At 38.2% G+C, this 69,376-nt stretch overlaps 10 protein-coding genes across 12 annotated transcripts; 7 read left to right on the forward strand and 3 right to left on the reverse strand.

The window, feature by feature from the left end:
- The first annotated feature begins 1,366 nt into the window (after window positions 1–1,366).
- HOS15 (WD-40 repeat family protein) lies at window positions 1,367–8,137 on the forward strand. 2 transcript variants are annotated; one of them, XM_021961613.2, is made up of 14 exons: window positions 1,367–1,701; window positions 2,109–2,254; window positions 2,376–2,745; window positions 3,479–3,555; window positions 3,682–3,728; window positions 4,235–4,382; window positions 4,634–4,697; window positions 4,800–4,958; window positions 5,064–5,185; window positions 5,685–5,759; window positions 6,693–6,746; window positions 6,847–6,920; window positions 7,440–7,514; window positions 7,638–8,137. In XM_021961613.2, the coding sequence occupies exons 1-14, from the start codon at window positions 1,641–1,643 to the stop codon at window positions 7,855–7,857; spliced, it is 1,692 nt and encodes a 563-aa protein (XP_021817305.2). In that variant the 5' UTR covers window positions 1,367–1,640; the 3' UTR covers window positions 7,858–8,137. The 2 variants fall into 2 exon arrangements, with proteins under 2 accessions (XP_021817305.2, XP_021817312.2); XM_021961620.2 differs by lacking the exon at window positions 1,367–1,701 and having other exon boundaries at window positions 2,113–2,254; window positions 2,368–2,745.
- A 311-nt stretch (window positions 8,138–8,448) lies between these two features.
- LOC110759527 (Tetratricopeptide repeat (TPR)-like superfamily protein) lies at window positions 8,449–10,462 on the reverse strand. The gene has a single exon (XM_021961604.2). The coding sequence runs from the start codon at window positions 10,395–10,397 to the stop codon at window positions 8,535–8,537; it is 1,863 nt and encodes a 620-aa protein (XP_021817296.2). The 5' UTR covers window positions 10,398–10,462; the 3' UTR covers window positions 8,449–8,534.
- A 10,056-nt stretch (window positions 10,463–20,518) lies between these two features.
- Window positions 20,519–22,003, forward strand: LOC110759553 (uncharacterized). Of its 2 annotated transcripts, none has more exons than XM_088254328.1 (2): window positions 20,519–20,887; window positions 21,653–22,003. In XM_088254328.1, the coding sequence occupies exon 1, from the start codon at window positions 20,575–20,577 to the stop codon at window positions 20,869–20,871; it is 297 nt and encodes a 98-aa protein (XP_088110454.1). In that variant the 5' UTR covers window positions 20,519–20,574; the 3' UTR covers window positions 20,872–20,887; window positions 21,653–22,003. The 2 variants fall into 2 exon arrangements, with proteins under 2 accessions (XP_088110454.1, XP_088110455.1); XM_088254329.1 differs by having other exon boundaries at window positions 20,523–20,848.
- Window positions 22,004–25,228: 3,225 nt separating this feature from the next.
- Window positions 25,229–26,226, forward strand: LOC110759561 (zinc finger protein 7-like). Its single transcript, XM_021961642.2, has one exon. The coding sequence runs from the start codon at window positions 25,530–25,532 to the stop codon at window positions 26,103–26,105; it is 576 nt and encodes a 191-aa protein (XP_021817334.2). The 5' UTR covers window positions 25,229–25,529; the 3' UTR covers window positions 26,106–26,226.
- Window positions 26,227–34,654: 8,428 nt separating this feature from the next.
- On the forward strand, window positions 34,655–37,249 carry LOC110759585 (putative indole-3-acetic acid-amido synthetase GH3.1). The gene is made up of 3 exons (XM_021961673.2): window positions 34,655–35,060; window positions 35,176–35,277; window positions 35,480–37,249. The coding sequence occupies exons 1-3, from the start codon at window positions 34,741–34,743 to the stop codon at window positions 36,855–36,857; spliced, it is 1,800 nt and encodes a 599-aa protein (XP_021817365.2). The 5' UTR covers window positions 34,655–34,740; the 3' UTR covers window positions 36,858–37,249.
- Window positions 37,250–40,120: 2,871 nt separating this feature from the next.
- On the forward strand, window positions 40,121–40,597 carry LOC110759503 (uncharacterized). Its single transcript, XM_021961568.2, has one exon. It carries the CDS (start codon window positions 40,121–40,123, stop codon window positions 40,595–40,597), a length of 477 nt encoding a protein of 158 aa, XP_021817260.2.
- Window positions 40,598–45,783: 5,186 nt separating this feature from the next.
- Window positions 45,784–47,733, forward strand: LOC110759508 (E3 ubiquitin-protein ligase APD2-like). Its single transcript, XM_021961580.2, has 5 exons — window positions 45,784–46,169; window positions 46,479–46,614; window positions 46,709–46,778; window positions 46,868–47,201; window positions 47,293–47,733. The coding sequence occupies exons 2-5, from the start codon at window positions 46,528–46,530 to the stop codon at window positions 47,369–47,371; spliced, it is 570 nt and encodes a 189-aa protein (XP_021817272.2). The 5' UTR covers window positions 45,784–46,169; window positions 46,479–46,527; the 3' UTR covers window positions 47,372–47,733.
- Window positions 47,734–54,514: 6,781 nt separating this feature from the next.
- LOC110748583 (metal transporter Nramp3.2) lies at window positions 54,515–58,071 on the forward strand. The gene is made up of 4 exons (XM_088255004.1): window positions 54,515–55,257; window positions 55,871–56,007; window positions 56,185–56,837; window positions 57,563–58,071. Exons 1-4 carry the CDS (start codon window positions 54,731–54,733, stop codon window positions 57,767–57,769), a joined length of 1,524 nt encoding a protein of 507 aa, XP_088111130.1. The 5' UTR covers window positions 54,515–54,730; the 3' UTR covers window positions 57,770–58,071.
- Window positions 58,072–64,557: 6,486 nt separating this feature from the next.
- Window positions 64,558–64,950, reverse strand: LOC148293605 (uncharacterized). Its single transcript, XM_088254535.1, has one exon. It carries the CDS (start codon window positions 64,948–64,950, stop codon window positions 64,558–64,560), a length of 393 nt encoding a protein of 130 aa, XP_088110661.1.
- An 11-nt stretch (window positions 64,951–64,961) lies between these two features.
- LOC148293606 (uncharacterized) lies at window positions 64,962–67,475 on the reverse strand. Its single transcript, XM_088254536.1, has 2 exons — window positions 66,156–67,475; window positions 64,962–65,624 (listed from the first exon to the last, which is right to left on the reverse strand). The coding sequence occupies exons 1-2, from the start codon at window positions 67,473–67,475 to the stop codon at window positions 64,962–64,964; spliced, it is 1,983 nt and encodes a 660-aa protein (XP_088110662.1).
- Between the last annotated feature and the right edge of the window lie 1,901 nt (window positions 67,476–69,376).

The following is a 69,376-nucleotide window of genomic DNA, read 5'->3' on the forward strand; positions in this document are numbered from 1 at the left end:
TCATCAATCAGACCTTGTAAAGCCTCCTTCGTAATCTGCTGGGTTCGCTGCTCTGCTATGAGCAAAAACCTCCTTCATAATCTGCCTGAAGTGCCCGGCCTCTTCCATGTCCACCGACACGTCATTGCCATGTAATACACGCCAACTCGCGAAAAAATAAGGAGAAATAGAGACTTCAGCACACACACACCCTCATTATTCTCCAACACCTTATCCACCATGCTACATACTATGACTTTTGATATTTATAATGTTTCTTTTTCTTTCTATTCCTTCTATCTTCTCCTCTCTCTTTTTTTTCTTTTCCTCTTCTCTTCTCTCATCTTTTTTCTTTCTTTCTTTTCCTTCTCTTTAGTTTTCTCTCCTTTTTTTTTTCTTTTCCTTCTCTCTCTTCTCTCCTTTTTTTTTTTCTTTCTTTTCCTTCTCTTTAGTTTTCTCTCCCCTCTCTCTTTTTTCTCTCTCTTTTTTCTCTCTCTTTCCTTCTCTCTCTCTCTCTCTCTCTCTCTCTCTCTCTCTCTCTCTCTCTATTTTTTTTATTATTTTCCTTCTCTCTTCTCTCTATTTTTTTTTCTTTCTTTTCCTTATATTTTCTCTCCTCTCTTGGTTTTTTATTTAAATTTTTTCAGTTGTGAGTTTTGTAACATGCATGTTATTATTTATGAACCCGTTACATGACTTGAAACCCGCACGATAAAAGACGACCCAAATCCGACATGACACGTTTATTAAATGGGTTGGGTTCGGATTGAGCATTCTTGACACGTTTATTATCCCGACACGACACAAACTCGATACGACACGACCCATTACCAGCCCTAATGAGAAGGATATGCATCTCACGCCTGCATAATTGAGACTTGAGAGAGCCCATCCTACCCCTCTATCAATTCAAACCAAATGCAATTGATTGTAGTTGTCGTGTTGTGTTCGTGGTGGGGTATCCACATATGACAATATGCAGAGTGCAAATTGCTATGGAAACTGACGTCTAGCCAAATGGAAAATAACATTTATTTGCACCTTAGTTCATAGTGTGTATGTGAGAAACCCTTTCTCCCTTATAGTTTAGATTAATTAAAACAAATTCCAATTTTGACTGCAAATTATGTTGTCATATTAGAGTATACCTCAAATTAATAGAGGAGATCAATCACTTGATTCCAGTCCAAGCCCAGTGGACTGGTGCTCCAGCGGATCCAATAACGAGGACCGAAGAAGGGAGATTTATTTTCAGAGCCCACCCAAAAAAAAACCAAAAACCCATACCCTTGCCAGGTGGCATAATCTCGGTGGCTGGTCGACAGACCTAACAGACCCAACAGACCCAAGAGTAGAAGAATATGTTAAAGGTTTTACATTATCCACGCTTTAAAACAAAAATAAAATGAAAATGGAAATGGAAAAAAAGAGTGCAAAAAGAAAAAATTGATGCTCCTCCGCTGCCCTTCCATCTTTGTGAGACTTCGGTTTCCAGACCAGAGGCCCTCAAAACTCTCTGCAAAACCAAAAATCCCCCACTTTACCCGTTTCCCATTTCAACTCCTCTCTCTCTCTCTCTCTCTCTCTCTCTCTCTCTCGCTCGCTCTCTGATTGAAGCTGGGCCATATCATAGCCATTGAAGCCGGCGACTTTTTGGGACGATGACCTCCATCACCTCCGTCGAGTTGAATTTCCTCGTCTTTCGTTACCTTCAGGAATCAGGTGGGCAATACTTTGCAACCCCTCAATTTTTCATAAATTTCGCTTTTTGTTTTCTTTTCCCGTTTTAAATTAGATTGTCATTCAAGGTTTTTTTTTGAGGATTTATTAATCAATTTCTGTTACATAGTTGCCTTTGTAACTTAATTAGGGTTTAAAAAAAACTATAATTTTGGGAATAACTTTTCGAATTGGCTTCTCGGTTTCGGGAGCTGAGGGGGCATGATCTTACAGATCCGAAAACGATAGTGGGTTTGATTTCATTGTGTAGTTCTCCGCTGGAATGGTCGAAAGATCATTTATTTTCAATTTTTCTTCATAAAACTTTGTTGCTCTTTGGTTTAGTACTAGAATACGTGGTTGAATAATTACTCTTGTTTACAAAGTTTCTTCTTTCATCACTTTTTCAGGCTTCACACACTCAGCTTTTGCTTTAGGATATGAGGCCGGTATCAACAAAAGCACTATAGATGGCAATTTGGTTCCACCTGGTGCCCTCATTACATTTGTACAAAAAGGACTTCAGTACTTGGAGATGGAAGCTAACTTGAGTAATGTTAGTATTCTTAGTTCTTTTGCTATAAATTATTAAATAACTGGTCATTTCTATTCAGTAACTTGTGTATGATACACAGCTTAGAATATATGTTAACCAACTTTTGCTTTAAGCTTGCCAGAGTGACGCAGATTTGGACGAGGATTTCTCATTGATAAACCCTTTAGATCTTATCACGAAGGATTTATATCAACTTAGGCAAATGATTAAAGAGAAAAGGAAGAATTTACAGAAGGATAGAGACAAAGATAAAGAGCGCGAGTCTTATCAAAAGAAAGATAAGGAGCTTGAAAAAGAACATGAAGGAGAACGTGCACGAGTAAAAGAGAAGGAAAGGCAAGAAAGGGAGAAGGAATTTGAAAAGGACAGAGAAAGGGTAGAAAAGAATAAGGAGCAAGAAAAGCAGCATGAGGACCACAATGACAGAGATATGGTTACTGATCAGGAAGAGAAGATTAATGTCAAACATGAAGAAAATGGAGCTTCTGGAGGTAAATTCAATTTTTACTGAAAACAATTTCCTCTTTTCTTTTTAGTTTTTTATTCTTTTATTTATTAGCCTGAATACAATTATTGAGGCAACAAATGCCCATAGTTTGTTAGCAGCCACGAATCTGTTCAATTTTATGTCCTTTCTTTTGTGATTGGCAAAACTAAGAGCTAAGATGTAGCTCCTTACTACTTGAGCAAGCCATGGTGCTTGGAATTTTTTTTTATGTTGAAAGATCCTGGGATAAATCATAACTTAGCTGATGAACTACCCTTTTTTTATTAAATTCTTTTTTAATGTTTCCTGAACAGGAAAAAAAGAGTAAAAGAAGAACACTCTGCATTAACTTCCTGTTTAGACTTTTGAGAATGGAGGAATTTGAATAGTACATGTTGTAGGAAGTAAGAAATGCACTTAGAAGCTTAAGTAACGATCTGCCCAGGTAAGAGTTGCTTATGCAATGTGGTGTCTTGCACATTTCTTGGTATTTGAGTAACTAGAAATGCAAGGAATTTTAAACTAGCGTCATTGCATAATAAGTTAGGTATGATGAGTTAGAGTTCTTTGCATGCATGTAAAAAGACAGAGCATGCTATCAAACTCCTCACTTAGTACAGTTGAAAAATTGTGGTTCTACCTGAGTTATTGTTATGTCTCTCACACTTTGCCCTTTTTTTCTCCGTCTATTTCCTAAAGGCACATTATGGTAATAATCATTTTGTTTGTTGGAGCAGAACCAATGGATATTCCTACAACATATGTTGAAATCCCTAGTTCTGATGTGACAATTCTAGAAGGCCATACTTCTGAGGTTTGAGCATGTCTCCTATTTTCTTGCAGTACCCACCTTATTCCTGGCCTTTTCCCCCTTCTGTTTATTATGTTTCGTCATACATGTCTCTCTGTGACATTGGTTCTCTTTTCCTTTCTTCATTAGGTATGTGCTTGTGCTTGGAGTCCAGCAGGGTCTCTTCTTGCATCAGGGTAGGTATCTCATTGTTAGATTGTTCATATTTAGTGTATGTATATATTATCTATTCTCGTTTCTAGATTTAAGACATAAGGACTCATGAAAAAAAAAATGTTGATAATCTATGTATTATCTCTTTACTGATTGTTTCACATGTTGATCTCTGCTGGTGAAGTTCTAACATTAAATCAGACATGTTTTTGCCTTTTATCTGCTCAATATATCTTTACTTATTGTTTTAGAGTCTGCAAAATTTGATAGTATATGTGCTTGTTGTTTAATCCTTTTTGTTAGCTTTAATTTCTGTAAAATCAACATCTGTTAAGACTGTCTGGATCTGTTGATATTGTATTATCATGTTAATCATGGGCCTGTAATGTCTACCTGAATATGGGCTGTTTCTGAATCCATGTTGTTTCCACTCCATGTAAGGATTACCATGGTATTGGTAAACTTTTTAAAGTCTTTAACCTTTTTTCCCTCCTCTTATTCTTTGCACATTTGATTAATCACTTTCTAGGTCTGGAGATTCGACAGCTCGTATTTGGACCATTGCTGAAGGAAGCTCCAGATTGTCACAAAATGGCTCCTCAAATGTGTTGGTTCTGAAGCATGTTAAGGGTAGAACAAATGAAAAGAGTAAAGATGTCACGACACTGGATTGGAATGTGAGTTCCGTTATTATGGATTTATTTTGTGATATCTTCCGTATCAAATTTCTTGTAATAGATTTGCATGCCATGTGGATGCTCATTTGTTATGGGTTCTCGCGAGTTTCACCCAGAAGGAAAAGAAACTTGTTTTCTTTCTTTCCAAAAGCATCTAATACTGCAGGAGCTTCTTGCCTAGATTTTTGTTATTCTTTTTTCTAGAATTTACTATTTTTGTGGATATGCAAATAAACCTTTCCCTTGTTCAGGGAGAGGGAACACTGCTTGCAACGGGCTCGTATGATGGGCAAGCAAGAATTTGGACTACAAATGGTAAGCAGACATTTGTTTGTCCTGTTTCATTTGATTTATGATATATATGTATTTTTTTTAATAACCATTTTGGAAGTTTTTAACAACGTAATCTTTGCCCAGGTGAATTAAGAAGTACTTTGAGCAAACATAAAGGACCTATATTCTCTCTAAAGTGGAACAAAAAGGGGGATTATCTTCTTACGGGAAGCTGCGATAAAACTGCAATTGTGTGGGATGTGAAGGCAGAAGAATCGAAACAGCAGTTTGAATTCCATTCAGGTGAATATAATTTTAATGTATTGTAGCAGACCTTGTTTACTTGTTTACCTCCTGGAAAATAGTGGATGTGTTGGGATTTTGATGGCTATTTTTTTTGTCATTTAGGTCCAACACTTGATGTTGACTGGCGCAACAATAGTTCATTTGCAATGAGCTCAACAGACAATATGATATATGTTTGCAAAATTGGGGAAACCCGCCCTATTAAAACTTTTACAGGCCATCAGGTATGTTCAAGCATTTAGCTTCTATAGATCAATCCTGAGTGTAATTATCATTTTTACATTTTGTTCTTCTTATTATAAAATTTTGCATATATATATATATACAGGCCCCCTTCTATTGAGGGTTCCCTCAAATAATTTTATTTGAAAGACACCCTTTACTTTAGGGTCCCCTACAAAAAAAAAAATCAACGATCCAAACCATCTATTTTTCACATCTTCATTCAGAGATCATCCTTGCAAAAAATGATTCAAATTGAAAATCATTAAGGCATCTAATTGAGACCAACAAAATCAATGAACATGGTGCTTCAAAAAAGTACTAAAATTTCAATAATTTAATTGAGTGGTCAAATGATATCGGATTCAAGTGATTTTTGTAGAGATGATCTTTGAATGAATATCTACAAAATAGACAGAATGAGTTCACTCGATTGTTTTCTGTGAAGGTACTTGATGCTATCATTTTTCGTAGCTAATCAATGAATTTTGGTTGTTTCAGGGTGAAGTTAATTGCGTTAAATGGGATCCAACCGGTTCATTGTTGGCTTCATGTTCTGATGATATCAGTGCAAAGGTTATTTGTGTTACGTTTTACATTTGTAGTCAAATATTTACATGTCTATAAGATGGTTGTTTTCATATAATTTTTTTAAGTCTATATTTTATAAGTAAAGATGGCTACCTAAATTAGAAACAGACCACGGTGGTACACAAGATGGGTATGGCAACAGTAACGTTGTATGCCACTTACTCCAGAACATGGGAACAATGGGAACAATGGGATTGGCTCAAATAAATTTTCATTATAGTGCTTGATTAGAAGTTTGAGTCTGATAATTCAAATATATATATATATATACAGTCCCCTTCTATTGAGGGACACCCTTTAGGGTCCTCTACGATTTTTTTTTTCAACGATCCAAACCATCTATGTTTTAAGTCTACATTCATAGATCATCCTTCCCAAAAATTAGACAAATCGGAAACCGTTTCGACATCCAATTATGTCCTATAAAATCAATGAACACGGTGCTTCAAGAAAGTACTAAAATTTCAGTAACTCAATTAGGTGGTCAAATGATATCTGATTCAAGTGATTTTTTGTAGAGATGATCTTTGAATGATTATCTAAAAAATAGACGGTTTGGATTAGTGAAATACAATGTGGAGTGGGCCCTACAAGGGTGTCTCTCAAATAAGCTTATTTGAGTGCGTGCGTGTGTGTGTGTGTGTGTGTGTGTGTCCTGTAATTTTTTTTTTTATTCCACAAGCATCATGGTGGATGATATGGAAGGTAGTATATAAATTGTAAAAACTAGTGTTATGAAAGTCTACCACCTTTTGCACCGCTGGCAGTTCAGTAGGGTAGTAATTATTCTGGTAACTATGGTAGTCATGAACATGTTGCTGTTTAGTCATTTTCACCTTTGTATATGTTTTTGTTAGGTTCATTATTCTTTGTCATTAAGAATATTGTTTTTGCAACTCACATAAAATCATGGTATAGATATGGAGCATGAAGCAGGAAAAATATGTCCATGATTTAAGAGAGCATTCTAAGGTACTCCTCAGCTTTATGTCTTTTCTAGTTTGATTTGTGTATCATGTCTCTGGAATTTTACTTCTGGGAATCTTAAAAGCACTGGAAAAATGTATTGCAGGAGATATACACTATCAGATGGAGTCCCACTGGGCCGGGAACAAACAACGCTAACCAGCAGTTAGTTCTTGCAAGGTAAATATAGTGCTTTGTAGGTGAAGTGACATGCCGTTGGCTTTTCTATACTTGTGTGCATTGCATTCGTGATGTCTTCATTTCTTATTTCAGTTAACATTTGCAAATTTGTTCAATAAATAGCTTTCACGTGGTTTCATATTTGTTCAACCAAAGCTTAATGATGTCAATTGAAATTTTGTATAAAATCACCAAGTGATGTACCACCCCATAGTAAGACCTGGTTGATTGTTATTGCTTCTGATTCATTTTGTACTTCTAATTGCCATTAATCCTATTGTGCCGTGTGAATTTATTTTAAGCTACTGATCTTTTGTGTTCATCTTGTTGTCATTGCATCTCTGTTCTTGCACCTGTCTTTATGTAGAAATAGTTTTGTTTGATAGGAATCTTTATGTAGAAATATTGCAATATACAAACTTGGACTTTCATGCTATAAGTATACTCTGCCTCAGAAACTGCACCAAAAATGTACATGTCATGGTTCTAAGTGGTCTGTGGTTGTTCTTTCTTGTACAGTGCATCGTTTGACTCCACTGTGAAGCTATGGGATGTGGAACTAGGAAAACTTCTCTACAGCTTGAATGGACACAGGTACTGGACTTAATAGAACTATGTGGTGTTTGAAGCTAAAAACATTGCTGTAGTTCAATTTGTATTACTGTTAATCTGTCATTACATTTATATTTGTATTAATACCTTCAGTTGAATCAACAGGGATCCTGTTTATTCTGTTGCCTTCAGCCCAAATGGTGAGTTTTTGGCCAGTGGATCTCTTGATAAATCCATGCATATCTGGTCACTGAAGGAAGGCAAGATCGTGAAAACATACACAGGAAATGGTGGTATATTTGAAGTCTGCTGGAACAAGGAAGGTGACAAAATTGCTGCATGTTTTGCCAACAATACTGTCTGCGTTTTAGATTTTAGAATGTGACTCTGGAAATCCTAAATTACCTTGTATTGGAATTAGTTGGTCGTCAAAGCCCAGCCATAGATTAGTTCTTTGTATTTGATTGGGATGGGTGCCAATTAGGTGGATAGGCTTGCATTTTAACCGTAGATCAAGGCTCTACTCTCTAATGTTCATTTAGTTTGTAAGCTCTTGTCCTGATTCAATTGTCAATCAGGCTTTCATGCTTTTTCTAGGAGAGTATGTACAGGATTATTTGTAACATTTTTAGTTAGGCTTGTTAATGGAGCATGCTTTTCTCTTAGAGCATCCAAAGCTGTGTTTTCCACTCTTTTTCTGGTTTTGTTTTTGTGTTGAAATTGGAATTGAATCTTATGGTGGGTTTCCAATTTTCTGATCATGCAACCAACGTAACGGAATTACCTGAATACCTTGAATTTTTTTGGAGGAACTCAGGGTGCTTGAAGCATTTGGAAACATAAGAAACTTTTTGCTTTAGTTTACCGAAGAAATGGAGTCGTTACTTCGATATGCATGTCCAATAAATATCCTGGTGTTGCGGGGAAGCAATGGTCAAATTGAGGCATATTTTGGTTTGTTCGAAACTACAGTTAATTAGGTGTTAAGAATTGAATTTAGATTGAAGGTGAAAATTTGTTTCCAGAAGCATCTCAGAGGAACCAATATTGATAATTTACTCTTCACCAGTAATCGCCACAAGAGCATGAACCATTTGCAAAGTGGTGAAACCTGTTTCTGTCCCTCATTACAATCTTCCGCCTGGTAATTTTTGAAATTAGCTTGGTCACGGCATGACAATCCGAACACACACGGAGGTTCTTTACAATTTTGATCGTAGTTCCAGGTTGAGTGCTTATTAGCCCGAAAGCAATAGCAAGCTTCTCACTATGAACTTCAAGGGATTGCTGCTTTTCTCTCTCCCCCAAATCATGTAGCACAGTATCAATTTGTGGGGTGTAACCGTGAGCCTTAAGCCACTGGTTCATCTCCTTGATCATCATGTATATTTCTTTGCTCCTCGGGCTTCTCCTATCCCCCGCAAGGAATTCATGCACCTTGTTATCCACTTCAATTGAGCTGCAACCAGGCTCCTTCTGAATCCCACTGTGTTTCATCAAGGTCCTCACCCTTGCCACCCCATCCCAGTTCCCAGCTGCGGCATAGATGTTAGAAAGAAGAATAAATGTTCCTGAATTTGCGAGGTTTTGGCCAAGGAGAAACTCTGCTATCTCCTCTCCCAAAGTAATGTTACCATAGAGTCTACAAGCCCCAAGTAAAGTTCCCCATAGGACAGGATCAGGAGCTATCTTCATGTTCTTGACAAACTCATATGCTTCTTCAAGCTGTCCAGCACGGCTGAGGAGATTTACCATGCACCCGTAATGCTCAATCTTCGGTTCAATTCCATATTCATCCTTCATTGAACTGAAAAAAGCTCGTCCCTCGCTGACCAAACCAGCATAGGCACAAGCACTCAAAACACCAATGAAGGTTATATCTGTAGGTTGGCAACTAAGTCTACACATTTCATGGAACAACTGCAATGCATCTCGGCTAAATCCGTGCATTGCGTAACCTACAATCATCGAATTCCAAGCAACAACGTCCTTCTCATCGATCATATCAAAAACCAGACGAGCATCCTCCAAACTACCACATTTACTATACATATCAATCAAAGCAGTTCCCACATGAGCATTGACTTGAATCCCATTATTTTCAATGTAAGAATGAAGCCATCGACCTGACTCAAGAGCCCCGAGCTGCCCACAAGCAGAGAGCAAAGACAGTACAGTCAGTTTGTTTGGCTTAATTTTCGCCACCAGCATTTTCCTAAACAGCAACAAAGCCTCATTTGGCATCCCATGCTGAGCATACCCATCAATCATCACATTCCAACATACCACATCTCTCTCCTCCATCCCATCAAACAGCACACGGGCCTCCTCAACCTCCCCTCTTTTTGCATAACAAGTGATCATCGCCGTCAAAGAAACCAAACTCTTTTCAGGCATTGTATCAAACAGTTGTCTTGCAGACACGACATCACCAGCTCTCGCATAAACATCAACAAGACCCGTCCTGACATACAAATCCGAATCAAACCCGAGTTTAATCGTCTGAGAATGGAGGGCTTTTCCGGGTCTAAGCGGGCAAGTTTTCATGACAGCAGAGAAGGTAAAGCAATTGGGTTCTACGCCATTGGTCAGCATTTGGGTGTAGTACATGAGGGCAAGGTCATGAAGACCGCATTGGGCATGGCTGTGGATGATGGAGGTCCAGAAGAAGACGCTGGGATTGTGGGTTCGTTGGAAAAGGGCAACTGTGTAGTCGAGACGGCCGAGAGAGGCGTAGGAGCGTTGGAGCTTGAAGTTGAGGATTGGGTGGTGGTGGAGACCGTGGCGGAGGAGAAGGGCGTGGGTTTGCAGAAGGTGGTTGATGGATTTTGACTTGTCGACGAGGAATGTGAGTCTGTCAATTGATGGCGGGTGTTGGCGGTGAGTGGGTGTGGTGGTGACCAGAGGGGTGGGTGAGGAGCTCATCGTTTTTGCGAACGGTTTCTCGGATATTTGGCGCCATCAATTATTTATCGTTTTTTTTCTTTCTATTTTCTCTGTGTTATTTATCAAATATTTGGTGCCATCAAAGAATTTTATATTGACAGTGGAAATGTTGAGCGAAGATTGGTGAAACTTGATGGATTGGATTGGATAAAAAAAAATTAATATCTAATTTAATTGGATTGATTAGACTATCGCTTGTACTATTTTTTTTTTAAATTGAATTAGTTTTAAGTTTTGGGTATCAAAAATCAAATTAGTCTAATTATTTGGGAGGTGCTTCTTCCCATAAAGTGATTCTAGACGCCTTCTCATAATCACTTTCAAATATGCCCTTAATAGCATATGTCAATTAGACTAGTTGATCATGGTTGTGATCTGCTCCCTTGCACCCAAATTCGAATCTCCTTCTCAGTAAATTAGATTAATTTCAGAGTAATTTAAACTATCACTTATATTAAAATATATATTTTTTTTTTAGAATTAAGAAAATATAATATGGGTAGTTATGTTCCATAAAAGTAGGACCTATTATCTAATTTTGTTTTTAATTTTAATTCTTTTTAATATTAAAAAAATGTGAATTTACCATATTATTCTTATTTAATTAATAATTTTAATTTTTAATGTTTGAATTAACCAATGACATTTTCTGATATTTTGAATGTTTCACCATTCTCTACCTTTTGCTTTATATATATAGATAATAATCAAATTGTTTGTACTATTATTGAATTAAATATTATGCTATCACTCAAATTTGCATTTTTTTGGTTCATGTGAGCATGACTCAAATATTTAAATTTACAAATTTAAAACAAATACACATAATAAGTATGACTTTTTATTAGCGAGACAAGAAGGATGACTAAAGTCTACTAAAAACAGGCCTAATGGTAAAAACATTCAAGTTAACAGAAGCTCAATCTTGTTGGACGGGAAGTTTTGAATTAGATGAAGATTCCAGTATTTCAACTTGATTATGGCCCTTTTGATTACATACTAGCTTCTTATTCTCAATATATACCAGATAGCGAAGAAATGTTGTCAAAGTTGAGAAAGTTTAGTGCTTTAGTTCAACCTTTCCATGTAGATCAAGAGGATTATGTGATAATAAACAAGATTATCATACTAATCAAATGAGAAATTGAGATGGGGGAAGAAATCAAATAAGTTGAATAATTAATACTAAAGTTGGGACTTAACTATCTCACAATGTAGAGAATATTAGACTATGTCTAGTAAAGTTTTTTATAATGCAATCTGAAATTTGTGAAGTTCAAATGAGCTTTATATCATCAGAAGTTGGAGTTCCAAATTTAGTACAATAACCTTTAAAGCTACGGCATTTGTGCATCTGCATAATCCTACAACTGATCATACTGATTATTAGTGATTGTTTGTGGATGTACAATCAGAAAGAGTTTTACAATCTATTATTAGTGGTTTCTTTTATTTGAGTTTTACCCTTATGCTATTTTTTGGTTAGTTCATATTCTCTGTGTTGTATATATGATCATATTTAAACAATGGCTTATGGACTCTAAACAAATGTAGAGATATTTAGTCATATACCCAGTCTTAGTACTAAAACTTTATAATAAACGCTACACAATTTAATTTCTATAAACAAACCCAAAAAAACAACCTAAAAAATGATAGTTGGTCCTATAGAATTTAATTTTGATTATTAAATTACTTTGATGCCCTATTGGATGTTTTGGGCTTTTTTATGAGATTTTGGGGTTGGGTTTGTTTTAAGAAATCAATGGTAGTTTTGTAATTTAAAAGAAGTTAAATGCCTTTTTGTTATATTGTAAATGGACTTTGGATGTGTTTCTAAAGTTCATTTCATATAGGGTTTTTTTTTTAAATTTGGACTCTTATATTGGGTATAATAATGAATCTCCCAAAAATGTATCTATAAATTGAAGACTCTTGGTAGAAGTCTTTTACAATTAATTAATTGTGATTTTTATTTATCTTTGTTTCACTATTATGTTAGTGTCTAGGTAATTCTTACTCTATGTTGTACCTATATGTTCAAGAGGCGACTTAAGTAAAATTACTGGACTAATTGAAGGTGGAGCGGCTCAGAAAAATTCTTAGGCATATTTGGCCTACTCATTTACCTGTTCTCTTGGAGCATGAAAATACTGATGTGGCAAGACAAATAAGGTTTCGCTACTCTTTTCCAATACCCCTTTGAGATGCTCAGTTTTTTAAACAAAAAATATTTCAAAATAGTATAGCCGCGCGGCTATACCTATTTTGACACATAGCCACCCATACATAGTATAGCCGACCGGCTATACCCAGTTTTTTATTTTAATTTAAAAACTAGTATCGCCGCGCGGCTATACTATTTATATATATATAAAAAAGACCCGCCAGAGCCTAGGTGCCATGTTTCAAAACGGTAAAGCCGAACGGCTATACTATTTATAAACAAAAAATATGAAAAAAGGGGTATCGCCGCGCAACTATATATATATATATATATATAGTTTAAAATAGGACCCGCCCAGCGCCTAGGCGCCACTTGTCAAAAAAGTAAAGCCAATCGGCTGTACTATTTTTATTAAAAAAAATTAGAAAAAACCGAGTATAGCCGAACGGCTTTACTATTTTTTTATAACATTTAAAAATCCTAGTATAGCTGCCCGGCTATACTATTTTTTGAAAGAGAAATTATTAAAACCGAGTATAGCCGCTCGGCTATACTATTTATAGATATTAATTTTCTAGTTTCAAAATCACCATCTTGCATTGCTGTTACAACAAGTAAGAAATAATCTTAGCCTCTCACATTCATTCGTAGTTAGTAAAATATGGAATGGAAAAAAATACAAAGAAAATACGTACGTGTTTTATTCGGTAAAATTTTGGCACATTGCAACTTAAAAATTCGGCCACTATATTATATTTAAATATAAATTATTTACATTTTTTAATATATATTATTTTTATTCAATAATATGTGAGAATATGTGTATAATACGTGAATTTTTTTGTCTTATTGAAATTTGTATAAAAAAAATACGTGTATGAAACCTGAAAAATACATATGTACATGTATAATATGTGTATTAAACATAAAAAAACTTTACCGAATCTTTAAGACGTTTGCAGAACAAGTATGTATTATTTTTAAATACATACGTACGTGTATAATACATTATTAAACATTAAAGTGCTAAAATCTTTATACGGGTAATGACTCTGGAAAAGTAAAAAAATCATAAGGGGACAATAGAGACTCGAGTAATGGCCTAATAGCAATGGATAATGCTCTAAACAACTTTTATCGATAAACAAAAATTGGGGAAAAAAAGGATCCCACTATATATACAAAGTGTGTAGCCGCGCACCTCTTGGGCTCTGGAGAAATTTAATTATCTTTAACATATTTAAATATTCACTAAAGAAATAATAATTAAAACATAATTACTAATTAAAGTGATTCAAAAAGGCTAAGATATTACTTAATGAAGTTGGCCAAAAAAACAAAAGTAAAGAAACTAATTTTATATTTTCAAAATTTTAAATAAATAAAAACCTCTCTTGACGAAAGTTCGTCGGCACAGTTCTATGCCGGCGACATTCTTCGATTTTAATAACTTTTAAAAAAAATAATACTGTCGTGCAACTATACAATATATTAGAAAAATGACTCGCCCAGCGCCTAGGCGCCACTTGTCAAAAATGTAAAGCCCAACAGCTGTACTATTTTTATAAAATAAAATTAGGAAAAAATCGGGTACAACCGAGCGGCTATACTATTTATAAAAAATAAATTTAAAAAACCATGTATAGCTGCCCAGCTATACTATATATATTTAAAAAAGGACCCGACCTAGGCGCTACGAGTCAAAAAAAGTAAAGCCAAGCAGCAGTAATATTTTTATTAAAAAATTTAAAAATCCAGTATACTGCACTGCTGTACTATTTTTTGAAAGAAAAATTATTAAAACCGAGTATAGCCGCGCGGCAATACGATTTATAGATATTAATTTGCTAGTCTCAAAATCACCATCTTGCATTTTTGTTACAACAAGTAAGAAATAATCTTAACCTTTCACATTCATTCATAGTTAGTAAAATATGGAATGGGAAAAAATATGAATAAAATACGTACGGCTATACTATTCATCATATATTAAAAAAAAGGACCCGCCCAGCATCTAGGCTCCACATGTCAAAACAGTAAAGTCCAACAGCTGTACTATTTTTATAAAAAAAAAAAGGAAAATAGTATAGCCGCTCGGCGATAATTATTTTTACACGTGGGCGCCTAATCGCAAGGATGATCTTATATATATAAATAGTATAGCTGCCAGGCTATACTCAATTTTTTCCCTTTTCTTAAAATAGTATAGCTACACGATTATATTCAGTTCTTACAAAATAGTATAGCTGGTCGGCTATACATTATTTTTTAATTTTTTATTAAAATAGTGTAGTCGCGCGGCTAGACCTTTTATGGGTTGTAATTATATGGTTGTAACCTACCAATAATGGGTGGTGAATGTTTGTCTATCCCCGTAGCCTATAAATAGTAGGTATCAAAGATGAATGATATACAAGTTCGTAGAACAAATTTGTTGTGTTTCTTTTTCTCTTATTGCTCTCTACAATTTCCCTTAGTTTTATAACAATTATATATTTTTAAAATAAAAACAAAAAAAAACAAAAACACCTCTCCCAACGAAATGTCGTAGGCACATGTATATGCCGGCAAAATTTGCCGGATTAGACCTCTCCCGACGAAAGTTACCTGTGCCGACGAACTTTCCTTTGGAGAGGTCTAATATGGCAAATTTTTTTGGGATAGATATGTGCCGACAACATTTCGTTGGGAGAGATTTTTAAATAAATATAAACTTAGTATGTTTAGGTTAATAAATTATTTTTAATTTTAGTTTTAGTAATTAATAATATCTTTTGCCTTATTTAATTAGTTAAATTAGTAATTATATTTTAATTATTATTTGTGAATAATTAGTATTAAATATTTTAATTAACTTCATGAATTATATTACTTAATAAATAGTAATTAATTTTTTTTTTTCTTTAATAAAAATATTTAAATACTAATTATTAACTAAGTAAATAATAACTAAAACATAACTAAGTAATTAAAAAAGAGAAATTCATATTATGCTACTTAAAGGGTATAGCCGGGCGGCTATACCTTTAAAATATTCTATTTTGGGGTATAGCCGCTCGGTTATACGGTTAAGATATTTTATTTTTAGAGCATAGCCGAACGGCTATACTGCTAAAATATTCTATATAACGTTAAAATATTCTATTTTGGAGTATAGCCGCGCGGCGATAACGTTAAAATATTCTATTTTGTGGTATATCCGCGCGGCTATATTGTTAGAATATTCTAATTTTATATATATATATATATATATATATATATATATATATATATATATATTCTGTGAATGTTTGTACCATGCTGATACTGTTGTTCTCCCAACGATCATGTGGGTCTTCGTTGAGATCAGGCTCAATCTCCGCGAACCCATCTGCATTCAAACTAGTGAGCCTTTTCTTCCCCAAGTTTCTGACAGTTTGGAGGTTGTGAAACTCTAATCACCTGAGGAAATCCTAACCCTAGATTTCAATAGCTTGGAGCTGAGTTTGGGCACAACGCAGGGGCAGACGACTGCGACGGAGGAGCAAACCGCCATTTCTGGTTTATTATCTTCGTTTATATGGCCGTTGTGTGAGCCTCAAATGCGCGCTTCTTCTCTGAAATGGTAAGGGATGTTAAACTCACTCGCAGTGATCTTGAACCTTGAGAATGACTAATTATATTTTGCCACGTATTGACGAAGAAGGATTTCTCGGTATTTTATTGACATATGCGTGCACGGTGGCTCTCTCTGTTGGTCTTTGCAGAGTTTGCGTCACAGGAGGTAGTCTGATCATGATTTATATCATGATTTATGTGTGTATGTGCTTGTTGTGCTGCATATAATGGGTTTGCTTTGCTTTGTGGGCCATGCATTGGGTGACTTTTTGGGTAGTGTCTAAATGCTTAGTCCAACAATGTTTCTTTTATTCATTTATATATATAAAGCAAAAGGCAGAGAATGATAAAACATTTAAAATACCAGAAAATGCACTTGGTTAATGCAAATATTAATAATTAAAATTATTAGTTAAATGAGGATAATATGATAAATTCACACTTTTTCATATTAAAATCAAAAGAAAAATCAGATAATTGATCCTATTTTTATGGAACACAACTACCCATTATCTTTTTAATTCTAAATGCCGCACTTCTCTTTGTTCAGCCCTGATCGGTTCATAATTGTATATCATTTTGTACCCTTCTAGCTTATGATTTGGTTATGTTTTTGAGTTAAACTTGTGCTTTTAATCCTTTTTGTGTTTATCTTTCAGTTAATTGACATTTAGGTAACAATGATGACTTTGGATAGGAAATGATGCAATCCATGCATGTTAGGGCCTGATTTGGGTGAATGGAAGAAGAGCTTAAAGACAAAACCAAAGTTGGGCCACACTTCTTGTCAGTCCAGTTTCGTAAGTCACATTGCAGGTCTCATTTCAGCAATCTGCACAACTCGGATGAGGAGACATTCTTCATAGAAGTTGTTCAATTGGGTGTCTAGTATAACATATCCAAAATTCAGCCCAATTGAACATATGTGGAGTCCTTAGCCCGTCCAACACTGAACCATGCTCAGGAGGATTTGCAGCTGCCAGCTTTGAGCCTTGTCTCCTCCTTTAAGCCATGTGCCTCACCCATGCTGCAACTGACTTTGGATCCAACATAATGAGTGAAGTGGGGAGGAATTCCAGCAATGAAATTCTAAAGGAGCAAGTTGGTACATAATGGAGCTATTAAAGAGAAAGCATGTGCATGCATGTAAAGCATAAATGAAATGAAGTCAATTTCAGTCTCTGTTCGGCAGCCAACTTGCAAGGCCCAAAACGCACACTTCTACTGCTCCGATGGGAATACTTTCTTCATAGAAGTTGTTCCAATGGGTGTCTACTATAACATATCCAAATTTGAGCCCCATTGGATAAGTTTTGAAACCTCTGGCCTTCCTACACCAAGTCTGGTTCAGAAGACTCGTTTTTGTTCAACAACCAAAACAAGACCACATGGGTTGGCAGCAAAAGGCAGCCACAATTGATCACCTTTGAACCCATGTGAAGAAGCTTGAGGTGCAGCAAAAGAAGTATGGGATGAGATTGATTCCAACCACACTAACATAGACAAGATGAAGTGTGAGTTATGGGTTGTATTAAAAGAGGAATGGTGGTGTTGGATTTCATCATGTTGTTCCTCCCTCTTAGCCCTATAAATAGAGAAGCCTTCAAGCTTCAAAACACACCCCAAGGGGGGAAGCTCTCAAACACTTCTCTAGAGCTCCCTTCCCTTCTCTCCCTCAAATTCTCTTAGTTTCCTTTCAAGTTGTCAATTGTTGTAACAATAATGTTTTTACTAAATTTTCCTTCAAGTTTCCTTAGTTCCACTTTACTTTTATTTGTAATGTACATTCTTTCTTAAGTATTCAAGTTTCAATTATGGTTTTTGTTCTTATTCATTATGCTTATAAGTTAATATGCTAGTTTGAATGATTGATCACCATTTAGGCTTGCATGTTAGCTATCTTGGTTTGAATTAAGAGTAGACACCATGCTTTAATTCGAATTGAACTATGAATAAGAAGAGTATGTATGGACATTCGACAACAGGGATTAGATACATGCTTGGTTGTTTAAATTGTTCTTCTATGCTTAATGGGTTCCTAATGCTTAGTTTTAGGTTAGACAACAAATGATCAAATTAGGGAATTAGGAACACAAGGTTATGACCAAACACCATGGCTTAATCATACTTTAGCTAGAATCAATCCGTTAATCTAAATTGAACTTGGGAACTTATTTGCTTGAGTTATTTCCTTTTTCTTGTTTTATTTATTTTCTTTTTCATTTCTATTTTGTGTAGGGGAAACAAATTGGATCATTCAATCACCAATCCTCGTGGGATCGACCTCGCACTTACATATGCTATACTACCAAACGGCTCGTGCACTTGCGAGTATCACAAGTTGAGGATGCAGTTGAAACCATTTTGGTGCAGCTGAATCGACGCAACAAGCCCATATTCTAAGTTCACCCCAACTTCTAATTCAAATTTTTACAATTTCTAAGAAAACCCCACTATCTTCCCAAACTACCCCTTAATACACACCCATTAGAAAAAATAATAATTAAAAAACTAATCGACCTCACACCCCACACCATGCTATCTTGCCCCTTACCACTCTAAGTTCACCTCAACCTCATATTACTTAAAAGATATATAAACACTTTTGTCAAATGTATAGCATCATTATTTTATTAATAATATTTTTTTAAATTTTTATTGTCTTGTTCAACAAAGCAAACCCATGTGGCAATTTCTAGATTATATATCAATCAAAGGCTTAGGCAGTCATTATTTCTTTGCTTCGCAATCAAGGTCTGTTTTTCCCCCCTCTAATTTTGTTTTTTTGATTATTATTATGATTATTATTATTTCTGATTTGTTTGTTTGATTATGATTTGCCGTATTTAGGGTTTGCGAAGAGAAGATGAGAGTGTAGTAGGTTTCTTAGATTAAAAGGGAAGAGTAATTTGGCAATAGGGTGTAGAGGAGTTTGTGTTTTTTCTAAAACTTAATATGAAGAGTAACGGTGTGTATGGAGTGTGTGTATAGATATACTAGGGTTAAATATTAAGTTGGATGACTTTTTTGTTTTAATCTTTTTGGGTGAACAAAGAAAAGTGTGGGGTTTAAATAGAAAAACTCTATAAAAATTCTACTGCAATTAACTTATAATTTATGAGAAATTATATAATACTATGTTAGTATGGTCACGTGGTACATCTTGTACATGTGTTATAATATGAGTGAACGACACGGTTTATTTCCAGAGAAGATCTACTGTCCCTATTTTATGTGTTCCTCGGTGTTCTTTCTCTGTATTGTTGACACCTGTATTTTGATTTAATACATTATTTATTCAGATTTCATCATTCCGATTTTACCCTTCTCATTGGTTTTATTTTTTATAACAACCAAAATTGAATAAAGTAAAACAATTACTGGTCTGCCATCTCCAAATACATTTGTCGTGTTTCCAACTCATTTTACACCATGAAAGATCCCAAACCTCTCATTTCCCCCTCACCTACAAGTGGCCGTCGTGCCTATTGCTCAACACAGGAATTTCATATTGGGTGAAATAAAATAAACTTAAAAATAAATAAAAAATCAAGGAAGCCCAATTTGACGATTCATAGTAGCATCCTTCTGTTAAAAAATACCAACCTGCATTTGATGGTATATGTCGAAGTGGTGGCATGAAAGGAACCCACAATTATCGTTAGGGCACACAACGTTAGCAACTCTGGTCCAAGATGAAACATATGTGAAGAAAAGGGAGAGCGGAGAGATATGGCGGATCTGCCATGGGTGAGAGGATGAAGACGGCAGAATTGGGGATGGGCCACTTTCTTTAATTATTTTTGTAATAATTGTTTTAAGATTAGAAGGGTAAACTCGGGATGATAAAATGTGAATAAATGATGTGTTAAATCATAGGACAGGTGTCAGCACGAAAAAGAAGGGACACCCAAAATGGGTATAGCAGATCCGCTCCCGTTTATTTCCCCATTTTTGGGGAATAGTATCAATAAATATCCACTTATTTTATAGGAAAATACTAGGGAGACCAATTTTAGATACCAACTTGTGTGCCATCTCTCTAATAGAGTGTGGGATCCATTGTATTGGCGGGCTCCATCTCTACTAGAGGCCTTTGATGATGAGTTCTATTTAGAATTTTCCTCTTCCTAAAATAGCCTCGCTAATTTTGAACCTAATTTCATCTTCGTACTAGAATCTATTTGATCTGCTTGGCTCGGTTGTAATTTTGTTTCTTTATAGGGATGTTTCGGGAATTGTATGGGTCTGACAAACCCACCTCTCATGGGCCAATCCCAAAACAGGCCTTGCAACTGGACCGAGCTGCTTCAATTCTAGGGTTTAAATCCAAAATGCCCTAAAACCCTGCTTCCTAATCCAAATTCCCAAATTCTCAGAGAGCAAGCTAAAATGGCGTGGCGATCTGGGTCATCGCTATCAAGGTCTCTAATCTCAACAGCAAGAGCTACAACAATCCGGTCATCTCCATCAATCTCGTCCCTACCTCGCTCTCCGCTTCATAATCTCCGGACCAGCTCGCGCCGTTCCCTCTTCTCCCTCCCAGTGAATGTGAGCCAATTAGCCTGCGCGCAATCGCTGATGCCATTGCACAGCGCACTAGCCTCGGCCCGGCTCACAAGCCACATTTCCGTCGAAGCACGCCATTGTTGCGAGCTGTCTCAGGGTACCTCCATTGATCCCTCGTAGTTTTTCTCTTTCTGCGGTGCGTCTTGTACGGGGAATTTTCAATTTCATCGTCTTTTTTTTGTCATTTGTGTGTTAGATTTATTGAACTGCAAGTGTAATGAGATGGAATTTCAATAGAAAAGAGAAAAAGATGGAAACTTTGAATATGTATGTGTGTGCAATGCACTGTTTGCTCAGCTGTCTGCTAGTGTGGTTTCTAATACTTGGCACTATAAGCTTGTTTGATAGGGAGGACTAGACATGCCTACATGATGTGCATTCAATGCATAATATGGATATTGTTGTCTAACTTGTAGGAGGATAGGGGACTATCTATAAGAGGTTGGTGAATAAGTTTTAGTCATCAACCTCTTATGACTAGTCCTCCTTAATCCTCCAAGTTAGCCAACAATATCCATGTTATGCCTTGAATGCACATGAAATGTAAGCATTTTGCTAGTCTAGTCTAGTCCTCCCTAACAAACGAGGAGCCTATATGTTATGTCAGGCATATTGTTATTTTGGAACCCAATAACCATTTGATTGATTAGGGAGTTTCTATATTTTGAAATTAAAGTTCTCTCAGTTGGATTTAGCATTTGCATCTGCATGTCCTTATGGAGTGTGGTGGTGGTTAATGAAAATATTCTCATATGTGTAACTCTTACTCCAATTAACAGAACTGGGACTGCTCTCTTTTCAACTGTCCCAAATGAATGCTTCTTGGGTTATTGTCTATTTAGTTTAGTAGTGTCTGCTTAGTTCTACATATCGACTTATCGGTCTTCTGGGTGTGTTGTAGGTACTTGAACATGCTTCTGTTGGATCAACACAGCAGCAGTTGTTGCTACATTAGGTGGGGTTCCGAGGGTGAAAGAATTTCCATACTCCTTATCTTTGATAAGGTGGGTGTAGGAAGTAATTTCAGATTGTAGGGGATAAGTTTACTTTCACAACTACTTTGTTCTTTCTCTTGTAAGCCATTTTACTTGTGTAGGCTTTTATGTTCAGAATTACAAGATCATACAACTATTTGTTAATCTGTCTGATCATGTTGTTTTACTGTTATTTGTTGCTATCTGACTCTGTGGATCCAAATCGAAATTTAATGCATGACATAAAGGGGTTCAATTTGTGTTCCCTCTAAGCTGCATCAGTTTTGCCTTATTCTTATATATTTTCACCGGCTCAGTGAATGAGAGAGTATACCCTCCCTAGAAGGGCGTCATGATTGCCCAAGTTATTTTTGGTACATCTCCTTAACCAAATGTCGAACCCTATTTACCAGTCTGGTTTGAATTTTGCTCAGAAATTTCTCCCTTCCCAATGTTTTCTTTTCTTCTTTACGGAGCTGAAGGTTTCTCAGTCTCTCGGGATTATGAACTAGTGTAGTTAAGATTGCATTTTTAAGTATGTGGTCTTGTATAGAAGAAGATCAATCTGGTTGCTCTATGTATGCAAGTAGGGAAAAGACCACAGTAGTGTGTGGCATACAGGGGATGATATGGGTATAAGTATATGCGTTAAGGAACGAAATCAGTGATTTATGCTACTGTCCTTCACATGTAGTGTTTGAAACGCACCAGGCACTCTGCCCCTCCGACACTGAAACCACTACGTGACCTGTCTCTTGTTTCACATGTTGCAACCGACATGAGTTTGCAATTTGGACGAATTGGAGGGCCAACTTTAGCTCAATATGAATTCAATCTAAGCTTGGAAGTATCCTTTTTAGCTGTCCCTCCAAGTTTCCAAAACAATATATACAGAATGAAAATCCTATAATCTCCAAATCATTAACCATTCGTAACACTCAGATTATAAGTATTTCAACTTTGTCTTCCACATTTGTGTATTCCGTCAAGATTGAATCTTACATTTTACAACTTATGTTTTCTGAAATAGAACATGACCAATATGACTTTAGATCATGACAGATTGTTCAAGGTCCAACATAATGAAGACAGGAATCGTCAAGACATTAGTTAAGTATTAGGTTAGGTCTTGGGTTCGATCTCAGACAATGCGTACACCTTGGAAGAAAAAATTATCAAAAGGGACATCATGTTTCTATCCTAGATAGGAACTAGATCCACAAGAACAAAGATTCATAGAGCATGTGGTCTTTTTCTTGGAGCAAAAAAGGGTCTTCATATTCTCATATCATAGAAATCAAGTTGTTCAACCAAATAATAGAGATTTCCCAATAAATTACCAGAGTAAGCCAAATAGAATATTAGAGCAGAGAATCTTGGGTTTAGTTTAAGAAGTCATATGTTGAGAATTACTACTTTAAAAGAGCCCGTCTTCCAACCAGGTCGGAGTTAACTTCAGCATCTCTTATGTTTGCGTCTCTGAAGAAGCGGAGTGGCATATTTTGCTCCTTTCTCTGTCGAATCAGCACTTGCTTGCTCAGCATCCATAAATCCATGTATAATTCATCTTGTTTGGATCTTTATCAACAACTGCTTTACTTTATGCCGGGATAAGATGGTGCCTCTTTGCATAATTTGCGTCATAATGCTCAATATGATACGATATTAGCCCTTGTCACAGAGCAAGATCAGTACCACTTTCCCTAAATATGCTTTGCATATTCCTTCTGTGATTCTTGGGGAAGAGATCAAGATGGAGAGGCGTTTTGTATGGAGGCCTTAGTTGTATATGTGGTGAGTTCAAAAGAAAGATTTGAAACGAAAATACCCCAATTCTGTTATTTTGACGGTTTGGTCTAGTTGCACTCAGTCTCCGCTTTGTTGGAGAAGATCGTGAATTCAAATCTCATGGACGACGGTTGTTGAATAGAGAATGAAAAAAAAAAACCTAATAAGCATTTGGCATTAACTAATAAAAAATTATTATTCTTTTGCTTGATGATTAAAAAGGGACAAGCCAAGACAGGAACCAAGAAGTAGTATGGACAAAACAAATCCAATCTCCAAGCACACACACATCTGACTCATCAATCCAATTCCACCACACCAAAAAATATTTTATCTCAATGAAGCTCTAGAATCACACCCTTGAGAAAACTGAGGCTTCTGTTTTGTTCTTATATTGTATTAAATGAAACTTCTTTTTATCAGAGCAGCAAGATTCTGATGTCTGAGAATAAAGCATATGTGGTTCTGGTTGCTCTTCTCCTATTGTACATACACATAGCCCACTACATCAAAAACAACCCACAATGATCCTCTTGTTTGAAAGAAACCCAATTGGGAAATAGACATCCCACCAATCTCACTTACTTTTTATCACCATTATTATTAAATGTCAGTTTGCTGGGTCCTCCAAACTCTTTATAAAGTAAGTTAAGCATGGCATCATAATGCAGAAATTATTAATAATAGCATCTTCAACGACTCCACTGTCCTCATTGGTGCATATCATGTATGTACTCATTGTGGGGATTAGTCTGTGTCTGTGTGTTCTCCTATGGTAACTATTAATGTATTGACTTTTTTCTCTTCTTTGTGATCATAGAAGGGAGAAGAACTTCTAAACAACGGAATGTCATTGTGTCTGTATTTCAAGCCATTGTGGTCGGATAACAGTCACGCACATGTGTCAAATTATAATTTGTCCGGAAGAAGGAATGTCCATTTTTTTTGGTATAAAGAAGTAGCCAAGTATTATCAGAGAGTGTTTTGCCCATAGCTAACAACATAACTCTCTGAAATTGGCCCACCTGTTCTCCCTCCTCTCTGGACAGAGGCCACATGTTAATCAATATTGGCCCTGTAACACTTACAATTTTCTTGCAGTTGACAGAACAATAAATAATCTCTCTCTGTGTAAGCTCTGAGTGTTAACATTAATATACATCTAACCTCTGGCAAGACCAGCATGACAGATCAAAGAAGCGGTCCAGCATACAAGTATATATATTGGAGGTTTTAAATCTGCAGTATGGGGTAAAAAAATACATATGGTTCTTGTTTGGGTTGGGAGTTGGGGACCATACATTATACATATATCAATCTAACTAGGAAGATTCATTTACTAGGGCACTTTTTGGACTTGTAGATAAGAATTTCAACTTGTCCATGTTCTCTCTCTAAGCAACGTTTATAAGGAAAAGTACTTTGGAAATGAGAAAGTTTAACTATACGCTTTTAATGGCATTTTCTCTAGAAAAGCCTATATGAAACGGGCCAATCATGGCAAGTGAAAAAGTTATCACATGGCATACTGTAATTGGCAGTTTCATGTAAGTGTTTCTCACCACTTTCGCAGCAGCTGCATTTTTTTCAGTGATTAAAAGTGTTATGTGATTAATTCATCCATATGGAATCATTGCCTACTTGATTGAAGAGGTGTGAAAGAAAAGATGAGCAAGGAACTAAGGAATCCTAAGCTTGAATGGCCACTACTGTTAGATGACATAAGCATTGGTCCCCTTAAAAGTTTCAAGCATCACAAGGTGGGAGCACCAGATAAATTGAGATAAAATATTTTAACAAGGACTGCCACTTTCCTCCCCCATTATCATTTCATATATGCCTTCGCTTCTTGGACTGTTGAAACATTAGCTTCCTTCTTTTATCCCCATCCCTTATTTAAGTACAACCTCCTTCATTTCTTCAACCCTCTCTCTCTCTCTCTCTCTCTCTCAAACTCTCCATTAATTCTACCTTTTCCCAAATTGAGTGTGTGTGTGTGTGTTTATTTTTGTTGCAATGATTTCCCAAAGGGAACAAGAAGAAGCAAATGAGATGGTGGAAAACAACCAAGATAGTGATAATGAGGAAGATGATAAGTTGGGAGATTGGTTGAGTTTAAGCCTCAACTCAAATGAGCCATCTGCAGCTGGAGACTGTGATCCTCTGTCACCAAAACCATCAACTAGCAGCAACAAGGTTTTCTCATGCAACTTTTGCCTGAGGAAATTCTATAGCTCACAGGCCTTGGGAGGTCATCAAAATGCACACAAAAGAGAAAGAGGAGCTGCCAAAAGGTACCAGTCTCACAGAATGATGATGTCATCAATGGGGTTTCCATTCAACCCTGTCGCTGCAGCAAGGTCACTGGGCGTCCAGCCTCACTCACTTGTGCAGAAGCCAAGCAGATCAGATGGGTCTTCAATGGTTGCAAGATTTAGTGACCCCAGCACAGGTTTTGGGATGGCATGGACACCGTTTATGCTTGAAGAAACCATGGATTTGATTTGGCCAGGAAGTTTTCGTGTGAACAAATTTCCAACACAAGAATCAGATGTACATAATAAGCAGCTGGACTTAAATCTTCGGCTGTGATTCTAAAATCTGATCCTAGTGTTTGTATTTCAATCTAAATTCATCTTTTTTTTTTCTTTTTTTTCTTTTTAAATCTCATCTAAATAATACAAACAATAACACTTTGGTGCATGAACTTTAATCATTAACTTTAGTTGATGGGACTTGCTGTTGTTCATACTTTATACTATGGTGTGATGTAGTGCTATAACGCCAAACTTTCAACTGTACTTCGAAAAATAATTCAGTTTCTGCTTTTTGTGAAAAGAAAGGTTGCCAATTTGTGCAGTTTAGCTCTGTAGGTACAAATTCTATTTGAAGTGGCAACAAAAATTTGAGTTGTCCTTTTCGCCAATGTAATCTCAGGACCATAATAATTGGTTTTTTCGGGGCATGCTTAGGATTGATAAATGTCTAAAAGCGCTTTTTGATAATCGGAATCGCTTCTGAAAGTATTTGAAAAAAAAATGCTTTTGGACCATAAACACGCTTTATTAAAAAGCACCTTGTATGAGTTCAGGCTTATTGAGGAAGCACTTTCAAATACTTTTTCAAGAAGTCCTTGAATTTTTAATAAAAGTTTCAACATAAAAACGTTTCTAACAAAAACAAAATGGTAAACAAACAAGCCAAAAGGCCCGTCGAACATTCCTAGGCCTCACAAAATTTTGAAGCAGAACAATCATAATCGTGCTTAGGTCTGTGGCCTATCGTCTCAAAGCCCAGTTGAAAATTCCTAAGCCTCAACAAAATTTTGAATTATCCATTCTGAGCATTTACTGAATTGGGCCTTCATTGGGTTTGTCAGGTCAGCTGGCAGCCAGCCATTATTTTGTTATTGAAGAAACCTAGGACACTGTCCAAGCTACATTTTGAACCCAACATGCCCGCGCGCACTTCATGGTGAAGGGCTACATCAATGGAGTCCCCTCTCCTCTAGACTTTCGTACTCAACGAACCACTTTAATGGTAATAGCTTGATAGTAGCATTTTCCTCCGTTTCAAGTAACTTTCACTCGTCTATCAAAATCCATAATATAATACCGATCATTTTCATCTATCCTATAAGTCGTCAGTCACTTCCGTGGAGCTTGAACTAGTTAAGCGGTGAAACCATGCTCTAGTTCTAATTGATACAAGCCCGTGAATAGAACTTGCCCCTACAAAACCGACTTTAAAAGAACAAAGCTACTTCTCCAATGTAAAATATTTAGTGTTCTGACTTGGTGAAGAATAGATGAACAAGAAAATGCTTTGATGTAACATGATTTGACCTCCAAATAAGTTTAGAATATTGTTATTGCTTATTTTATTCATTACAGTAAAACTCCATTAAAAAAATGCTTCACTAAACAATGTCTCGGATTCCCACCAAATAGATGTATTGTACGAAGCTTTTAGTTGCCAATAATTTAAAGTCAGCAAATAATTAGATGGCATGCACAATCACAAGCAAAATGGAATCCATTAGCCTATGCTACGATGATATGATTTTCTATACTCTCTAGCAGCAGGCCCAGCAGCCATGTGAGCTTAGACAAAGCTCCTCATTTGTATGAGCACCATCTTCCAAGAATGATATGCAATGGCCCAGCTGGATTTATGCTACAAAAGCCATGTCACACCAAAATTTGAGAACTCATGAGTGCCCCAAGACCTTGACCAAGATCGATGTTCGGTGCCAAATGCCATTAAAATAATATGACCAGTCAGCCTATAACCATGGATATGTAGCTTAGCCAACATCTTTGCCCACCAACCCTCTCCTTGTTTAATTCTAACCACATAGCTAGGTTGGGATTTGGGGACAGCTAATCATGTGGCCTTGGCTAATGGCTAGAAGGAAAAAAAAAACCAATTAGGCCACTAAGACTTTGGTTAATATTGTATGAATTAGTCTTCTGGGACATAGTTTGCGTTTCATGTTGGTCGTCTACAAGACATGGCTCAATATTTTTAGACATTTTCGAAAGAATTTTGATCTATAGACTAGTTATCTGTCAAAGTCTACAAATTGGTCCAACTAGAATTGGATTAATCTTTCATTTTTAACCGGCCGGAGTCTATCCACCACAACCCAAGTAGTAACCCTACCAAACCTTTTTTTTTTTGTTGGTGAAAACTTTGATAGCAACTCAGAATGCAGATTGGCCCCAAAGAGAATCAAAGCAAAGATGATTGGCTACTAGTAATGAGAAATTTAAGGTCCAAGTTCGAGTAATCTCTATAGATCGTGACCTAAGTTTGAAGAGCATGCGTTAAGGAATTAGTTTTTTCTCTGAAAATATATGTTCTGACCCCACATGTTCTAGGCGTGCAATGAAGAATCTAGAAATGAAGAAATAAGGGATATTCTAATGATGTGCCTGTGATGATGTTTGAATATGACTTTAGAATTCCCTTCAATTTTAATTTTGTTGTAAGCCCTAATGAACAACATGTTGTCTCTTTCAAAAACCTTATATGCGTTCACCAATTGAAGTGATGAGTGGCAAAAGATGTAGTTGAGTATACCTGCAAAAACAAGATGATCACTACCCAGAAGTGAAATAAGTTTTCATGAAATTGAAAGGCTTAGCTTCAGTGATCACTGTAGTCTTTACTAAAATTTCATTCAAGTACAAATAGGATATGAATTTGAGGCAGAGGAGAAAATCTTTCTTTTCATGTTCATAAAATATATATTGTTAAATTTCATATTAGATGGGTCATCGGTCTACTACTAGCAACGCTGATATTGTCTCCAACTTGACCACCTACAAAGCCCAGTATGCGTAGGATTTTATCACAAAAGGCCTCTGTATTATTAGGATTTTATCAGTATGCGTAGACTATATATATATATATATATATATATATATATATATATATATATATATATATATATATATCGTTGGTCACATCTCTCACATACGTAAAATTTTTGTGGAAATTACGGGTCCATAATGTAATAATTTTGTTTTCAAATGAAAATGAGTCTTACACATACATATGTATGGCACATCATATCTCACTATAACAATACAATACCCCAAAACAATATAAAAATAGAACATATAAAAGAACTGAAGATGGGTTGTGATGGATAGTGTCATAACCCATTCTGGTCTGACTGGATTTTGCAGATAATAAATTTTAAAATTATGATTTCTACTGATGGTAGAGAAGAGATAAAATAGGTGATGGGTAAGCAAACACCAAATAAATCTATAAAAAGGGGAAGAAGTGTAGATCGTGAACAATATGTCAGAGACATATATGGGGATGATTGATGTCTCTCCAAAACAAGAACTGCATGCATATAACTGATGATGTTTGAATTGATGTTTGTTGTTCACATTCATTGCAAAACGACCTGTACAATTCTCTTTTGCTGAAACAAGTATTTCATGGACATCATCAAAAGTTTTACGACTTTCCCTACCAGCTATATTGACCCAAAATAGAAAATGCAGAGAACCAAGGCAAACGTGCATCTCTCATTTTTCTTCTTTTCTTTCGCCTAGAAAGCTGCATATTATTTGGACCATAGATATGATCGCACCCATGAAACATCACACATATTTTCAGCATGTTTTTAAATTATTTGTTGATTATTCTGGTATGGTAAGATATTGGTCTCCTCTGAGCATTGACCTCTTCTTCTTCGGATTGGATTACTTGTTGGAATTTTATAACGTTAACCATCTTGACCACGTTTTATGTTTCTTTGGAGGTGATGAAAGGAGAAAAGTCAATTATTTGGAAAATTAAGGGGTGGACCGTTTCTTGTGCTGTAACATTTCGGGACAAGAGTTAGGCCAAATGGATTTTTACTCCAATTTTTAAGCATCAGTAAAACCTAATTCGTTGAATATTAATAAGTTAGGGTTGGGATGAGGATGAGTCAAACATGCCTTCTTATTATGTCCAGACTCCCAAGTCGTTGCATTGGGTAGTTGTTGACCGGTCAATGTCCATAAAATCTGTTTTCATAAATATCTATTCTTTTGTTTACCTTTTCTATTGAGGGAGACGATAATGCATTAAACTCATACACATAACACGGATACTAAGACTCGAATTCAGGACTTTGCATAGGAGAGCAATTACTCCAAATCACTACACTAGTGGGTTCTTTGCATAAATGTCTAATATTTGTTTAACCCTTTCTCTCTCTTTTTTAAATTGATCCATTTTAAATATCCTCTAAATATTATAATGAATAATATTATCTAGATTATGTGAAATTGAATTATTATTTATCACAATAATAAACTTCCTATTAAGTTTAAACCAAGGCTCCCAAAAGAATAACAACATAACTACTCTCTTGAAAAAAATAATTCCAAGAATACAACAGCCACAAAGTATAGACATGTGATTATCTGGAATTAAATATAATTGAAAATGTACAAGAAGAAATAACTCATGTATATTCTAACCAATATATTTTATTTTTACAATGTGACATTTGGTTCATCACAATCCACCAGGATATTTAAACCGCCATGCTCTTCAGCCCAATCCCATTAAACCGGCTTGCAAGGGCGAGATCTCTAAGAAATCATATTAATCTAAAATCTCTTACTTTATTTTTTAATATAAGTGATAGTCTAAATTACAAGGGAGGGAAATTTCTCATACATACACACAACTATGATATTGTGGGAATTCGAACCTAAGACTTCTGGACTGTAAGTCAAAGCCCTTTTTCATTGGACCAGACCCTTGTTAGCAAACTTTCATACTTTTAAATGTGAAACATGGGAATATCATAGCATAATGTTTGTGCAACAAACAAAAATAGAGAGAAATTTCCAACGGTCAACATTAATGTTGAAATAAAATAATAATAAAAAGACTCACTATCTTTTTTGGGCCATGTAGGCATTTAATTTCCTTATTACAAAAGTGGGACTTATCTTTCCCATATGTAAGATTTAACAGACTCATTCAAGGTTTGATTAACGGATGTGTTGATGTAGGTTTTTCGTGAATTTATATATGAGTTAGTAGGGTCTTCGAAAATTGTGTGTCAACTTAAAATCGACCCTAAAGTTTTGGTGTTTAATTTCCTTAACCAATTTTTATTTATTTATTATATAATTATGAGTAATGCTATTTGGACACACAATATTGACACACTTAATGACACATGCTGATGTGTCAATGTATCATTTGCTCTTCTTTTCTCCTCGTTTTCTGTTCAGCGAATGATACATTGACACATCAGCTGGTGTCAACTAAGTGTATCAATGTTGTGTGTCCAAATAGTATTACTCTATAATTATATATAAAACGAATAATGAATTTTCCATTCTTACTTCAAAGTACGATAATTTCATCTCCTTTCTGAGCTGGAATTGTGAAACTTGTAGAAACCGCATCTAAATCTATTCCAAAAATGAACCTACATCTAGATATATGCTAAAGTAAGTTTTTCCCATCTCATATAGCAAATCATAATAATGACAAATAAATGAGAATGTCATCCAATTTAACAAGTGGGATGCTAGACCTAGTGCATATATAGGACAATTACCAAAAGAAATTTGCTAAAAGATATACTCAATCACACAACTACAATACTATAATAGATCAAACAACTTTAAAGGTTGAAATCCTTTTGTGGGAAGGTATACGGAGCAAACGAGGATTTATGAGTTAGCCAGCACCATTATTGCAATTGACAAGTCATCAATCCACTAGTTTTTTTAATGGAGCATTTTTACTCATCACTTTAACTAAGGTGTATCCTCATCACCCTAAATAATACTTGACACGCGTCCATTGACATAACAATAGTTCCATAAATACAAAGCAAAAAGTTAACTATAGTTATGTCAATGAACACCTGTCAAGTTTTGAGAATGGTAGTGAGAGTACATCTTGAATTAAAGTGAGTAAGCAAAAAAATTTCTTTTTTTTAATGCTTTTTCATCGAATTATTCTTAAAAAATTCCTTAATTTCTCTCTACGAACCAACATCTCTCCATCTATTGATTTGCTCCATAAGTTAATGTATTTTAAAGTAATTCTAAAACGCGTTCTTTCTATTTCTTTGTATACAATTTTTTTTTTCTTTTCCATCTCCCATGTCTTAATTTAAAAGAGAAATAAACAATATCATAAAATAAAAACGTTCTAAAAAAAAAAATTACGTTTTCCATGGCTTGCCTTCAGCCATGTCAACGACTTCTCCATGGCCGAAGAAGTCCCACTCTCTGCTCTTTGAATATACATATACTTTCCTTTATTTTTTATAACTTGGTTTGCAATGGGTGACTTGAGTTTTTAATCCTTTTTAAGGAGAACCATTATCATATATTAACACCTTAACTCAATGGAGACAAAACACTATATATGTATAAGGCTCATTCCGCATTATATTTCATTAATCCGAATAAATCTATATTAGTGTACGGTCATCACCCAAATTGCCATTTGAATGAGTTAATGTGCGTCATCATATTCATATGCTATTTCTTTCAGGACAATATAATGGCTATATGATGATGCTCTAAAGTTGAAAAGAGCCACATCATATTCTGATTGGCGTTGAGCTGAAGGATGTTGCTCTACACGCAATCTGGCCATCACAAAGCTATCTTTCTAAGTTTCTCTTTCTGGATATTGTTGCATCCACAAGTATTATCCGAATTTAGGTATTGAAATCTCAAAAGCCTAATTTACTTAGTGCTGGAAATTGACACATTTTTTCCCTTTTTTCTTTTGTTTTGGTCCTTTCACTGAATAAGAATTAAGTACCTTTCGTGAGAGCAACAGATTATGAATTTTTCTTCTTTTCTTTTTGTTTTTTAACCCTTCAAATAAACTAATTGCGAAGTTGTCTTTTCCTTTTGCCTAAAATATATCATTATTCCGACATAATTGTGTGTCACTTTATATTCTTCTTGTTCTTATTGGCTCATTCGGTGTAAGCATTGTTCCATGAAAAGTGACATGTTCCAAGTCAATTCCATATAAGTGTATATAGATCTTTCCATTCTTTTTTTTTTCTTCTGTATTTATTTAAACCGCTCATTGATTATGGTGTAAATACTAATTTATTTATTTTTTTAAAACGAGAGGTCTAGCCCACTGATTTATAAGTCAAGGTCCTTCTTCACTGGACTAAACCTCTCGTTGGCATGTAAATACTAAATATTAAGCTACAAGAGACTCCAAATTATCAAATATTGTTTAAGCTCTAAATAATACTACTTATATTAATTATTATGGTGTAGCCGGCTGAAAAGTCCGACCATAAACCTTCACATGCCTACACACACAACACTTACCAAACACTGCCTAGGCTCATGGTGCAGCCCTAAAAGTCCAACCATGTAAGTTCACATCCCTACACACATAGGGCATCAATAGATTCTCCCTGTTTTTCCCCATCAATCCGCCAATCGGGAATGAGATTTTTACTAAAAGGTACCTCGACATAACTCTAATCCGATCTCTTTATTTTTATACCAATTGATGACTCCTTACCATATGAATACATATTTTAAAGACAATCTCTTGTTAAAAATTGCACTCCGCAAATAATCAAACAATGTGATTTAGTTATTCAAAACGTCAATTTTCAAATGAACCCTTGTGAGGATTATCCTAAAAGAATAAAAAAATAAAAAGTTAAACTAGAAATCATTCAGCATAAAAACATGTACTTGATGTCACGATGACAACCTTGTAACTCTTAAAAATGAACGATGTTCCATAGGATTCCCTTGATGTCATTGTAAATTAACCTTTAAAAAAATACTAATTAATCTAATCTAAGTGTCCACATATGATTATCTGGGTTTAACTATACTCAAAAGATTTAATTTAATCATTCCCAAAAGATAGCGAAGAAAACAATGTCGTTGTAATGCAACTGTCATGACGTACAAAAAATGCGAAGAGCTCACCTACCCCTAATTAACCCAAATTAAAATCTTACCACAAGCCTACCCTTAGGCAGACATTGATAACAAGTAGAAATCAAAAACCTCCCCCAACCCAACCAAAAAAATTAAAAAATCATTAAGGTCATGTTCACGTGATTGCTGCCCCATAATACATCATTATTATCTTAATCAAACTCTTAATTAAGAAAGTAATAATACCAATTAAAAATCAACAACAAATTTTCTCTCCCCAATCTCCAACACCAATTGACATTGCTTTTGGTCCGTCGTTTCTCTCTCTCTCTCTCAATATAGACTTAGCCGGCTGCTAATAGTTTGCAAAGAAGCAAACAAGCTCACTCGAAAAAAGGCCGCGTGGTCCGGCTGACGAGTAGGCCTAGACAAAATTCTTTGCTGAGCTGGAATAGTCCATGGGCCCCACCTGTCGGGCTCCATATAGCTATTCGACGTGTAGTGGGCCTACCTGCCCCCTCTTGACCCAACACTCTCTCAGACAAAAATATTTCCATGTCCGCTCTGACCAACTAAGGTCCGTCAGCGTCCGTCCAACGAGCAACTGGTCCGGCTGTCCACGTGGCCCCTAGTGGCGTGGAACGTGACGTGGCACCAAGAAACTAACCAAGCACGAGCTCCCTATATAAACCCTCCGAAACACCACACCTCTGACCACATCCATCACATTTCCTTTCTCTCGTTTCATTTCTTTTAAGATTTGCTTTTGTGTTGTAACATTTTGAGAGATCAAATCAATCATGACCGTCGATTCAGTGACATCGTCCCCGCCGGCCCCACCTGCCAGTGAGAAGGACGCCAAGGCCCTTCAGTTCATAGAGGAGACGACCAGGAACACGGACTCCGTGCAGGAGAGGGTTCTGAGTGAGATACTCAGTCGCAACTCGGAGACCGAGTACCTTAAGCGGTTCGGCCTCTGCGGTGCGACCGATCGGGACACGTTCAAGTCCAAGGTCCCAGTTGTTACATACGAGGATCTTCAGCCGGAGATCCAACGTATCGCTAATGGTGACCGCTCACTCATCCTGAGCTCTCATCCCATCTCTGAGTTCCTCACCAGGTAATTATAAACATACCATATATTCAAGTGTTTTTTCTTCTTCTTTCTAATACTACGTTTGTTAGGATTTTTTTTTAGTATGGTAGAATAATTAATGGTTTTTATTTGCATGCAGTTCTGGGACTTCTGCTGGTGAAAGAAAACTAATGCCTACAATTCATGAAGAGTTGGACCGTCGTACGCTGCTATACAGCTTGCTTATGCCAGTGATGAACCTGTAAACTTTTCTTCATTCCTAATTTCTCTACTTTTCTTTTCTTTCTTTTTTTGTTGTAAAGAAAATCGAACTTCTTGAGATCTGTTCCACTAAAACTCGCTTTTATTTTTCACAAAGTGATTAGTCCCTTTTTTTTTTTTGTTCTTTAATTAACGCGATTTACTACTTTCTGATGAGTTTGAATTGTGTTTTAATGTGACAGTTATGTCCCGGACCTGGACAAGGGCAAGGGGCTCTACTTCTTGTTCGTGAAGGCGGAGAGCAAGACTCCGGGAGGGCTCGTGGCACGTCCGGTATTGACAAGCTACTACAAGAGTGAGCACTTCAAGACCAGGCCATATGACCCCTACAACGACTACACCAGCCCCAACGAGGCCATCCTCTGCGCAGACTCATTCCAGAGCATGTACACCCAAATGGTTTGTGGCCTCGTCATGCGCCACAAAGTGCTCCGAGTAGGTGCGGTGTTTGCCTCCGGCCTACTCAGAGCAATTCGGTTCCTGCAATTGAACTGGCGCCAATTAGCCCATGACATCCACAATGGTACCCTAAACCCTAAAATCACCGACCCTTCTCTCCGTGAATCCATGTCCGGGACATTAAAACCGGATCCGGAGCTGTCCAGTTTCATCATACAGGAGTGTTGTGAAGAAAATTGGGAAGGCATAATCCCAAGGATTTGGCCAAACACAAAGTACCTGGATGTGATCGTCACCGGTGCAATGGCTCAGTACATCCCCACCCTTGATTACTACAGCAATGGCTTGCCGTTGGCTTGCACTATGTACGCCTCCTCCGAATGTTACTTTGGGCTTAACCTCAAGCCAATGTGTAAGCCTTCTGAGGTATCTTACACAATTATGCCAAACATGGCCTACTTCGAGTTCATCCCGCACGACCCTTCCGCTCCTCCTCTGTCCAAACACTCCCCTCCCCGCCTTGTCGACCTTGCTGACGTGGAAGTCGGGAAGGAGTACGAGCTGGTGATAACAACCTACGCCGGATTGTGCCGTTACAGAGTGGGTGACATTCTTGAGGTCACAGGCTTCCACAACGCGGCGCCTCAGTTTAGGTTTGTGAGGAGGAAGAACGTCTTGTTGAGCATTGACTCGGACAAGACCGATGAGGCTGAGCTGCAGAAAGCCATCGACAACGCGTCGGTATTGCTGAGAGAGTTCAACACGAGCGTGGTTGAGTACACGAGCTTTGCTGACACCAAGACAATCCCAGGACATTATGTGATTTACTGGGAGTTGCTTGTGAAGGACCCGGCGAATAATTCCCCGAGTCACGAGGTCCTGGACAAGTGTTGTCTGGCCATGGAAGAGTCGTTGAACTCGGTTTACAGACAAGGCAGAGTGGCTGACAATTCAATTGGACCACTTGAGATAAGGGTGGTGAAAAACGGGACATTTGAGGAACTCATGGACTATGCAATCTCTAGAGGTGCGTCTATCAACCAGTACAAGGCACCAAGGTGCGTGAACTTCTCACCCATCATGGAACTCCTGGACTCTAGAGTCGTCTCGGTGCACTTTAGCCCAAGTGCACCGCACTGGACCCCAGAGCGACGTCGTTAAGTGCAGTAGTACTACATAAGTTCAAATGGGGAAGAAGAAAAAATTTCTAATTTCTATAAGGACAGGGCCCCTTTCTCTTTTGTTGATCATCGTAGCTATAGCTTTTAAAAGTGTCTTTTCTTTGGGTTTTCTTTTGTTTTGAATCCAAGTGGGTCTGCGTCTGTGCAATAAGTTCTAAGTAATTCTGTGGGCATCTATGTGCCATATGTAATTGTCACTGATATATAGATATGTTTGTTTGTTTGTCCACCGTATCGTTTGTCTCTTTGCTTTCGATTCTCAGCTTTCTTGAAGTTGAGGGACGAGGCGTTGCAGAGAGTTGTAATGCTCTTCTGTTTTTATATATCTGCCAACAATTTGTACAAATGTGTTGGTGTAATGTTGTGATGCTTCATGTGTGTTTAATTGTTTATTTTAAGGTAAGTGTGTGGGATTTAGTTGCATGGATTTTAGTGCACGTGCTCACTATTCCTCTGTGTTAACTCAATTTTGATATAATTAGGTGGGGATTATGTAAGTTACAAGTTAATATGACAGTGATTAACAACTAGGTTTCTCTTTTGTTTGGAAGCATATCACGAGCACTTTCACATATGGATGCTAAATTAAAGGTGTGGGCCGATGTTTTAACATTGTGGGTGTGGCAGCCATATGATTTCATACTCTACTTAGGGGAAATTACATAAATCTCCCCAACCTCTAACCCTAACCCTCCCTAATGGTTAATTAAGGAACAAAATTACTGTCATATTTCTGAGAGATCAAACTAATTTAAGTATTGGTTTTCACTTGTGTTCTTACAAAATCATAGCGATCCTATTCTAGCAAAAAAAACCATATATCACAGCACCCCAATATCACCAAGTTTTTCGTATTCAAAAAACAAAAAATATCACCACGTTTTTCGTATCATAAACAAAAAATATCACCATGTTTTGTCCAACATCGAGCAATGTCAACCAAAAATCTAATTAATCAAGGTTAATATATAACTCGCTCCACTTAAATATTAATAAGCATGGAACTTGCCTATGAAAATCACGGCCAAAATAGTGCATTGACAAAAGAATTGACATGCAACTTGCATATGATCATAAAATCGAGTACTAATTAAGTTGTGTCCTCCAGCTACAATGATGGAGACTTGTATCCCCTCTAGCTAATGTAGCCTCGCAAGCAAGCATGGCAAGATCGATGCCGCTCAATTTGTCAATGTTCGTGCTGTGTTGGAAATGATTCAAACTAAAATACTAAATAGAAAATTAGATATTAACCCAACTTCAAGTTTGATGCTTGAACTATTTTCAAAGTGTTGATTCTTTCCAGAAATATAAATAGAGATTAATCCGGATCCAATTAGTAAAAAATGGTTAAATGTAGATCTACAGTTATTGAATTAAATGAATTCTAGTTCATTTATTGGTATGATAAAACCATTTATACCCTGTGCACCCGAGGTCTAAAGTTCAATTCCCCATCTTCTAATATCACTTGTATTTATTTCTCTTAGAAAAAAGGACATTGTCGTGTACATCATTAGTAATTAACATTTAACAAGCGTTATTTCTGATCTTCTATTATTCTATATTTTGGAGTTTCTTATTTAAGCATCTTGAGAAGAGTTTGATGTAATTAATTTTTCTACGCCCATGCTGATTAGTTACAAGCTCTCAAAGACACACAAGATAAGGTTTAAACTAACTTCTTGCACGAGTGCGGGAGACTCTATCTTGTTTTTTTTTCCCCCTTATTTAACTCCAATCATCTTTGAGAAGCGTTCTCACGTCTCTTAGTCAGATTGGACAAATATATTGTCATGATTTATCCAACATGAACAAGACGTGGCTTTGCTTGATTGATTTGAACTTTGACAAAGATACATGAGGGTCGGACTATAATGTCCTGAGGGTAGAAGAAGGGTGAGTGATGACTGTGAGGTGATCGATCGATCGAGAGAGGATAAATTTGTTAATTACTATTTTGACTTCTCATTAGTTGATGAAAGACTTCTTACTTATGAAACTTAAACATGCTTGCTTTTGCGTCTAAGCATACCTAACCACATTATATTTAATTCATTCTCTGTCTAATCTAATTAAAAAAGTATTCTCCATGTTTCGCAGGGTATCACTTCAGAATTTCAAGTACTTGTTTGGAAGCACATCGCAGGGCTTTTAGCCAGTGGATTATGGCGGGGGTGACTTTGTGGCAGGCCATGACAGCCTTCTTGTTTTGATTTCAGTTTCATGTACACTTACTTCTTATCATTATTTAACAACGAATATTGGTCAAGTATTATGTCAGTTTAATAATTTTTACATCATTAATAAAGCAAAAGGTTATATAGCTATCTACACCTCTCTTTCTCTTAAAGCGATTGGTAGCATCATTTATTTGGCAATGACATTGAGCTTCTATATAATATAAGCGATATTAGAAGAGGGATTTGAACACAGAACCTTGCGTGTAGGGATAACTGCTATTAACTATTGCATCGAAACTCTCTATATTAAGACAACACGAATGAATGAGTCTTGCTTTTATTAAAAAGATGATAAATTAGATTGTCAGTTCAAAAGTTAATAGAATACTATAACATTATGTTACTAATTAGTGTGTCTCTTGCTCTATAGTGGAATAAAAAGAAACAAAAGGTGTCGATCGACTGCCGCAAGTAAATCCACCTTTTGTCAACCAAAGGATAAATTACTGTGGTCGGCGGCCACACAGGCTTAATTATTATTGCCTTTAATTGATCCCGAGCCTTGATTTGTGACCTTTCGATGTCATAAATCCTTGAATGCACTCAAACACCGATGCAAATTTCTTGCGAGATTTAATTTATGTGATATATTGGGATTGGATGGGGAAGTGATAGAAGCTTAGCTAGGTTCAAATTAATTTTAGTGTAATTAAGCAAGTAATTAGTTTTCTGTTTATATTTTATTTTTCGCAGTGCGATTGTATATACAATTTGAAGCAACTAAAGCAACCGGATACTACTACTATAGTGGGTATCGATTTTGCTTCATGTTGGGCTTATCTGGAGGAAAAATAGAAAACGGATGCACAATCATGGGAGATACTATAGATTTTGGTCTATGGCCTATGGCGAATCTAGAAATGCAGTTACATTGATGGTGGGGCAAGTGGAGGAATATCCTATGGTGGTTCCAAGTCAGGCTCCCCTTGTGAATGAGTTGTCGAGACCTCTCGATCTGTGTAAGGCTGCATAGACCTTATGGCAAAAACCCAAGCACGGAATGGTCAAAGCAAATTGTGATGGTGCTTGGTTTGAGCAAACAATGCGGGGAGGTTTTGGATGGGTGATTTGGGACTTTCCAGGTTGGATGATGCAAGCGGGTGGTCAAGGAGATATGCTTTATGGGTTGGCTCTCATGGCGAAGATGGATGCTATAAGGGCAGTTCTGTTTGTTTGTCATCAAGGGGGTTTCTCTCAGGTGGTGGTGGAGTCGGATTCCCAAGTTGCCATCAAGATGGTGAAGGGGGAGATGGCGATGGATATAGAGGTAGATAGTATTCTCTTCGACATCCAGACTGCAATTCGAGAATTCCAAGAAGTAATTTTTATTTTTGCACCTCGCAGCTGCAACAAATCTGCTCATGAGGTTGCAACTTTTGCGTGTAGGGTAGGTGGTAGTTACTATTGGGATTTTGTACCTCCAGATTGGTTGTTTAATACCTTAGCTGGAGATGCTAATGTTCGTGTTCACCTTTAATAAAAGTATTTGATTCTTAGGGGGAAAAAAATGCAACTAAAGCAACTGCATCACACCATACATGTGTAAATCGAGTATGTTTTAATTGCAAACAAACAAAACATATGTTTGCATATCATATGGAAATTACAATACCATAGATTTGATGTAACACAATCACTCAATTTACAGAAGAGTGCAGCTATTTCCACCCATCTGTCCTATTTTCTCACCCACCTTATCTTTTCACCCACCATTTAAATTTGAAAAAACCCAATCCTATCTTTCCACCCACCAAATACCCTTTAATTATTAATTCAAGTATTTATCCAGAACTCTCTCTCCTCATATTTTATTAATTTATTTTTTTGAACGATAATCGAAATATTCATTGAAAAGGAGGCAAAGGCTCCTAAGCACATCAAGGAATCAAACTACAACGAGTAGGAAATCTAGAATACTAAAAGAAAATAACATATAAAAAGAAACTAAGTGAAGATAGAAAAAGCCATCGAACAACAAAAAGACGGTATTAAGATTTCTTAGACTTTTGTTTTTGTGTTCTACGAAATTAAGATTTCGATTAGTGCAAACAAACAATACATGGCAATCTAATTGCCCTTTTAATTATTTGCTAGTTTGTTGTCAATTCATCTAAAAGCAGAGGATTTCCACTTTTTCATCTGCTGGTGAAAAAGCTCATCAATTCTGGGTACTTTTTCATCTTCTGTTGTTTTTGGTTTCGTTTTTATTTATTTGGGTTTTGGTTAATTTAGGGAAGAAAAAAAATAAGAAGATTAAACTGATTGGGGTAGATACTGACCCAAAAAAAAAACTGATTGGGGGGAGATGTTGCAAATAAAACAAACAGGAAAGGGGGAGAGGTTGAAGAGATAGGAAATCTATATATATAAAGCAAAAGGCAAAGAATGGTGAAACATTCAAAATTCCAGAAAATGCCCTTGGTTAATACAAACATTAAGAATTGAAATTATTAATTAAATGAAGATAATATGGTAAATTCACACTTTTTCATTTTAAAAAAATTTAAATTAAAAGAAAAATCAGATAATAGATCCTATTTTTATGGAACACAACTACCCATTATCTTTTTTAATTCTAAAATAAATTTTAAAATTTTAAAAAAAAACCTCTCGCAGGCGCGAGAGCGCATGCGGAGAGGCTAGTAGAAAGAAAGAAAAAGGTAAATGATGGCAAGAGTTAAGGTTCAAATTGTTAAGTTGCATTAGAGTTTTTTTCTCTCTTTAATTTCGAAAAAATTCCAATTAATTGGATTAAATTTTAATGAGGTGGCATAAGTCCTTAAAAGTCATTTTTACAAAGGGCTAAATTTGTCCTTAAAATTTTGAAGATAAAGTGGGTGGAGAAATAAGACAGGGAGGTGGAAATAGCAGCACTATTTACAGAATATATATATATATACAGTTATTCTCTTATCCGGATGTCCGCACGTTATTATCGTGCGGATCCTATTGTAAACAGGTAGGAAAACAGAGAGGGGTAGTACAAAATACACTGCGTCCGCACGATAATAACGTCCGGATGTCCGCATAAGAGAATTTTTGTATATATATATAGAGTAGTTAGGCGTCCACATTGTATCCTTACTCAGGGCCGGCCCTGGTTGATTTAAGGCCCAAGGCCAAAGTCTAAGAATGTGCCCTTTATAAATAAATAATAAATATTATTACAATTTTATATCAAATAATAATATATATTTTAAAATTATAGGAGTACAAAAACCGATAATATAGAACACTTTGGACCTTATTAAAACCTTGTTTGAGGAAAACCCAATGGGAACAAAACATCAAATGAAAGAAAAATAGTAATCGATTAAAAACATTAAATTCAACAACAAATTAACTTGCATGTGTCCCCATGCTTCACTTTCATATGCACCTACAAAATAAAAATAGCAATGAAATCCCAGTCACAAAAGATCATTTAAAATGTCTTTTTGTTGCAGTTTTAGAAGCAAAATCATCAATTATATTATCATATTTAATGTTTTCCAACATATCTCTTTCAATGCATAATATTGCTAGTCCATTTAGTCTATCTTGAGCCATGATGGTCCGCTAATAAGATTTTAATAATTTTAATTCAGAAAGAACAATAAAACCTGTATTTTGGGTTCTGTATGTTGTGCTCTGGTGCTGGTACTCCCAATATCGAAGAGAACAATCAGTTTCCAACTCAAAATGGCTTTGTTTTCGCACTTAGTTTGTCACATCCCTGAATCGGCTCCGCCGTAGCACGATATTGTCCGTTTTGGGCTCCCCTCTCTGGCCTCACGATTTTTTTTTCTGGGAACTCACGAACAACTTTCCAGTAGGTCACCCATCCTGGGATTGCTCTAGCCCCAACTCGCTTAACTTCGAAGTTCCCATAACTCCGAAGCCAGTGAGCTCCCAAAATGCCTCGTGCTAAATAGAGGCGGGGATGTACATATAAGGCACATCACCCCCTCCCCGTTAGTTGATGTGGGATCTTACATAGTTTCTGAGAGAACAGAAATAAAATTCGACTGATTTCAAGAGTCTCCGTCTGGTTCTTGGGAAAACAATAATGTAGACTCCCTTTGCTTCTAGATTTGTTTGCATATGTGTGTGCCTTTATTTATTATTGTTTTATACTACCAAGTAAGACTCTCAATACATATCACACATGCCTCTTTACTTTTAGTTTTATTATTTTTCTATGAGGACTTCTTATTTTTATTTTATTTTTTTTCATATGCATATATATAGACTAATATTTTTTTGGTGCCCCTCTCAACTGTGGGGGCCGGGCGGTGGCCCTAGTTGCCCTAGTCAAGGGGCGGCCATCTTTTTACTAAATTTCCAATCACGTGCAGACATGTCAATTAATCAGACACAAAAAAGAAAAATATTACCTACGAGAGTGATTGGCTGATATCGAATACCAATTTTTCTTATCTAGGACATTATCGATAGTATTGTAAATTAATATCCGATACCAAGTATAATTGTTTCCTTATTATCCCTGCTATCTAATATGCAATGCCTCGCGTAATGGTTCTGATTAATCTGTAAACTTCAAAGACTGAAATCTATTTTTACAAGGCTAGAAATTAAAACTGGATATATCTAAGCAAAGCTAGCTAAAGCTGCATATCTTTAATATTATTTGGTGCTTTTCTTTCAAGCGTACTGCAACCTTTATTGTTTGTTCTTTCTTTTTAAGCCCTCCTTTTTCTCATGCTAATGTACAATGCATTAAGTTTCCAGGAGGGTTCTGTTTGGTCGACTTTGATGTTGAATCTGCCTTTTTTCCCAAAAGAAGAAAAAGAAAACACTGAATATAGATCGACACTAAAGTGAAATCACTCACAGAACATTGAACATGGATATAGACAACCAAATTTGAGGTTGAGGTTTTCGAGCAAAAGAATGAAAAAACAAAATTGGACGAAAGCCAAATATCTATGTCAAAAAAGAGTGCAAAGTTGATGAGACTTCCAGACAAGACGCACTTTGGTGAAAGCAATGTGTGTGTCTATGGGGACACATTTGTAACAAACCCACAGTTTGATCTTAGGCTTCTTTTTTTTTCCTTTCTTTTCAAAAGAAGAAATTTTAGGGTTTGGACCTAAATGCGTAATTGTTCACATTCACATTTCTCATTTTTACCAACTTTAACTCCACTGTCTCTCATTTAACGAACAATCTAATCACACTTTGTGATTGTTAATTTCTATATTTTGCTTAACTAATGCAACTAATGCAAAGTGTCTGATAAATCATCTAGAGAAAAAGGGATCCTACCTGCCCACCCGAAAAAACGGATCTCTTCAGCGTGTAAACTTTTAGTGATTTTATTAATCTACCAATATTATAATGCGTATATATTTATAATTGACGCTAAATTCTTTATCAAAAGTAAAAATAAGTTCCAGCTAGAAAGCATACATATATCTGATATATTCCTCAATAATCCCAAGCCAATTATGGGGGCAGTTTTTGGGGTCATCTGAATCGACTGTTTGATGAGTTTGTTGTCAATCACTTTTGTGTACTTGATGAACAACATGCAGAAGAGAACAGTGCCTTTAACAACAAAGCATGCAATGCATGCCAAAAGTAAGCCCGTCGTTGCCTCCATGTTCCACTACTCAATGTATGCACGGGATATTGGGCCCCCACAGCCAAACAACAAATACTTCCTCCACTTGTCTATTCCATCTGTTGGGTTTCTGAACGAAATCCATTTAAGGACAAAACCAGTGCAATTTGCTGTCGATTTGTGATACTTTTGTCCGTTTCATTAGCAGATGTCTCGAATTCGAATATTGAAAAAAAAAACCTAAAAGATGAATTAACAAAAGACAAAAGTGAAAACAATTTCAAATAGATTTCAGTTTTTAATTTTGGTTTTCACTTTTATAACTTCTCACTCCCATTCACTCTCCTCTCATCTTTCTTCTCAATCTCATCTTCACTCACTTTTGTTCTCCCTCTTTTTTCTCTATACTCTAGTACAAAAAATTAAAAACTAAAATTGAAATGGTTATCAAACGAGCCCTAAGAAGTTTTTTATTTGAGGTCAATATATAATTATTGACCTAAACCATAATGTAATAAATTTTAAAAACATTCAGTACTAGGATTTCAATTTTAAAATTTCTCTGCTTTTGGGGATTTTCTTGTTTTTTGTTGGGCTTCTGATTTGGGTTTGAACTTGGTGTTTGTTTTATTTTCTTAAGGCTTCGTTGTTGCTTTATAGTTGGGCCTTCATTGAGTTTGTTGATGTATTTGGGTCAGCCTTTTTTCTTTATATGATTGTCTTTGGGCTAAGTTTAATGAACCCAAAGAAAAAAAAAAAAAAAAAAACCAAAGTTTGACCTTACTCAAATGAACATTTGACTACCTGTCCAAATTTGCAAACAATTATTTTGATTTATTCTAATAAATATTTTATTTCCAAACTGACCCTACCATTACATTAACTGAAAGTAAATTAATAAGGTCAAGCAGTTTGTAGTTTCATCTCACTTTCAAGTTGGACCATGTTCCAATTCCAAAATTGGGGTTTGGTGCTCACCTTCCTACCCAAAAACGGCCAACCTACCATTCAAGACACACAGAAAGTCTTGCATTTTCCCTTACCCGCCAGACTTTTTCAAAAGATGGTTAGTTAAGAAAATTGCCCAGATGAACAACTACCAGTCTATCTTTGATGCCCATCACACCTCAGTCAGTGTCTTTTCCAACCTGGTCTGGCTTCTACGGACCACCTTTCTGCCGCTCATGATGTTCAAAGCCATTCAAGTGAAGGCTTGTTAGCTTCTACCAAATTTTTTTGGTGCAGGCTGTGTGCATATTATTCCCACATTGCTAGTATATTCTTAAATGTACAAGTCTTTCATCTTATTAGCAAAACTTGTCCACAGAGCAGCAACTTTTCTTCACATTTTGTCAGTGAGATCTCTATGAAAATTGAGGAGATTGACATTCCCTTCTGAAATGTACTCAAAGTGCTCTGTGTTTCTCCATGGATCCTGCGAAAGCCGGAGTTGAACTCGGGTCTATATTCAAGGTCCTTTGAGGTAATGCAGAAAGGCTTTTTTTTTTTTTTTTTTTTCTCATATATATATATATATCTGTGAATTTTCAAATTTTCATTCTCCTCATGTTTTTTTCTTGTTTTTTTGGGTTTAATTATATGAACATTTGACTTAGATCTTTGCCCTTGTGACTTGTCCCACCCATTACATGTTACTTAAACTAATTTTATAGGTTCATGAGCTTCTAACGTTGGTTGAGGCCTCAGATCTTAAAATTGTCTGTTACTTTATATTTAGGAACACACATACACGTTGATGCATGTAATTAAAATCTCTGTTTTCATACTGCAGGGGAAAAAATTATTATAACCACAGGAAGCATCATAACAGAGCTGTAGGAATGTGTTCCATAATAGATGGACTGAAGCACTGGAAGCTTCAATCGATCAACTCTCAATCGTACAATTTAACAAGTACCACCTATGACGTAAGGCGTTACATTTGTTCATTTTCTTGATGCAATAGTATCTGCATAATGAACTTTTTTTTACCAATTTTGGTTTCTCCTTGTACAATTACAGGATGATCAGGTGGAATGGTGTGTTACGCTTACTTTTCTAGCCCGTTTGATTGCATACGTTGGAATTCTAAGTAAGATTTTGTCGAAAATTTAAAATTAAAACTGTTGTTAATAACTTATGCCTACAAACTAATGCAGCTCCAACAATATATTAATGCAGCATTGCTTGTGATTGTTGCATACATGATATTGAAGTACATAAATGAGTACGATGGTGAAGAGGGCGGTATAGAGGATGTAAGAGAAAGTACTGAAACAAGCACGTTACAACCCGGGAAGACGATGCCAGTAACATACGGGACATGTGACAAGCGGGATATAGAATCCGGAAATTGCAGCAGCAGCAGCAGCAGTAATAGTAGCAATGGCCTAATTACAAGCTCCTCTGAGGACTTGTATGATGGGAAAATATGTGTGATCTGCTACACTGAGCAAAGGGATTGTTTTTTGGTTCCTTGTGGACATTGTGCTACCTGCTACGTCTGTGCACAGAGGTGTGTGTGCTTAGCCTAAAACTTTAGAAACGTTTCAGAACATGTTGGTTTGTGTTGAATTTTGTTATCTTACAGAGAATACATGTTGCAGGATTTTTTATGGGGAGAGCAAGATATGTCCAATATGCCGAAGATCCATTCGCAAAGTTAGAAAGTTATTTGCTGCATAGGACTAAACCCTATGTTTCATGGATACTCTACTAAGCCCAAGTATTGGAGTGTTGGACACTCGGACACTCCTCAAATACCCGTGTCCAATGATCAACGCAGTGTCCGTGATACATAGACTAAACCTCCTATTTTCCTCTTCTTCTTTTTTTCTTTTATAGGTGGCCAAATATTTTACTCTTGGAGAGAGGACTAATTACATGTCCCTTTTTTTTTTTTGGAATTTTTGGAATATTTTTTTTTCTGGCCAAATTGAGGGATATGTCCCATCCTTCGGACTGTAAATTAATTCGAATGACTGGTGTATAATTTATATTTTCATTGCTTAATGTGATCAGTTTTCAGAAAAATAAAAAAATATGACATCTTTTGGGCCTTAAGCCAGATTCAAAATAAATTAGACCCATTTTTTTATTTGCAATAAGCCTAAGTTAATCCTACCAATTCAAGGCCCAAGTCCAATTTTTAGGAAGTTCCACAATTGATTGTACTGAGGATGACTCCAAAACTTATACGAAACATTTGATTAGGTCTATATCATGTGATGAGAAAGATAGAACGAAACATTTAATTAGGTCCATGTCACGTGATGAAAAAGATAGAACGACTAAATTAATATGTGATAGCTATAGCTACTTGTATTGTAGGCTTAGCTTAATTTGAAAGCCAAGTAAGAGAATATGCGTCATGTCCCCGGAAAAAAGTGGTGAAGTGGAGAAGTGGAGAAGTGGAGCACAAAGCAATTATGAACAAGAACCCAAAAAATAAAGAATCAAAATGAAAAAGAAAAATATCACAATGAAGTTCTGAGAAACGGATCTGAAGACATCATAGCATGTAACTGTATTTAAGCAAAGTTGCAACTTGCCACCACTTCTCTCCACACAATCCACCTTTCCTTCGGCATTGAAGCCAAGCCATTTATTTGAAAGGGAAAGGGAAAAAGGCTGCTGTTGGGTCCACGAAGAAGAAATGACAGATAGACATAGATATGACAGAAGAATGCATATCTTCCTCTCACTTTTTTTTTGGAAACTTTCAGCCACCAGCCACTAGGCGAGGATGAAGTAAAAAATTGTTATTGTGGGTGCATGCCTAGGTCATCTAAACATTTCGGGTCGGAAATGGGCCAACTTAAATCCATTAAATGAACGAGTTAAGGTCCGGTTCTATTTGATGTAAACTCGGACATTTTCTATATTTTATGAAATATAAAAAAATCAAATTACAAAGTGTAACAAGAATTAAAAACGTACATTAAGTACTAATGAAGGTTGGTCAGAGTGGAAGGGACTATGGTCGCTTAAGTAAGTGGTCTCGGGTTCGAGCTCTTGTGGATGCAGAAAACTTTCTTGGGAAAGGTCTCCGCATATGCGCCCAATAGCTTGAGCCATGCCTGGGGATACCTTGGGAAATCAAAAAAAACACAAAAAATGTACATTAAGTCAATGCTCTCAACTAATCTATATAGATTTATAATTAGACAGATGTTGCTTAACAAACGTTGAATGAATACTAGATGATGAGATGAGACAAATGAGGTGGCAAGTGAAGGTGTATCAACTAATCATGGGGTAATTATAAGGGCTTCTTAGATTTAGGTTCAAAATGATTAGTTGTCATTAGGCTAAGTCCTCGTCGTTTTGGTTTTAGATGTAGGTCATTTGACTTTTATTACTTTTTTTTGTTGTGTCGATTTTACCCTTTGAGGTAAATAAAGAAACACATTGAAAATCCAAATTTAATGCATTATTTTATTGTAATTGAATTTTATAATTTAAATTTTGAATTATTTCTTTGTGAATATTTACCTAATATATTGATAAAATACAATTTAATCAATAAATATAAATACCCACATATTATACTAATCAATGAGACAAGTACCCACATAAAATTATGTACTTATGCATCAGGTAAACACCCAAATATTGAAAACACAATATGTTTAATACTTATCAAATTGATTCGGTGTTTAAGCATAGCAACAAATAAAAAACTTGAGATAAACAAGAGAACTATTGATGACGTTTTTATGTACCTAATATATAGGTACTATGAGCTAATGTGCTTTATATATATATATATATTATTGGGTTAATTACAATTTAGTACCCTGTACTTACACCCTTAAGACATGTTAGTCCCCGTATTTTCAATTTTAACAATCGCATACCCCGAGCTTGTAAATTTTTTACAATCCGATTCCACCGTTAGGTTTCCGTCAGATTCCACCGTTAGTTGCCTACGTGGCACTATGGTCCCACTTTTTTTTTAATTTAAATTTTAAATTGATTAAAATATTAAAAACCATAAAACCAAAAAAAATTAAAACAAAATATCTCTCTCTCTCTCTGATCAAGCTCCAACAGCCCAACCTGCAACCATATCCCACGAACCCAGAAACCCCCCCACCCCCCTCACCAAAAGCTCTTCAGAAACTTCATTTTCTTCCTTAATCAAGTTCACAAACTCCCTAAATGCAATTTCCCGAAGCTTTTCTGGGTCTTTCGAAACTAACAAAACACCATTGTTCCAACCCTTTTCCTTATTTCCCTTACCCAAGAAAACCCTTGACTCGTGTGAGAGCAAGCGAATGACGAGCTCTTTGATCAGATCTGCGACTTTTTGCTGGTCTTCTTCTTCCATTTGTGAGAGAGAGAGAGAGAGAGAATCGCAGGGGGTGGAGGGAGAAGAAAATCGCAGGGGTGATGGGTTCTGGGTTCTGGGTTCATGGGGGATAGGGTTGTGGGTTGTGGATTCTTGGGTTGTGGCTTCGTGGTGGTCACGGGGAAATCGCAGGGGGTGGAGGGAGAAGAAAATCGCAGGGATGGATGGGTTCTGGGTTCATGGGGGCTGGGGTTCTAGGTTGTGGTTCTCTGGTTGTGGGTTCGTGGTGGTCATGGGGAATCGCAGGGGGTGGAGGGAGAAGAAAATTGCAGGGATGGCTAGGGTTCTGGCAACCACCCAGACTCCCTCCCCCTTCCCCCTCGATTTCTTCTCCCCCTGCCCCGACCCTAAACTCCAAAACCAGAGCCCTCGCGATTTTATTCTTCCCCCATTCACCGATGACCACCAACCGCACCCAAACCAACCTAAAACCCCAGCCCGCAACCACAGACCCCCTCCCCCTCCACCCGATTTCTTCTCCCTCTGCCCGACTCCAAACTCTAGTCCCCGTCCACAAAAAACCAACGATTTTTTTTTTTTGCAAAACTGGGAAATTTACCAAAACTGCAAAAGTCTCAAACTTTGAGAAAAGAAAACTTGTTGCCTTTTGTTTTCTTTCCATCAGTTCATGATCTACCAAACAGGGGAGAAGACACAAGCCAACCCAAAATTCTCATAACCACATTCAACACCCAAATTCAAAAACCAACGATTTTTTTTTTCCCAATATGTTGGTTTTTTATTGTACAAAGAGAGAGAGAGAGATAGGGAGAGAGCGGAGAGGAGAGGAGAGGAGAGAGAGAGATGCAGACCGTCAGATCTCACCGGAAAGCATCGGCGACGGTGGGAACAAGCTCTGAAGGATGGAGAGAGTGGTCGCCAAGTTGTGGTTGGTAGGTGGGGATTGGAGTTTAGGGTCGGGGCAGGGGGAGAAGAAATCGAGGGGGAAGGGGGAGGGAGTCTGGGTGGTTGCCGGCTGGGGTCTTGGTTCGTTTGGAGGTGGGGGTTTTGGAGGATGGCTGCGAGTGGGCATGGTGGAATGAAGGGGAGAAGAAAATCGCAGCGGTTTGGGAGAATTTTTACAGAGAAACAGAGAGAGAGAGAGAGAGAGAGAGAAATTTTTTGATTTTTTGATTTTTAATATTTTATTTATATTTTAATCAATTTAAAATTAAAAATTTAAAAAATATGGGACCCACAATGCCACATAGGTAGTTAACAGAGAAATCTAACAGAAACCCTAACAACGGAACCACATTGCAAAAAATTTACAAACTAAGGGTATGCGATTGTTAAAATTGAAAATACGGGGACTAACATCATGGATACAATTAATAGAATTCATGGATGCAATTAAAAGAAGAAGAAAAAAAAGGCAACGTAATTAATATACCAACATCATTATGGTCATAAGCACTTAATTTGTTAATTAATTATGGTCATAAACAATTCTTTTTCATAATTATCTCATAAATTACAGTTACCCGATTCAAGGCATAAAGAGCAACATAAATAATTTAAAATAAAAATATTATATCAGAAAATATTAATAAAAAAGAATGTAAATCCTACATGGCACAAAAGTAAAAGGATTTGTACTAGAGTCACCAATTCCGAGAATTAAAATCAACTTCTTAATGAGAATTTGGATCTATATCAAATTTTCTATAATTATAATTTGGAATTGGAGTATGACTCGGTATTATAACTCATTTATCTGTAATAATATAAATAAATATTTACTGATATTATATCATAAAATGAAAAATCTTAACCATGTCGTCCACTTATATTATAACACAGACAAGATATATCACGTGGACATACATACTCATACTGATGACTATCTTCAATCTTTTTGTGAGGAGTTGTTATGGGGTTCAATAAAATGACAACAAAGTGTATCTCAAATAAAATAATTTTAAAAAGTGTCAAAATTAAAGTATATCTTATTTAGTGAAAATAACTTTTTTATTATTAGAGGAATACATCTTTTGGCATCAAGTATGGCATCTACTTAATTCTCAATAATTTGGACTTACAAATTTGAAATAATGAGCTCGACATTACCATGAGAAAATGAATGGCGTGATATTTTTGGCGTCAAGTGGAAGTGAGTTCATTATTTTGGGGATTTTGGATGGTATGGGCCACGGCACTCTCCATATCTCACCAAAAAAGAGACGGCGTTCCAAAAAGAGAAACCAGTGACCTGCGCATCCATGTGTAAACAGAAAGAAAACACTAATAAAAATAGCCGGGGAGAATTTCGAAACTTTAGTGGTAGTTGGGTTTGTCGCGAAGGGGTCAGACGAAGCAGCACAGAAAGTCCCGTGCATCCACAAGCCCATCCACGACAAAATCACTACAACACGCGTTCTCCACACACTTGGCGCCATTACACGCACCCTTCCCACGCCCTCCCAACTCTCCAAGTTACTTTAACAGGCTCCCCCCCTCATTATTGATTCCCACGTGGTATTCGCGTTTGGTTTTTTTTTCAAGAATTTATTCTAAAACTACTTTAATGTGCGAGTAGGGGAATTAAACTCAAGGCGAATATATTTTTATGGTCAACTCACTTAATTCACGTATCTACAAATATTCATCATTTACCAACTAATTTTGTCAAAGATCCTATTCCAGTACATACATCCTAAAACCATCAATTCATTAAAAAGATTATGAACAATAACTTCTCGATATAATCATTTTAAGTGGTTTAAAGTGATTTTATATAGAAGCATATGAGAGGTGATTCTTATCAAAATCATTGAAAGTGATTATATAAATAAGCACATTAGATATGCTTCTCCCTAAAAATGATTCTAGCTTATCTAGAATCATTCCCAAACGAGCTTATATAAACTATTTGGACACCAATTAATGTTCTATATTTTTTTTAATACAGACGATATTGAAAAAAGAGGTCGAACCTAAGTACTCGAATATAAAGATAAATACTATTAATCAACTAAGTTACAAGATCCTTGTATAGTTTCTTATTTGTTATGGACGCAAAAGCAAATGAAACATTATTAGCTGGTGTTCAAAAGTTAATACAGTACGTTAGTTTATCTAATATTACATGTAATTTTTCTCAAAACAAATATTACTTGTAATTTCTTTTGGATAAGAGTCATAAGACGGACATGTCACTATTCTGTGGGGTCCACAAAGGGCTGTGTGGTATGTACAGTCACGCTACGCAGCTGTGTATTGGATTTGATGAGTTTAACTTTAAACACGAAGCTTCATTAAACGGCGGGAAGGAATGATTTTATAGACATGAAGTGGAGGTGAAGACAGATATTTTGTTTTAGTCTAGGGTAGGTGTCATTATGTCGACATATGAGCCTTTTGGTCCACGAGGAGGAGGAGTCTGTGATTTTCGTGCACTAATTATTATCTCAGAAATAAAAATAATAAAAATTTATGAACCCTGCAAAAAGAATAAAATATTACATAATAAAAGGATGGGTATTGATTAAAATTTATTTTATAAACACAGCAAAGAAAAATAAAAACTACTACAATTCGATTAAAAATCAATTTCAGATGTTTCACCCCAAAAAAAAAAAAAAAAAAAAATCAATTTTCAGACGGGGCATAGTTATCTTTTCTCTAACTTTTCTCCTCTTTGATTTTCTTATTCAGTTTTATGTTAGGTGTATCACACACACACATGAATTTATATATTAATGCAAAGTACTAATGTCTTGCTTGTAAAATGGATAAAAATCTTTACGGTGCTTGTAAAATGGATAAAAATCTTTACGGCATACTTATAAATATTGGATTAGTTAGATGGTCTAGGTTTTATAAAATGCAGGTAAATGCACCATCCCTGAATGTAAAAGCTCGAGATCTTTTTATATGGATGTGGAATAAATAAATTTAAGAATGAGATATACACATAAATCTATATACTTAATATAAAATATTAATATTTTGCTCGTAAAGAGAATAAAATATTTATACATGAGTGGAATGTGGAAAACATAGGTATAATGCGAGTTATACATAAATTTATATATTTAATGCAATGTATTAATATTTTGTTTGTTAGAATATTATGTTAGCACGGTCATGTGCATATTTTGTATATATGTTATAATATAAGTGGATATTAGTGATATTATTTATGAGTGTGTTTGTGGAATGCACACGAAGTACATGGATTTATATGTGATTGAAATATACATGGCAAAAATTGAGTAAAAAAAGAAAGAATGGAAGGTAATTAGCATTCCTTATGTTTCAACTAGATTGTACCACCACACCACGAAAACAATTTCACACAAGTTTTCTCGTGCCATCAATAACGTCTGCAGAATGAATTTAGAACATTACTTGGCAAGCTATGATTCGTCAAGCAGAGAATAACGTCAGCTCTATATTTAGAAATCCCAAACGCGACAAATTGAATAAACAAACCATAACAGCAGTAACACTATAAATAATTAAAATCTCGAAAACAAAAATTACAAAAAAAAAAAAAAGAAGAAGAGAAAAGCAAAAGAAAAAGGAGGAGAGGGACTGGCAGTTTTCCGAGCTTCATCTCTCCCATTATTCCATAACGATAAAGTTGAAGAAGCAACCCAAAGCTTGAAAATCACACAGAGACCATCGTGTGAGCGCACAGAGACAATCCGTACACTAACCGGCACGCAATTCCAGACCAATACACCATGCCTTCGTCTCACGACCACTCACAGCCACTCTTAGTCGACTCAGAACAAGACCAGCCCGAGACGGCCTACGACTCGGCCGATAAGGTCCACGTGGTCGGGATCGACGAACCGGAAGACGACGACTTCAAGACGCCGCCGTTTTCATGGAAGAAGCTCTGGCTCTTCACCGGCCCTGGCTTCCTGATGAGCATCGCTTTCCTCGACCCTGGAAATTTGGAGGGCGATCTTCAGGCGGGTGCGATAGCTGGAAACTCGCTGCTATGGCTTCTCTTGTGGGCCACGGCTATGGGGCTCTTGGTTCAGCTGTTGTCGGCTCGGCTCGGCGTGGCGACTGGGCGGCACTTGGCAGAGCTGTGTAGAGATGAGTACCCGACGTGGGCGAGAATGGTGCTTTGGGTGATGGCGGAGTTGGCTTTGATTGGGGCTGATATACAGGAGGTTATTGGGAGTGCGATTGCTATTAAGATTTTGAGTAATGGGGCTTTGCCGCTTTGGTCTGGGGTCGTCATAACCGCTTTGGATTGGTATTTTGAACTCTACCCTTTTGTGTTTTTGGTTCGTCTTTCTTTGAATTTTCTCAGTTCTTGAAAATCTGAATTTGGGTTTTCCTTTTTGTTATGAATTTTGATTGTCTTCGGGTCAAGTTTTGTTTTTTTTGAGCAAGCAATTTCTGTGGCTTTTCTTTGATATGAGTATGTTTGATTCTTTCACAATTTTCAGAGGGCCAGTGGTTTCGGCTCTTTCTGTAGTTGTGTTAAAGTTTTGAAGTTCTTAGTCAGCCAGTTGACTTAGTTCAGTTTATAGGAAAATGTAGTGTTGTTTGAAATCAGGAATTTGAGAGTCTATTCAAAGTGAAGGATTGAATTCTGCTTGGTTGCCTGGAAAATCCAAGATTTAAAAATATTTCATTTCTGGAAAGTGAAGCTCATTTCAACCATGCCGAATAGATTTATTAGTTCTCGCTCACTAATTTTCAGTTTTTAAGGTTCAAAAGAATAAAGTTTCTGTTAGTCCAAGCTTGTAGTTTCTTTCTTTTCCTGCATTGTCTTAGAACTGAACCAAATTTTTTTTCCTTGAACTTGCAACTATTTTAGAATTTATAACTCGAAAATAATTTCATTTGTTTCCCTGCTACAGTTTCATCTTTCTCTTTCTTGAAAATTATGGTGTGAGGAAGCTGGAAGCAGTGTTCGCGGTTCTGATTGCAACAATGGCACTGTCATTTGCATGGATGTTTGGGGAAGCTAAACCCAGTGGCACCGAACTTCTTATTGGTATTGGATTCTACTCCTCTATCTGTGATTTTTCTTATCAGTTTATTCTTTATATATATATATATATATATATATATATATATATATATATAAAGCAATAGGTGATTCAGGCCAAAAGGTTCGTGCTACTATGCACCTCTTCATCTAATCTACTATCATGTGGATTCCGCTTTGTAGGTATTTTGGTTCCTAAACTTAGCTCCAGAACAATAAAGCAGGCTGTTGGAGTTGTTGGTTGCATAATTATGCCTCACAACGTATTTTTGCACTCAGCTCTTGTACAATCAAGGGAGATTGATCACAGCAAGAAAGGACGAGTTCAAGAAGCTCTCAATTACTATAGCATAGAGTCCACCATTGCTCTTGTTATCTCCTTCGTTATCAACCTATTTGTTACCACTGTGTTTGCCAAGGGGTTTTATGGTACAGACCTGGCAGACAGTATAGGCCTTGTAAATGCAGGGCAGTATCTTCAAGAGAAGTATGGGGGTGGGGTGTTCCCAATTTTGTACATCTGGGGTATTGGTTTGTTAGCAGCTGGCCAGAGTAGCACTATTACAGGTACCTATGCAGGGCAGTTCATTATGGGAGGTTTCTTAGACTTGAGATTGAAAAAATGGATGAGGGCTTTGATTACACGAAGCTGTGCAATCATCCCAACTATAATAGTTGCTCTTGTATTTGATACATCAGAGGACACATTAGATGTTTTGAATGAGTGGCTTAATGTGCTTCAGTCAATTCAGATCCCTTTTGCACTTATTCCCCTGCTTTTCTTGGTGTCAAAGGAGCAAATCATGGGAATTTTTAAAATTGGCCCTGTTCTCAAGGTATGTTATTTCCTTTGTTCTGCATCTAGGCCATAAAGTCCATGATGGCATTTGCATTTCAAATTTTTGTATAGATTTCAACAATAATGCCTGGTGATTTTTCTGTCCATGCAAATCAGGTAGGTTTCCCTTTATACATAACTAGCAAACCGCAAAAATAAGTGCACTGCCCCTATGACTTGAGAATCTATTGCACTGATAGAATAATACGGTAACTGTCGCCGTAATCTAATTGTAAGATAAATCATGGCTATGTGCTGCAGATTTGGTGATAGAACAGCATTTTTAGTGGACAAACATACAAGTGCTTCATTAATTATTCTGTAATACTTGGTTGAATGTTTTTCTTTTTCCCCCTTTACCTTTCCATGGGGTTGAGAAAAGAAAGTGTCTCACCTGCACTGAATTTCATAGTCTAGCTGAAAATAGAGTTTAGATTACTCGTTTCCCTTATGTTGATTAACTTCATTAGTGATAGGATCTATTTGATCAAGAATCAAGGAATATTCCTTTGAGGTGAATGGTTGCTTGATATCTTATTTCAGTTTCTGATTACGCCATGAAAGTTTTCAGTTCCTTTATTAGATTAAAGCACCTCAAATTGATTCTACTATGATGTACTCAAGCTGTTCTCCCTTTTCTTTGTTTTTTAAAATTGTTCATGAGTCAGAAATAAGCAAATTATGGTTGAATTGCTCACATCTTTTTCTTTATTGTCTATGAAGATTGTTGCGTGGCTTGTGGCTGCCCTGGTGATGGTGATCAATGGTTATCTTCTGCTGGACTTCTTCTCCTCTGAAGTGAACGGGGTGCTTGTTGGCTTCGTAGTGTGTGCTTTCACTGCTGGGTATTTAGGATTTATAGTTTACCTTGTTATCCGGGGCATCGACTTTTCAAGTTGGTGCAGATCAAAGAGGTTGCAGATCCAGTGAACTGAGTAATCACCAATGCCAACTTCAGTTGCAAGACAAATCTTCCGGTATTTAGTGTAATTGCCACAACCTCAAAGGCTGTCGGGACTGCATATACACACAACTTTTGCTGATAAGAAGCTTAAGCTTAGTGTTTCTTCTGTATGATAGAACTGGTTTATTGCCTTCCGTTGTATTCAGAGAACAGAGGAGGCTAGAAGGCAAACTGGTTATGCTACTGATACTTGTAGTAGCATAATGCCGTAGTTGTAACATTGTATAAGTAAATCCTGGCAAAATGTTGAAATTAGCCTTCGACACTATGTACTGAAACTATTCAACAACAAAAGAACTACCAAGCCACTAAGCTAAGAGGATAAAACAGCAAACAGATGAACACAACAAACCTAAGAGTAGGAAGCAAGCCTATGCAACGAGGGCTGCCAAGAGGCATTTCCCAAGGGGTCACACAAATTATAATAAGATAAGACCAAATTCCTTCAAAGTAAAGGGCAATTGCTGATCGTATGAGGCAGCCAACCTTTGATCCAGTTGGCAATTAAGAGAACGTGGTTTGAAATGCAGGAGGGGAGAAATTAGCAAGAGTATTGGGAAAATTGAGAAGCCAACATTAAGTGTGTTGTAGCCCTAAGTCCTCCAAATTTGATTTATTTATTAATACAAGTGATAGTCTAAATTTAGATTTGGGTTGGGCTTTATTTGGTTCCATTCTATTTTTAAGAGTATAGCCGCGCGGCTATACTCTATAAATAGAATATTTTAAAAGTATGGCCGACCGTCTGTACTCTATAAATAGAATATTTTAACAGTATAGCCGAAGGGCTATACCTTTTAAATAGAAGACTTTAACGGTATACCCGTGCGGCTAGACCCTTTAAATAGAATATTTTAAAAGTATAGCCGATCGGCTATACTATTTAAGTAGAATATTTTACAAGTATAGCCGGTCGGCTATACCTATTAAATAGAATAATTTAAAAATATTGCTGCGTGGCCATACCCAGCTATATTTGTATTAGTATTTGAAAATGTTATCAAAGAAAAAATAAATAAATAAAAATATTTAATACTAATTATTCCCTAAAGAAATACATGAACACATTTGGATGCTAAAAGAAACAGTAAGAACTGGTTTACGTACTGATTGTCTGTTATTCCTGTAGCCTTCTTCATATCCTCATCCACCTGTGTACACGTCCATATGATTTCTGCATCCTTCGGATCAGCGGCTGAAAGCACCACCCAAAACCGAGAGAGAGAGATCTATCAGAGCATGGCAACATAAAATACACACACTCAAAATATTCTAAAAGGAGAGTTCCTGAACAAGTACATAAGAAGTTAAGCCTAGAAAGTCATGCAAAACTGAACTACAATACTTACTGATTACAAACTCAGGACGTGTCAACAGTTCTTCTACTTGAGGTATATCAGAGTACACTAAAGCCGAGGTTTCACTACGATGCAGGCTTCTTGTTGGACATGAATCCAACATCTGAGAGGTTAAATTCTTTGATTTCAAGCTCCGCTGGTGCTTTTCATACTCCTGCAGAAATTAATGCCATTTAATATCAAAATTTTCGACAAGCAACAATTTGAAAATATATTATAGCTCAAACCAAAATCTAATGTTTTATTAGGTAACCATACTCTAATAAAATAATTCTCTGGTGTATTGAACCAAGCTGTGAGTCTGGCAGAACGTTGCTTGTCCACTCCAATACCAAAAAGATAATCACGAGTGCACTCATAACCTTTTTGAACATTCTGGATTGGCCATAATATCGAGAAGCTGAAAATAATACAACCAATAAATTATTTTAATTACCGTGGTAGTTTCTCATACAAATTACACCAAAGGCAAAGATGTATCAGTACAAATTATGCATATAACATCTCCATGGACCTATGTAAAGGACCAAAAGGAACATAGGCAAGTAAATCTGTTGACGCCAAAAAGTGGTTCTTTGACTTAGAGGGTCAACTTAGTAATTTTATGCCTTCGGTATCCTTGATGCCTCGGTAGCCTGCGCAATCTGCAATATGAGCAAACGTACGGTAAGACCTGGGGCACCGGTGTGGTACCGGCTGAAGGCTCTCCGATGCTTAAGTAAGTTCGGGAATAGAAAGTTCAACTGACAGATCAATAGGCTTGTATGCCGTAAGTTCTGATTACCTCCATTTTGGGATTGTTGGCCTCCTTTTATAGGTCTTGGGAGGTGTGCATTTTGTTGATTATTTCGATGTGGGACTGTGGGCGTCGCTTGGGAGCGTGCCACGTGTCCCAGGAGAGGGCGTTGCCCTAATGGAGAGATCGGTAGGTAGAGTGCCGAGGGCGCCTCTGACCAAGCCCAGTTTTCTCCACGTGTCTTGCCCTTATTGGCTGTTTATTTCGGGTGTAAACAGGAGTCCCCCAAGTTCTCAAGCGAGATTTCTCGGTCGGGGACTTGTATGTCCTTCGGTAGCCACTCGGTTAATCTACCGTTCGGTAGTCTGTCAGGGAGGCGCGCTGGGGCCTTGTCTTGGTGCCGATTGACTTCAAAGACTTGCCCGGAAACTCAAGAGTCGTCATTTCGAGGGTTACCGTTCGGCACGTCTTAGTATGCCGAGGGCGCCTTCCGAGAGATGCTTGCCGATGCCCTGTTAACTTGGGCGAGTTTGATCTTTTCTCATACGACCTCGTGCACAGTGAGGGGTGGTGATGTGACAGAATGACACTTCGTCTTCTGCACCCAGCGTGCTGTCAGGGATTCCACTCAACGCTCGACACGTGGCGTGTCTTATCACGCGGAGCGGCGCCATTAATGCGCCGTTTGGTATTTCGAGGCGTACCGTTGCAACTTTCGCCCTATAAATAGAGGGAGTCTCTGAGGCAAAACTCCCTTTGCATTTGTGAGTGAGGCGAGAGCTCTGTCCAGGCGATTTCTGACGAGGGCGAACGGTAACATAGGCGATTTCCGGCGAGAGCAAACGGCAACACAGGCGATTTTCGGTGACAGCAAACGGTACTAGAAGCGATTTGAGCCCTTTCACTTCCAATATACACAAGGTACCGTTCGGTAACTTTGCAATTTTCATTTCTTCTTTCATTGTGCATACGTCCTTCCATGGTTTGAACTAGACTAGAACTTTATGCAAGTGGGATGTGGTTCGGTAGTCTAGTTGCCATAGGTAGAGACGTAGGCATCGGTAGGATAGTTCCATGCATGGCCCTTAGTTTCCTTCCGTTGCTTTTGTGGATGTCTGATAGCGAGTCGGGATTCGAGAGTGAGCCCAACGCTTTTGAGGAGGAGTCTCCAGATAGGGGAAAGACTACCGATAGTGAAGAGTCAGCCCAGGATACCGATAGCGATAGTGGTTCTGAGGTGGAAGTTGTTGGCGAGAGGTTCAGACCTGCGCCTACTCATGGGATCGGTAAGGGGCTTATGACTAGTCAGCCCCTACCGTTGGCGGTCGTGTATAGCGGCGGTCAGGAGGTTGGCTTGGGCCTGCATTCCGAGCCTGAAGAGAACGTTCGGATGCCGGAGGCATCTTCCAGTCACCATCCGGAGGCTTCCACTTCAGGCCGTGGAGAGCCTTCCGAGTCACCTCCTATGCCGAGGGTGACGATAGTAAACAGCGGTAACCCAAGGGTACCGATGGGGGTAGCGAGAGAGCAGCTCTTTGATGTAGACTACCTGCCGCCCAACAAGCTGACCTACCGAGAGCTGGCGAGGATCAGGGAGGAGTTCAAGCTTCCCCAATCGGTAGGGATGAGGATCCCAGGCCCTACCGAATCCCTGAGCAACCCCCAGGACGGTGAGGTTGCGTTCTTCACCGACGTCCTTCAGCAGGGCGTTAGGCTACCGTTGCAGCCTCCAGTTCAGCGAATCTTGGCCCAGATTGGATATGCCCCTGGGCAGTTCAATCCGAACTTCTGGGCCGTTCTGATGGGGGTAGTTACGGCATTCGGGCTTGCCGATGAGGAGGGGCCTTCCTACGAATAGTTCTCCCATCTGTACAGCATCACCAAATCGAAGAGCACCGATCATGGTGGCTGGGTTCAGGCGAACTGTCTCAGGGCTTCCGAAAGGGCCATTTTCTTACGGCAGTGCCAACCTCCCAGAAGTCCTGGAGGAATCGGCGGGTTCTCCTATCTGGCGATTGGGAATCGCCCTCAGGAGTTCCCGTTCGCTTCCACATCCCAAATACTTTTCAGATTGCCGGTAGGTTGCTACCATGCCGATCGGTAGATCAGTTTTTTTTTGTCCAATGGATTAACCTCTTTCGTTATTTTTGTAGGCAAACAGAAGCAACCAACGGCAACCCAGTTAGAGCTTCGGCAGATTGAAACGGTAAGGCTAAGAGTTCCTGCCAGTGACAGGGAATACCCACAGTTCCTCTTCACCGAGAACCTCGTCAGAGCCGGTCTTGCGAACCCTGCCGAGAGTAAGTTCACTTCACTCTTTTGTTTTTTTTTTTTGTTTTTTGTTTTTTCTTTTTTGCTAACTCCACCGTTCCTGCAGTGTCAGAGGCCAGGAAGACTGCCGAGGCTAAGAAGATGTCGGAGACCTCGAAGCGGCGCCTCCAAGTGCTTGCGAAGGGAAAAAAACAGAAACGGCATCCTGAGGCTTCGGCAGAGAGGGTTGCCCAGGCTGATGTCGAGGAGCAGCCTCTTTCCGAACGGCATAGGCAGCGCCATGCCGAGCCTGTGAGCAGAAGGGTGCCGCTCAGCGAGCCGGTCCTCCACCCGGGCCAAGGTGCCGATGCCGCCTCTTCTAAGGCTTCCAGGAAGCGGCCATTGACGGTAGACTTGGATGCCGCCTCCACCCCCAAAAGGGTGCGGCTAGCTGACCCGCCGAGGGCCGTCTTTACGGCCGAGGACGAGGAGGGCCCTACCGAGGCAGTCACCCTGGCCTGTCCCTCGAAGACGGTCCAGTTTGCGAACCACATGATCGTGGGCTCGCAAATGGATCTCTCTGAGATCGATGAACTGCCGAAGAGGGCTCTTCGGGAAGAGGCGGGGCGCGCCTTCCGTCTCCAGGCCACGGTAAACTTCTGACTCCCATTGTTTTTTTGTTGTTGTTACCTTTCGTTCGGTACTAACTTGTTGCTTTGTTTTTCAGGCGTCGATGGACATGTGGCTGTGCATGAAGGGGGCCATCACAGCTGCCGAGCACGTGAAACGGCTCTACGAGGACGGCCGCTCCAAGGTTGCCGACGCCACAAAGGCACTCCAGAACCACGCCAACCTGGTGCAGGACATGCATGCTACCGAACGGCAGATTCAAGCGCACGAGGCAAAGCTTGCCGAGATGCGTGAGGCTCTGGACGGCGCTGAGCAGGCGGCCAGGGATGCCGAAGGAGCGAAGGTGGCGGCGCAGACGGCACTGAAGGCGTCCGAGCGGTCGAAGGCAGCGGAGATAGAGGCTGCCGTTAACGAAGCCATTAGGGGATACCGTTCCTCCTCTGAGTTCACCTCTTTGGTGGATAATGAAGTGGCTTCGGAGATGGCGGACCTCATCTACCGTTTCAAGCGGTTTAATCATGGCCAGAAGCTGAACCTGAACTTCGCTGCCGATCCCCCTCCTCTACCGGAAGGCCTTACAGAAGAGATGATCGAGGGTGCCCCTGATGCCACCGCCGATGCCGTGGTGGAGACTACCGAAGACCAGGGAGATCGTGCTGCCGAGGCCTGAGCCATTTTTTGTAATAATAATTTTTTTTGTATTTTAATTGCCGTTGGCAAAATGTCTGAACATATTGATGTTGAGGGCATCTTTTTAATTCAAGTTACCTTTTGTTTATTTTACTTGAATTTTATCTATGTTTGTTACTGCCGTAGGCTAATAACTGTGATTAGGATAATTACCGATTGGGCCGTTGGCCACTTAGGAATTTGTTTGCTTTGGGTTTAGCCTGAGTGTCTCCACTATCGGTAGACAAAACCAAAGGAACAAGGCCCCATTAGCCTTTCGTCCATAGAGATGCCGTGGGCAAGTCTAGGGCACCGTACTAAGTTTCGGTGGCTTGTGTGATGAGAACACGGTACTGCCGTTGGCTCGTACCCATTTGTCGAAACTCAAGTATTGCAGCCATCGGTAGGGACAAGGTCCTAATAGCCTTTCGTCCATAGAGGTGCCGTGGGCAAGTCTAGGGTACCGTATAGGTTTGTAGTTATGCGCGATGAGAATACCGTAGGTAATTCTGGGGCATTGTACTGCCGTAGGCTCGTACATACTGTATTAACTTGGAATAAAAATTGACAAGCTAAGTTGGAATCGGCAGTAAGCATGTAGCGGTGTAGCTTTTAATTGCCGTAGGCAATGTTACTGTGGCTTGTGTTGGTGAGCCCTACCGAAACAATTTTTTGAACGAATATCGCTTAGGATATGACGTTCTGAATACGTGGAACTGAATAATCTCGTTTTATTTATATATGCTGTAAGCAAAAATACAAATTCCTCCCTGCCGTTGGCTAGGGGGCTTTATTTAAAATAACTCTTGAGATGGTCCACATTCCATGGGTAACCGAGGGTCTTCCCATTTGTGCCTCGGAGCCTGTAAGTACCGGAACGAAGGATGCCGATGACTTCGTAGGGTCCTTCCCAGGAAGGTCCAAGGGTTCCTTGCGTTGGGTTTTTGGCTACCGTTCGTCGTTCCTCGATTAAATCCAGGCTCAACGCGAGTGCTGCCTCGTTAGCCTTCGGCTGGAAGCTTTCCGTTCGGTAAGAAGACTCACCGATCTTAACTGGGACAACGGCTTCTGAGCCGAATGCAAGGCTGAAAGGAGTTTCCCCTGTGGAGGTTCAGTAGGATGTTCGTATGGCCCACAGAGCTTCGGGAAGCTTCTCCGGCCAAGCACCCTTGGCACTGTTGAGTTGCCGTTTCAAGAGTTTCTTGATGATTTTATTTACGGCCTCTACCTGGCCGTTCGATTGTGGGTGAGCTGGCGAGGCGAAGAACAGGTTGATTTTGAGGCGAGTGCAGAACTGCCTGAAGAGCTCCGAATCGAACTGTCTGCCGTTATCAGTGACAATGGCGTAGGGGATGCCGAAGCGGCAACAGATATTGGTCCAGACAAACTCTTCGACCCTCGCTGCCGTTATGGTAGCTAGGGCTTCAGCCTCAACTGTCTGGCCTTGGCCTTGTCTGCAGGGAGGGTGCCGTTCGTTAGGTAAGCATGAATAGGCAACATCCATGTGTTGTTGTACTATATAGCGCAGATCTCGGCGATGGCTGTGCTCGGAAGTGTCAGTATCTCGACGGGGATCTTTCGACCCACCTTGTCGTTGATTGCCGAAGCTAGTCTAGCGAGGGCATCGGCATGACTGTTCTCGTTTATTGGTATCTGCCGAATTTCATACGCCTGGAATTTGTTTAGCAGCTGGTGTGCTGCCGTGAGGTATGCCGTCATTGACGCGTCATTTGCTGCGAAATCGGCAGTCACCTGGTTCACTATTAGCTGCGAGTCGCTGTAGATGCTGATCTGAATTGCCCCCATGCTTCTGGTGAGCCGTAGGCCGGCCAAAAGCGCCTCGTATTCGGCCTCGTTGTTGGACGTTCGGAAGCCGAACCTGATGGCATATTCAATTTTGGCTCCATCGGGAGCGGTGAGTACCAGACCAACTCCGCATCCTTGTTGGCTTGCCGAACCGTCAACGTGCAGGATCCAGAAAGGAGTTGACTGGTCGGGACGACTGCCGTTCGGTAGGTCTTTTTGTGGAAGGATTTTTTCAGGTTCTGAAGCCACCGAAGGTGTCAGTTCAGCGATGAAGTCTGCTACGGCTTGTCCCTTTTCGAATTCTCCCAGCTCGATCGCCCACTTCACCAGCCTTCCGGATGTTTCAGGTTTTTGAAAAACTTGCCGAAGGGGCTAGTTGGTCAGAACGATAATGGTGTGGGCATGAAAATAGGGCCTCAACCGCCGGGCAGAAACGACCAGAGCTAGAGCTAGCTGCTCGAGTGGGGGGTACCGAGACTATGCCCCCTGTAGGGCCTTACTGACGTAGAAGATCGGTAGCTCTGCCTTCTCTGGGATCCGTATCAGTACTGAGCTGACGGCAGTGCTGGATACCGATATATATAGAGAGAGTGTTTCTCCAGGGAGGGGTTTTGACAGTAGCGGTGCTCGGCCCATATAGTCCTTCATGTCTTGAAACGCCTTATCGCATTCGGCAGTCAACTCTATATGGTGTTTGCCCCCTTTCAAGGCTTTGAAGAACGGTGCACACTTGTCTGTGGCTTTGGAGATGAAGCGAGTGAGGGCTGCCACTAGTCCGGTAAGGCTCTGGATGTCCTTCTGTGTCTTCGGCACTTCCATGTCGATTATGGCCTTGATTTTATCGGAGTTTGCCTCAATACCCCTCTGGCTGATCATGAAACCGAGGAATCTTCCGGAACATACGCCGAAGGCGCACTTCGTCGGGTTGAGTCGCATTCGATAATCCTTCAAGATGCCGAACATGAGCGATAGGTTTTTCAGATGCTCTCCTGCCGTTCGGCTCTTTACTAGCATGTCATCCACGTAGACCTCCATGGTGCTGCCGATCTGCTCAGCGAAGATTCGGTTGACCAGTCTCTGATAGGTTGCCCCCGAATTCTTCAAACCGAACGGCATGACGTTATAGCAATACAGGCTTTTGTCGGTTATGAACGCCGTGTGTTCGCTGTCGGCAGGATGCATGAAGATCTGGTTATATCCAGAGTATGCGTCCATGAAGCTGAGCAGCTCATGACCGGTAGTGGCATCAACCAGCTGATCGATACGTGGCAACGGGAAGCTATCCTTCGGACAGGCCTTATTGAGGTCGATATAGTCCTGGCACATTCGCCATCCGCCCTTTGCCTTCCGAACCATGACTGAGTTCGCCAGCCATTCTGGGTATATGGCCTCCCGTATGAAGCCAATGGTCATGAGTTTGTACACTTCGTTCTTCATGGCCTCATACCGTTCGGCATCATAGGATCGGCGCTTTTGCCTGATAGGTTTGAATGCTGACGAGATGCTCAGTTTGTGGCTGATGATGTCAGGGGATATGCCCGGCATGTCGTTGTAGGACCAAGCAAAGACTTCTGAGTTTTGCCGAAGGAACTGGATGAATTCGGCACGGAGGGTGGCGTTCAGCATGGTACCGATTCTTACACACCGGTCCGGTTGGCGCTCGTCCAGCGCCACCGTTTCGAGATCTTCGGCAGGTTGTGCCACTGGAGTGGGCGTTTCCTCCCTTGGATCGTCCACTGGTTCATTGCCGTTCGGCAAGTCTGCGACCGTGAAGGTTTCCTTTTGCTTGTGCGGAGCTGCCGATTTCAACGCTGTGGCGTAGCAGTTCCGAGCGCTCAATTGATCGCCCCTGATTGCCCCCGTGCCGTAGCAGGTTGGGAACTTCATGAGTAGCATGTGGGGGGACAAGTGGGCCTTTATTGCCGTGAGCGCCGTTCGGCTGACAATAACGTTGTACGCCGTAGGACAGTCTACCACAAGGAACTGGTCGTATACCATGGTCCTTCGTGGGGCTGTGCCGAAGGCGATTGGCAAGCTGACACTGCCGATTGGCTGGACTAGGTCTCCTGAAAAGCTAAGGAGAGGCGAGAGTTGCCGATTGACATGGCTGTCATCTATTCCGAGCTCTTTGAATGCATCAGCGAAGATGACGTTTACCGAACTCCCATTGTCGGTCAGGATTCGTCCGACATCGAACTCGGCAATGTCGGCTCGAATGATCATAGGGTCGTTATGTGGGTAGATGATCCCTTCCTCTTCTTCTTCGGAGAAGGTGATGGGTTCCCACCTGACCTTCGTGATCGGTTCATAATTGTATATCATTTTGTACCCTTCTAGCTTATGATTTGGTTATGTTTTTGAGTTAAACTTGTGCTTTTAATCCTTTTTGTGTTTATCTTTCAGTTCATTGAGCTTTAGGTAATAATGAGGGCTTTGGATAGTAAATGATGCAATCCATGCATGTTAGGGCCTAATTTGGATGAATGGATGAAGAGCTTAAAGACAAACTCAATTTTGGCTACAGTCCCCTGCCAGCCCAGTTTCGTAGGTCATATTGCAAGCTTTGTTTCAGCAACCTACATAGCTCGGATGAGGCCACATTCTTCATGAAAGTTGTTCCAATGGGTGTATACTATAACATATCCGAAATTCAGCCCCATTGGATAATTGTGGAGTCTGTTACCTAGCAAACACAGAGCCATGCTCAGGATGGATTTTATCAGCGCGCAAAATGAGTTAGCAATTTGTTTTGGCCTTAACTTCCTCCTCCGACCTTGGATTGGCCCAAATGATATATGGCTGGAAAGAAGACATTCTGAACTTCAAGTTTGAGTGCTTAAAGTCTTAATTTTCTTAAGGGAAGCCCAATTCGTAAGCCCTTGAAGTTGCTGGTCATGCTGACCTCAGGATGAGCTATTATTTCTGGTTGGAAGCTTGGTCATGGTGACATGAAGATGAGCTAGGGCTGCTGGTGGGATTTATTAGTAAAGTGCATCAACCATTTCAGATTTTATAATGGAAGTGTTGTATGCATTAGTGAAGTGCATCAACCATTTCAGATTTTATAAAACAAAGTGTTGTATGCATTAGCCATACTTAATTCAGATTTTCAGCTTCCTTAGGCCTATATATAGTGAGGTTTCCCAAGCTTGTAAACAGACCCCAAGGGGGGGAGCTCTCAAACACTTCTCTAGAGCTCCCTTCCCTTCTCTCCCTCAAATTCTCTTAGTTTCATTTTCTAGTTTTCAATTGTTGTAATGAGATCTTTGTGCTGAAATTCTCCTTAAGTTTTTCCAAGTTCTACTTAATTTTCATTGTTATGTAAATTCTTTTCTTTAGTTTCAAGTTTGATTCGTTTCCAAGTTTCAATTATGATTTTTGTTCTTATTCATTATGCTTATAAGTTAATATGCTAGTTTGAATGATTGATCACCATTTAGGCTTGCATGTTAGCTATCTTGGTTTGAATTAAGAGTAGACACCATGCTTTAATTCGAATTGAACTATGAATAGGAAGAGTATGTATGGACATTCGACAACAGGGATTAGATACATGCTTGGTTGTTTAAATTGTTCTTCTATGCTTAATGGGTTCCTAATGCTTAATTTTAGGTTAGACAACAAATGATCAAATTAGGGAATTAGGAACACAAGGTTATGACCACACACCATGGCTTAATCATACTTTAGCTAGAACCAATCCATTAATCTAATTGAACTTGGGAACTTATCTGCTTGAGTTAGTTATTTTCTTTCTTCCTTGTTTTATTTATTTCCCTTCTTTTTCATTTCTGTTTTGTGTAGGGAAAATGAATTGAATCATTCAATCACCAATCCTCGTGGGATCGACCTCGCACTTACATACGCTATACTACCGAACGGCTCGTGCACTTGCGAGTATCACAAGTTGAGGATGCAGCTGAATCCATTTTGCTGCAGCTGTATCTACGCAACAAGTTTTTGGCGCCGTTGCCGGGGATTGGCAACATAGTTTGGTTCTATTTCTTTTCCCTACTTGTTTTATTTTTATTTTTCATTTTCATGTTTTTCTAGACAATTTCAAGTTTTAAAGTTAATGACGTTAATGGACAAGTTGTGTTTGTAGTCCAACAGAAAAGGACAAT

The sequence above is a fragment of the Prunus avium genome, chromosome 6 (assembly GCF_965620075.1).
Source record: "Prunus avium chromosome 6, drPruAviu1.hap1.1, whole genome shotgun sequence".
In the NCBI taxonomy this organism is placed as follows: Eukaryota; Viridiplantae; Streptophyta; class Magnoliopsida; order Rosales; family Rosaceae; genus Prunus; species Prunus avium.

What these genes read in the sequence shown, in the direction of transcription:
- LOC110748583 (XM_088255004.1), top strand. Translation starts at nt 54,731, where the DNA reads ATGCCTTCGTCTCACGACCACTCACAGCCACTCTTAGTCGACTCAGAA. An exon ending in TGGCACCGAACTTCTTATTG is followed by an intron (nt 56,008 to 56,184) that starts GTATTGGATTCT and finishes TCCGCTTTGTAG; the next exon opens with GTATTTTGGTTCCTAAACTT. An exon ending in AAATTGGCCCTGTTCTCAAG is followed by an intron (nt 56,838 to 57,562) that starts GTATGTTATTTC and finishes TTGTCTATGAAG; the next exon opens with ATTGTTGCGTGGCTTGTGGC.
- LOC148293605 (XM_088254535.1), bottom strand. Translation starts at nt 64,950, where the DNA reads ATGGATGTTGCCTATTCATGCTTACCTAACGAACGGCACCCTCCCTGC.
- LOC110759527 (XM_021961604.2), bottom strand. Translation starts at nt 10,397, where the DNA reads ATGAGCTCCTCACCCACCCCTCTGGTCACCACCACACCCACTCACCGC.
- LOC110759503 (XM_021961568.2), top strand. Translation starts at nt 40,121, where the DNA reads ATGGTCAAAGCAAATTGTGATGGTGCTTGGTTTGAGCAAACAATGCGG.
- LOC148293606 (XM_088254536.1), bottom strand. Translation starts at nt 67,475, where the DNA reads ATGATCATTCGAGCCGACATTGCCGAGTTCGATGTCGGACGAATCCTG. An exon ending in CGACGAAGTGCGCCTTCGGC is followed by an intron (nt 65,625 to 66,155) that starts GTATGTTCCGGA and finishes CTGACCAACTAG; the next exon opens with CCCCTTCGGCAAGTTTTTCA.
- LOC110759561 (XM_021961642.2), top strand. Translation starts at nt 25,530, where the DNA reads ATGATTTCCCAAAGGGAACAAGAAGAAGCAAATGAGATGGTGGAAAAC.
- LOC110759553 (XM_088254328.1), top strand. Translation starts at nt 20,575, where the DNA reads ATGGCGTGGCGATCTGGGTCATCGCTATCAAGGTCTCTAATCTCAACA.
- LOC110759585 (XM_021961673.2), top strand. Translation starts at nt 34,741, where the DNA reads ATGACCGTCGATTCAGTGACATCGTCCCCGCCGGCCCCACCTGCCAGT. An exon ending in ATCTCTGAGTTCCTCACCAG is followed by an intron (nt 35,061 to 35,175) that starts GTAATTATAAAC and finishes ATTTGCATGCAG; the next exon opens with TTCTGGGACTTCTGCTGGTG. An exon ending in CTTATGCCAGTGATGAACCT is followed by an intron (nt 35,278 to 35,479) that starts GTAAACTTTTCT and finishes TTAATGTGACAG; the next exon opens with TTATGTCCCGGACCTGGACA.
- HOS15 (XM_021961613.2), top strand. Translation starts at nt 1,641, where the DNA reads ATGACCTCCATCACCTCCGTCGAGTTGAATTTCCTCGTCTTTCGTTAC. An exon ending in TAGAAGGCCATACTTCTGAG is followed by an intron (nt 3,556 to 3,681) that starts GTTTGAGCATGT and finishes TTTCTTCATTAG; the next exon opens with GTATGTGCTTGTGCTTGGAG. An exon ending in GGGTCTCTTCTTGCATCAGG is followed by an intron (nt 3,729 to 4,234) that starts GTAGGTATCTCA and finishes ATCACTTTCTAG; the next exon opens with GTCTGGAGATTCGACAGCTC.
- LOC110759508 (XM_021961580.2), top strand. Translation starts at nt 46,528, where the DNA reads ATGTGTTCCATAATAGATGGACTGAAGCACTGGAAGCTTCAATCGATC. An exon ending in TAACAAGTACCACCTATGAC is followed by an intron (nt 46,615 to 46,708) that starts GTAAGGCGTTAC and finishes GTACAATTACAG; the next exon opens with GATGATCAGGTGGAATGGTG. An exon ending in TGCTACGTCTGTGCACAGAG is followed by an intron (nt 47,202 to 47,292) that starts GTGTGTGTGCTT and finishes TACATGTTGCAG; the next exon opens with GATTTTTTATGGGGAGAGCA.